The 72,089-nt window shown below is 38.0% G+C and overlaps 3 protein-coding genes and 1 long non-coding RNA gene across 4 annotated transcripts in view; 3 read left to right on the top strand and 1 right to left on the bottom strand.

The window, feature by feature from the left end:
• The window catches only part of fw (CUB and Sushi multiple domains furrowed), a 13,927-nt gene extending 10,236 nt beyond the window's left edge, over nucleotides 1-3,691 (top strand). Inside the window, exons 5-15 of the mRNA XM_017167562.2 lie at nucleotides 1-49; nucleotides 124-300; nucleotides 371-666; nucleotides 722-1,130; nucleotides 1,190-1,369; nucleotides 1,430-1,556; nucleotides 1,675-1,787; nucleotides 1,847-2,200; nucleotides 2,271-2,789; nucleotides 2,852-3,101; nucleotides 3,426-3,691. The exon at nucleotides 1-49 is cut by the window's left edge and continues 101 nt beyond it. Coding sequence (XP_017023051.1) covers nucleotides 1-49; nucleotides 124-300; nucleotides 371-666; nucleotides 722-1,130; nucleotides 1,190-1,369; nucleotides 1,430-1,556; nucleotides 1,675-1,787; nucleotides 1,847-2,200; nucleotides 2,271-2,789; nucleotides 2,852-2,985 — 2,358 coding nt within the window. The 3' untranslated portion in view covers nucleotides 2,986-3,101; nucleotides 3,426-3,691. The remainder of the gene's footprint in view (nucleotides 50-123; nucleotides 301-370; nucleotides 667-721; nucleotides 1,131-1,189; nucleotides 1,370-1,429; nucleotides 1,557-1,674; nucleotides 1,788-1,846; nucleotides 2,201-2,270; nucleotides 2,790-2,851; nucleotides 3,102-3,425) is intronic.
• A 124-nt stretch (nucleotides 3,692-3,815) lies between these two features.
• Nucleotides 3,816-7,178, top strand: LOC108075092 (thioredoxin domain-containing protein 3 homolog). Its single transcript, XM_017167374.2, has 5 exons — nucleotides 3,816-4,035; nucleotides 4,091-4,194; nucleotides 4,257-4,328; nucleotides 5,129-6,372; nucleotides 6,434-7,178. The coding sequence occupies exons 1-5, from the start codon at nucleotides 3,945-3,947 to the stop codon at nucleotides 7,086-7,088; spliced, it is 2,166 nt and encodes a 721-aa protein (XP_017022863.1). The 5' UTR covers nucleotides 3,816-3,944; the 3' UTR covers nucleotides 7,089-7,178.
• A 12,784-nt stretch (nucleotides 7,179-19,962) lies between these two features.
• On the bottom strand, nucleotides 19,963-71,732 carry cac (calcium voltage-gated channel subunit cacophony). The gene is made up of 34 exons (XM_070288039.1): nucleotides 71,678-71,732; nucleotides 68,280-68,768; nucleotides 65,574-65,892; nucleotides 65,359-65,498; nucleotides 63,151-63,251; nucleotides 62,635-62,790; nucleotides 62,333-62,553; nucleotides 62,072-62,175; nucleotides 60,203-60,318; nucleotides 59,520-59,579; nucleotides 59,344-59,448; nucleotides 57,668-57,865; nucleotides 57,083-57,596; nucleotides 55,440-55,775; nucleotides 53,761-54,324; nucleotides 50,111-50,254; nucleotides 49,646-49,847; nucleotides 47,905-48,069; nucleotides 47,678-47,788; nucleotides 47,359-47,442; nucleotides 45,371-45,376; nucleotides 38,706-38,888; nucleotides 36,934-37,028; nucleotides 35,001-35,282; nucleotides 34,287-34,489; nucleotides 33,860-34,068; nucleotides 28,510-28,730; nucleotides 27,397-27,406; nucleotides 24,335-24,456; nucleotides 23,626-23,789; nucleotides 22,851-23,051; nucleotides 20,682-20,833; nucleotides 20,359-20,609; nucleotides 19,963-20,296 (listed from the first exon to the last, which is right to left on the bottom strand). Exons 3-34 carry the CDS (start codon nucleotides 65,790-65,792, stop codon nucleotides 20,146-20,148), a joined length of 5,790 nt encoding a protein of 1,929 aa, XP_070144140.1. The 5' UTR covers nucleotides 65,793-65,892; nucleotides 68,280-68,768; nucleotides 71,678-71,732; the 3' UTR covers nucleotides 19,963-20,145.
• Nucleotides 28,940-34,693, top strand: LOC138929077 (uncharacterized). Its single transcript, XR_011445504.1, has 3 exons — nucleotides 28,940-29,101; nucleotides 34,326-34,471; nucleotides 34,535-34,693. It is a non-coding gene; the product is annotated as an uncharacterized lncRNA (long non-coding RNA).
• Nucleotides 71,733-72,089: the final 357 nt, after the last annotated feature.

Here is a 72,089-nt window from a genome sequence, read left to right as displayed (position 1 = left end):
AACGATGTGGGCTGCAACCTGGACTATCTGCATTTTATTTGCCAGCACTGTAAGGTGTCTCTTGGACAGAGTCATTGTCAGTTTATCACCTCTCTGCTCTCCTCCTTGCACTCTCCCATTCAGCTCCATTGTCTTGCGGCTCGCCGGATGCCCAGCAAAACACCACTGTCATGGGCAAGAAGTTCACTCTGGGGGAGAAGATTCAATACGATTGTCCCAAGGGCCATTCGCTGCTCGGTGAGGCGGAACGAGAGTGCAGGCCAGATGGCACCTGGAGCGGATCCTCACCCACCTGCAAATGTAAGCTATCCCAAAAAGAAGGGTAAGCTATCAAAGATCAGCTTGTTGAGGTTTTGGTTACTACTTGCAGATGTGGACTGCGGTGGCCTGCCAGAGCTCAAGTTTGGTTCCATCCATCTCTCGGAGAAGCGCACCAGTTTTGGGGTGGTGGCCACCTACAGCTGCCACGAGAACTACACGCTGATTGGCAATGAGAACCGCACCTGTGCCGTAGATGGCTGGAGTGGCAAGCAGCCCGAATGCCTGGTGGACTGGTGTCCAGATCCTCAAAGGATAACCGGTGGCAATGTGCGCTTCAGCGACAAGCGGGCAGGCTCCACGGCCACCTATGTGTGCGAGCCGGGCTATGTGCTAGTGGGCGAGGCGGTGAGTTGATTTTTAATTCCTCCAAAAAACGTTGCCTATCTCCTCTTTTCCCCAGGTCATCTCCTGCGGCCTGGGTGGCGAGTGGTCCAGCAAGACGCCCTCCTGCAGATTCGTTGATTGCGGGGCACCGGCGCGACCCGATCGTGGCATTTCCATCCTCCTCAATGGCACCACCACCGTTGATTCGGTGGTCAAGTACGAATGCGACGAGGACCACTGGCTGGATGGTCCCGCAGAGCTGTACTGCACCCGGGATGGCAAGTGGTCAGGCGAGGCACCGGTCTGTGAGCTGGTTACTTGCGAAACGCCACCAGTGCCCGCTGGTTCGTTTGTCATTGGCTATGACTACAATGTCCACTCGAAGATTCAGTATAACTGCGATCCGGGACACATAATGCATGGCACGCCGGTGCTGGAGTGCCTGGACAGCGGCGAGTGGAGCTCAGATGCGCCCTACTGTGAATGTGAGTTGAACTAAAACCAAAAGTCTCCTTGTAGACATTATTCTTCCCTTTTTTTTCAGACATTGACTGCGGCCAGATCCTGGCCATTCCCTATGGCAGCCACAAGTATTTGACCAACACCACCTATGTGGGCTCCGAGGTGGTCTTTACCTGCTCCCAGTCCCACAAGCTTAGCGGTGTGGTGAAGCGCCAGTGCCTGGAATCGGCTGTCTGGAGCGATGTCTCGCCCAAGTGTGAAGGTAAGAAAAGATTTATTTACGATTTTGTGGCATATCAAGATGCTCTTTCGTTGCCCGCAGAGATTCGCTGCCCGGAGCCAAAGCTGGCCGCCCACAGTCTGCTCTCCGTCACCGGCAATGATCGCATGTACGGACGCACCCTAATCCGCACCTCAGAGTCCACTCAAAACACTGCCCAGACCTACAAGTAAGTGACCAGAAATTGATGGTTTTAGATTAGGGGGGAATCCTTTTTGTAACCGTCTGCAAAGATTCTCCAAGATTGCTTGCCTATATGAACTATTCGCCCCCTAAATCCTTTCCAGAATTGGCGCCCTGGCCAAGTACCGCTGCGAACGTGGCTACAAGATGGTGGGCGAGGCTCTGGCCACCTGCATGGACAGTGGCCAGTGGAGCGGTGTGATTCCCGAGTGTGTTTGTAAGTTCAAGAAACCGTATACCTTTTCGCAAAGAAACTATATAGATTCCTTTGCCCAGATGTGGAGTGCGGTGCTCCGGAGAACATCACCAATGGCAAGGTGACTTTGGCCACCAATGTCACCTATTATGGAGCTGCTGTTCTCTACGAATGCAATGCCAACTTCAAGCTCAATGGAGTCTCGCGCCGCCTGTGCACGGAGCATGGCAACTGGAGCCACGAGACGCCGGAATGCGTGGAGGTGGTCTGCGACATGCCTAACATCAGTGACAATCTAATTGTGGAGGCTGGCAACCGGGCTGTGGGCTCAGTGGTCACCTTCAAGTGCGCCAAGGGCAGGATTATGATGGGCAACGATACGCGAGTTTGCCAGAAGAATGGCAAATGGGCGGGCAAGAGTCCCACATGCAGGCGTAAGTCACATTCTGGCCAAGATTTGGTCATGATTTTCTCTACTTTTCTTCTTTTTCTCTCTTTCCTTAGCTGTCGATTGCGGAAGACCTTTGGCCATTGACAATGGTCGCGTGATTGTTGTCAACGATTCCACGCTTTATGGCGGCTCCGCGGAGTATCATTGTATACCCAACTACAACCGGATTGGCCAGTACCTGCGCAAGTGCACCGAGGACGGAGCCTGGAGCGGCAAGCAGCCGCACTGCGAACTGGCCACGGTAGAGGGTCATGAGAGCTCTCGCCTGGGCACAGGCGTGGGCATTGGGGCCACCATTATAGTGGCCATGCTGGTCATCTTTGGCCTCATCTTTCTCTACCGCAACAAGGCGCGTCCCGTCAAGAATACGGAGAATGTGCAGGCGGCGGAGACCAAGGATGAACGCAATGCCGCTGTCATGTCGTACTCCACGCTGGAGGCAAACAATCGCATGCACATGATGGACAACAACAATCCCTCGGCCACGTTTAATACGTTTCAGGGAGGAGCAGGCCGCAACGGAGGAGGAGGAGGGGGAGGAGCAAGTGCAGGCGTGAACAACAATCGTTCGGGTAAGCGACCAAAAAGTTCTGTGATATTAAAACCCAAGCTTAACTCAATCTTATTCCCACAGAGAATATCTACGACCAGATACCGAACGAGCAGTTATACGATGCTCCCTACGAGATGCGGACAAACGACGAGGTATACGAGCCAGAGCCGGTGGCCAGCAATGTCATCACCATCAATGGGATATCCGTGAGATAGGCCTTGGATGTTGTTTACGTTTACGTTTACGTTAGTTTTTTTTTGTGTGTTAATAAAGCCTGTAAATAGTAATTGTTTAAGAAGGTGAAGATAAAGATGAAGATGATGATGTGTGATAGAGGTTTACGCCGATGGTTAAAGGCATCGGCGGCGGCGTAGAGGTCAAAATGACTCGGCGGCGGCGGCGTAGTATTCAGAAAGAACCGGCGGCGGCGGCGCGTCAAATAAGGCAAAAAGGCCATTTTAATGAGTTATTTATTTTTTTTTAAGTTTTATAAAGAACAATGACACTGAAGGCCGCGCTGAAGCTGCGCCGATGCCGCACCAGCGGCGCGCCGCGGCGCGCCGTTATTTTCATAATTTGGCGGCGGCGCGTCAAATAAGGCAAAAATCGGCGGCGGCGGCGGCGTGGCGCGGCGGCGTATATGTCTAATGTGTGAGGAGGAGAGAGAGTTACTTGTAGCTAAGCCTAGGGCCATCCATACCGCATTAACTGTAACCCTAAATATATATACACTTACCATTATCTACTACCTATGTATATCCGTGCGTACCTATATCCTATACGTACTCGTATTTTTTTTCCGTGTGTTGTTTTTAAATTATTTTATGTAGAATGTTAATCCAGAGTGTACAATGTTTGTTATGCAATGTGTAAGAGCTCGCCGAGTGTGTGTAAATTAAACGAAAAATGTGGTTAACTTAAGTGGAGTTGTGTTTTCTTCTTAAATTATTAGTTGAAAATGGAAAACCAGCAAGAATTAGGTGAGCCTGGCAAGTAGCAAGGGGGAGGAGCCCCCCACATGTATTGTTAAATCAATAGTTTCATGGAAACAAACTCACTTTCGCCCTGACACAGAGCCAGGCAAACATGTTAACAAAATTCGAAAGCAACTCGTAAATTCTAGTTTCTTTTCTTTTCGGGGAATCTGTTTATATATCTAAATTCGTAGGCAGGGATGGCCAAGAAGGGTGGAGCGCAACAGCTGCAGGCTGATCTGCAAACCGACGAGGATCTCGAGCGTTTTATCGAGCGTCCGGGATTGCTGGGTAAGTGCCGCCGCCTGAGCCAGCTTCCTTACCTTTCGTAACCCGTAATGTGCAGTGCTGGACATCTACTCGGATTGGTGCGGACCCTGCTTGGGGCTGGTCGGCTCCCTGCGTAAGATGAAGCTGGAGATGGGCGGCGACAACATGCAGCTGGCCATTGTGCGTGGGGATTGCGTAAGTTGAGCCTTGGCTACATCCTCACTAATCTGAGTATTGCTTAGTGCAAGTCGGACACCATCACGGCCCTGAAGCGGTTCAACAAAAAGAGTGAGCCCACCTGGCTGTTTGTGACCGTAAGTAGAATTTTTCAGCTGACTTTTACTTTTCAAAAAAATATTACAAATTATGTATAAATATTAAAATTAAATTTGGCATGCAGATTTATTAAGCGTAATATAACTAACACAACAGCGTTTTCCGAATTGAATTTACTGCATTTTTGAATTTTTTATGGATTTTTAAAAATTCGATTTTTTACAAAAAATAAAAATTCACCATTTTCTCAAAAAAATGTAAGGGGTTACATCATTAAAATTTGCAAATTTTGTAAAAAAATAAAATTTTAAATGTGGTATGCAGATTTGTTAACCTCGTTAAAACTAACATAACAACGTTTTCAGAATTGATTTTAGTTCATTTTTGGCTTGGTTATAGAATTTTTTAAGATATGGATTTTTGATATTTTGACTTTCATTTTTCAAAAAATTATTATTTAAAATTATGAATAAATATTAAAATTAAATTTGGTATGCAGATTTATTAAGCGTAAAATAACTAACACAACAGCGTTTTCCGAATTGAATTTACTGCATTTTTGGCTAAGTTATAGATTTTTAAAAATTCGATTTTTTACGAAAAATTAAAAAAAATCTTAAACAAATGAAACTTAAAATAAACATAAATTAAGTATGCAGATTTGTTAATCTTTTGAAATATAACACAACCACGCTTTCCGAATTGAATTTAACGCATTTTTGGCTAAGTTATAGATTTTTAAAAACTTGATATTTTCCCAAAATTATAAACAAAATTTTAAATGTTAAAATATTATCGATTGTTTATTATTTTATATTAAATTTTGTTACATTTGCAGGGAGGCAAAGCTGTCAACATCATGTTCGGCTCTGACGTGCCCAAGCTGGTCGCCATGGTAACCAAAGAGCTGGAGAAGTTGATCCAGAAGACACCGCGCACCTACTACAGGCTCGACGAGCTCCAGCCGATCGAGGTGGAGCAGCAGCGCCTCAAGAAGGAGGCCATCGAGCGGGCGGAGCGCGCAGAGTGGGAGATCAGGCACAAGAAGCAGGTGGACTACCTGACCGTGGTAACGGACTCCATCATGGAGAACATGCCGGACATCGGTGTGACGGTGTTCGGGCCGCAGGTCAATCGCGACATGTTCAAGAAGCTCACCGAGCCGGCCGAGGCGCTTAAGATGCAGTGCAAGGAGCGCAAGGTCGTCCAGGTGACCACCGATCAGTTCGAGGTGGTGAACTTCGCCTGCAAGAACCCCATGTCGCCGGACGTCATCGAACAGCTGGACCAGAAGGAGCTGCTCATCTGCTTCTGGAAGATCGACGAGAGCATTGGCACCGTGCCGAATGTCCTGATGACATATGCCCACGAGCTGACCCGAGAGCGGGAGGAGGAGGCTGACGATTTTCACGAGGAGCGCGTCCTGCCGCCCATCATTACCACCATGAAGATCAAGGTCGAGGTGGAGCTGAAGGAGGGCGAGGTGTGGGTCGAGGAGGTAAGCTCCGAGGAGGAACAAAAGGTGGCCAAGAGCAAGGCCAAGCCCAGGGGCAAATCGGTGATGCTGGAGGAGCTCCATGCCGAGGACGATGAAGCAATTGCCGCCGAGGAGGAGGAGGAAGCCAGCGAGGAGGAGGTGACCGAGCCGGGCGGCGATCCCATGGCTGGCTTTCCAAGTATGCCGGACTTTGACATGGATCTGGACGGTGCCGAGGAGGCCGTCGCTGAGGACGAGGAGAAGATGGCGGAGGCCAAGGAGGAGGAGGAAGCCAAGCCGCCCACGCGCATCAAGACGGTGAAGATGCCGCCAATCTGGGTGCCCAACAACCGTCGCACCCACGCCGCCCTTATCTACGTCTTCTTCCGCGGCCAAACAACTGGCTTCCTGCCACCGGATCCCAAGCCGGAGCAGCCGCACATCATCATGGCCTTCGATGCTTCCAAGCGCAAGGAGATTCTGAACGTGGTCGAGCGCCACAAGGACGAGGTGCCACTCTACGGCTACTTTTCCAGCGCGGATCCCGAGGATACGGAGCTGATAGCCAACTCCACAGAGAAATACGAGGCCGGACCGCACATGGAGTATGTATTTTCGGTGGGTTTATCCTCCGTCCATTACACCTTTCTTGCTCTTCCTTTCCAGCTCCGACAAGATCGTCCTGAAGGTCAACAAGGTGCAGTCTTACATGATGCTATCGCTGGTGTACTACGGCCCCAGTTACGTGAGTCCCAATGTCACCGTCGGCAAGGACGAGGCCCTCAAGTTCTTCCCCGAGGACTACAAGCCCCAGGAGGAGGAGGTCGTGGCCGAGCCGGAGAAGAAGAAGAAGAAGGGGAAGAAGGGCGACCAGCGCGATACATTGGATCCCGAGGCAGTCGCAGCGGCAGCATCAGCAGCGGCGGCTGCAGCAGAATCAACGGGCTCCGTCATGGAAGCGGCGGGCGGCGCACCGGAAGGTGGAGAAGCTGCGCCAGCCGAAGGAGAAGAAGGTGCTGCAGCTCCTGCGGCACCTATGGCCGAAGGAGAGGTACCACCAGCCGTGGAGGGAGAAGCACCGGAAGCAGCAGCTCCGCAAGCTGCCGGAGAGCCAGAAGTGGCGGCCGAAGCAGTTCCCCCAGAGGCAGCGTCAGAAGCGGCGCCACCAGCTCCTACGGAGGCGATACCGCCACCGCCAGAAGCCGAGGCCGAGGCCCCAGCACCAGCTCCAGCTCCAGCGCCAGCCGAAGCCCCAGCCGAAGCTCCCCCAGCGGAAGCACCCGCCGAAGCCCCAGCAGAAGCTGCGCCGGCAGCCGAATAGATTGTGCACAGCTGTCCTGCAGCATTATTAACAAGGTTTTTCTTCTTTTTTTTTTTGTAAAAAATTAAAAAAAAACATTCTTTTTGTCAATTTATGGTTGTTGTAAAGTTGGTTGTTGTTGTGGAACCGATTTCCGAAAAGGCATCTCAGAACAGCTTTCCGAATTTCCGAGTTATGAACCTGAAATTAGTTTTGTTTCCGAAAAATTATTAAAATAAATCGCACCTTTTTTTTATACCCTTGCAGGGTATTATAATTTCAGTCAGAAGTTTGCAACGCAGTGAAGGAGACCTTACCGACCCTATAAAGTATATATATTCTTGATCAGCATCAACAGGGGAATTTTTCTAGATATGCCAGGAAGAAATCGATTTTTTGGCCATTTTTGCAAAATTTTATAAGGGGTTACATCATTAAAATTTTTGATTTTGATAAAAAATTTAATTTTCAAAATTTTTAAATGAAGTATGCAGATTTATTAACTGTAGAAAATCTTGCACAGAACAGTTTTCCGATTTCAAATTAATGCTCTTTTGGCCGAGTTGTGATATTTTTAATTTAAACAAAAATCAAGAAGTTTTTTAATATAAAAAATCCGATTTTATAATACAAAATAATATTTTTCCAAGTCAAGGAATCATTTTCGACCCCATAAACCATATATATTCTTGATCAGCATCAACAGGGGAATCTTTCTAGACATGTCCGGAAGAAAACGATTTTTTTTGCCATTTTTGCGAAATTTGATAAGGGGTTACATCATTAAAATTAGCAAAAAATGGCCAAGAATTTTGATTTCTTAAAATTTTAAATTTGGTATGCAGTTTTTTTAAATTAATAAAAAACTAACACAAAACTGCTTTCCGAATCGAAATTAATGCATTTTTGGCTTAGTTATGATATATTTTAATTGTTACCTGCAAGGGTATACAAACTTTGGCTGGCCAAAGTTAGCTTTATTTCTTGTACTAAATTTAATTGCAGCAAGCTGCCAGGAACTGAAAGCGGGTGCCGAAGGCGAGACAGAGAGCATTGGCAAGGAGGATCAGGACGAGGAGGAGCAGAAGTGGACCAGGTGCTGGGGCAGCACGACGAGGGTGCCACCAAGACCGAGCTGAAACCACTGGGAACGACCTCCGACATTCCCACATGCCTCACCTTTTCTTCTTTTTTTTTTATTTAAAGCTGATATAAATAATAAACCTTAAAAAATGTGTTATTGTTAAGTTATGAGGACGATGCGATTTTTTTTGGGTGGGATAATTTAAACAGGCTCAATGAAAGAAACATCAATTATTGCAAAATAGCTAGATGAGCATCACTGGCAGTTAGTGAGATGCCATTTTGTCCCAATAATGCAAAATATCTAGTTGAGCATCACTGGCAGTTAGTGAGATGCCATTTTGTCCAAATAATGCAAAATAGCTAGATGCGCATCACTGGCAGTTAGTGAGATGCCAATTTGTCCCAATAATGCAAAATAGCTAGATGAGCACCACTGGCAGTTAGTGAGATGCCATTTTGTCCCAATAATGCAAAATAGCTAGATGAGCACCACTGGCAGTTAGTGAGATGCCATTTTGTCCCAATAATGCAAAATAGCTAGATGAGCACCACTGGCAGTTAGTGAGATGCCATTTTGTCCCAATAATGCAAAATAGCTAGATGAGCATCACTGGCAGTTAGTGAGATGCCATTTTGTCCCAATAATGCAAAATAGCTAGATGAGCATCACTGGCAGTTAGTGAGATGCCATTTTGTCCCAATAATGCAAAATAGCTAGATGAACATCACTGGCAGTTAGTGAGATGCCATTTTCACCAAATAATGCAAAATAGCTAGATGCGCATCACTGGCAGTTAGTGCGATGCCATTTTGTCCCAATAATGCAAAATAGCTAGATGAGCACCACTGGCAGTTAGTGAGATGCCATTTTGTCCCAATAATGCAAAATAGCTAGATGAGCATCACTGGCAGCTAGTAAGATGCCATTTTGTCCTAAAAATGCAAAATAGCTAGATGCGCATCACAGGCAGTTAGTGAGATGCCATTTTGTCCCAATAATGCAAAATAGCTAGATGCGCATCACTGGCAGTTAGTGAGATGCCATTTTGTCCCAATAATGCAAAATAGCTAGATGAGCATCACTGGCATTTAGTGAGATGCCATTTTGTCCCAATAATGCAAAATAGCTAGATGAGCATCACTGGCAGTTAGTGCGATGCCATTTTGTCCCAATAATGCAAAATAGCTAGATGCGCATCACTGGCAGTTAGTGCGATGCCATTTTGTCCCAATAATGCAAAATAGCTAGATGAGCATCACTGGCAGCTAGTAAGATGCCATTTTCTACCAATAATGCAAAAAAAATAGCTAGATGAGCATCACTGATGCACATGAGCATCACTGCCATTAAGCCCCCAATATTGAAATATAGCCAGATGAGCATCACTGATGCAGATGAGCATCACTGATGCAAGCAAGCAAAATTTTTCATTCAATTTGGCCGCTTCCCAAACTGGGGTAACAGGCGAACAGAAACCAGCAGCAAGCAACTGAAAACTGGTATAAACTGTTATAAAAACTTTTGGGCAAAAATAATAATTGGTATAAACTGTTATATTTCATTTTATGCATTTATACCTATTTGTTGCCGACAACAACAGCTTGACGGCAACAACAACCTTTTTACAACAACATCCCTACAGCAGCCCATCCAAATTTCCGAAAATTTCCATGCAAATTGCCCGTTTCCCAAATTGGGGTAACAGGCGAACAGAAATCAGCAGCAAGCAACTGAAAACTGGTATAAACTGTTATAAAAAGTCCAAGTTTCAAACCATTTCGGAGCCGGCGAAAGTTAGCGGAGACTCAAACCTTTTGAATCCAAATTTAGGTGTTATTTTACAAATGCACCTGGGCACACTGAAACTGATCGTCGTTAAATTCAAATTCAAATTTGGCAGTTAAATTCAAATTCAAATTTGGCAGTTAAAATATTTACAACAATTTGAAAAATTCTAAAATAATTATAAAAATTCAGAAAAAATTTTAAAAATTCAGAAAAATGTTAAAAAATAGAAGAAAAAAATGTAGATTTCGCTTTCAAAATAATTAGATTTTACCCCAAACGATCCCAAATAAATGCCGCCTTCACAAAAAAATTGCACATTGATTTTACTATCTTTTATTGATTCATATTTGTGTGTTCCTTCAATTACATTTACATATTTACATTTTATTTATAAATATTTTAATTATTTACGCCTACTGCAGGGTTTCATATAGCCCGAAGCCAAGATCCGATCACCGTCCTCTACTGCCATTCGGTTGAAGTCTGTCCTGCCAGCTGCTCGCTCCTCCAGCTTCACCTCTGGCGATCCTAAGATTATATAAATATAAATTATTATAAGTATGCAGTTTTGTTGAGCTAATAAAAACTAATTCAGAACAGATTTCCGAATCGAATTTCATGCTGAGTTATGAACCTTTGAAAATTAGTTTCACAGATCATCTAGCTTGTTGTTGTTAAATTGATATTGTTGTAAAAATATTGTTTTTATTGTTGTAGCAAAAACAATGCTGAAAATCTATACATTTTCAGTACAAATCCGTCAGTTCCTGGATTTCATGTACCAGGCGAACAGAATCAGCAGGAGGTGGATTTACTTTAATGCAAAAGAATTTTTCACTCAAATTACGATATTTCTCTGGGCTGCTCATCTCAGATACGGTCTTCGCTCTCCCGCTGTTTGCTCGCCAGGTACGGCCTTCGGGGATTAGGAGAGCGACAATGAGTGCAAGCCATTATTTTTACTCAAATTCAACATTTCTCACTCATTGAACAGATCAGCTCGTTGACTCTTTGAGAGCAACGATTAAAATAACTCAAAGAACTATTAGAAAAGAACAACTGTTGTTGTTGTTAAAGGCATTTATTGTAGGAGTATTGTTTGTATTGTTGTAGCAACAACAAGGCTTCAATTTGGACATTATCAATACAAATTCATACATTTCTGGGAGTGAAGTAACAGGCGAACAGAATCAGCAGAAGGTGGATTTTGTTTAGTGCAAAAGAAATTTTCACTCAATGACGACCAGTTTGAGTTGCTGGCTGGCTTGAGTCCATTGTCGTCATTGAGTGAAAATTCAGAACTTCAAAATGTTCCCAGTATAAACTCAGCACCACAAACTGTTCCCAGTATTAACGAAGCATCACAAACTGTTCCCAGTATTAGATCAGCATTGCAAACTGTTATCAATATAAACTCAGCGCAAAAGTATGCCATAAATTGGCACCTTCGTTTGTTGCAAATTTATTCAGCCCAAAAGATGCACCATAATTTGGCCTGGCAATTCGGCGACTCTTGCCTATGGTTTTTAACTGCATACTTATTTGGGCAGCACAACGATGCTAATTTGAGTGATGACGTAATTGCGAGAGCGATCGATGCTTGTTGTTGTTGTACAATTGTCGCTTTTATAGAGAGGCAGTGGTTGTTGTTGTTGTAAGCAAAACCAAGGCTTAAATCTAGATATTTTCAGTACAAATCCAGCAATTCCTGGATTTCATGTACCAGGCGAACAGAATCAGCAGGAGGAGTATTTGCGTTAGTGTAAAAGCATTTTTTTCACTCAATTCTAATACTTCCACTCATTGTTTTCACTCTTCGCCGCAGATCAGCTCATCTGAGCTTTCGCTCTTTGTGTTCGAAAGTTATTCGAAACGGAGAGACCATTTATGAGAGCAGCGGTTACCGTAGCTCTTTGACTCAATAAATTGAAAGAGCTGCACGTCAGCTACGGTCTCCGCTCTCCTGCTCTTTTCTCGCTAGTTACGGCCTTCGGGGATTTAGAGAGCCGACATGAGTGCACAGCATTGTTTTCACTCAAATTCAACATTTCTCACTCATTGCATAGAACAGGTTGCTGATTCTTTGAGAGCAACGAATAAAATAACTCAAAGACCCTATGAAAAAGAACAACTGCTGTTGTTGTTAAATGCATTTATTGTAAAAATATTGTTTTTATTGTTGTAGCAACAACAAGGTTCCAATTTGGACATTTTCAGTACAAATTCATACATTTCTGGGAGTCAAGTACCAGGCGAACAGAATCAGCAGGAGGTGGATTTAGATTGGTGCAAATCAATACTTTCACTCAATGTTAATACTTCCACTCGTTGTTTTCACTCTTCTCCACAGATCAGCTCATCTCAGCTCTACCGCTCTGTGTTCGAAAGTTGTTCGAAAGTTGTTCGAAACGGAGAGACGGACCACTTATGAGAGCGGGAGAGCAGCGGTTACTATAACTCTTTGACTCAATAGATTTTCAGAGCTGCAAGTCAGCTACGGTCTCCGCTCTCCTGCTCTTTGCTCGGCAGTTACGGCCTTCGGGGATTTAGAGAGCCGAAATGAGTGCACAGCATTGTTTTCACTCAAATTCAACATTTCTCACTCATTGCATAGAACAGGTTGCTGATTCTTTGAGAGCAACGAATAAAATAACTCAAAGACCCTATGAAAAAGAACAACTGCTGTTGTTGTTAAATGCATTTATTGTAAAAATATTGTTTTTATTGTTGTAGCAACAACAAGGTTCCAATTTGGACATTTTCAGTACAAATTCATACATTTCTGGGAGTCAAGTACCAGGCGAACAGAATCAGCAGGAGGTGGATTTAGATTGGTGCAAATCAATACTTTCACTCAATGTTAATACTTCCACTCGTTGTTTTCACTCTTCTCCACAGATCAGCTCATCTCAGCTCTACCGCTCTGTGTTCGAAAGTTGTTCGAAAGTTGTTCGAAACGGAGAGACGGACCACTTATGAGAGCGGGAGAGCAGCGGTTACTATAACTCTTTGACTCAATAGATTTTCAGAGCTGCAAGTCAGCTACGGTCTCCGCTCTCCTGCTCTTTGCTCGGCAGTTACGGCCTTCGGGGATTTAGAGAGCCGAAATGAGTGCACAGCATTGTTTTCACTCAAATTCAACATTTCTCACTCATTGCATAGAACAGGTTGCTGATTCTTTGAGAGCAACGAATAAAATAACTCAAAGACCCTATGAAAAAGAACAACTGCTGTTGTTGTTAAATGCATTTATTGTAAAAATATTGTTTTTATTGTTGTAGCAACAACAAGGTTCCAATTTGGACATTTTCAGTACAAATTCATACATTTCTGGGAGTCAAGTACCAGGCGAACAGAATCAGCAGGAGGTGGATTTAGATTGGTGCAAATCAATACTTTCACTCAATGTTAATACTTCCACTCGTTGTTTTCACTCTTCGCCACAGATCAGCTCATCTCAGCTCTACCGCTCTGTGTTCGAAAGTTGTTCGAAAGTTGTTCGAAACGGAGAGACGGACCACTTATGAGAGCGGGAGAGCAGCGGTTACTATAACTCTTTGACTCAATGGATTTTCAGAGCTGCACGTCAGCTACGGTCTCCGCCTCTCCTGCTCTTTTCTCGCTAGTTACGGCCTTCGGGGATTTAGAGAGCCGACATGAGTGCACAGCATTGTTTTCACTCAAATTCAACATTTCTCACTCATTGCATAGAACAGGTTGCTGATTCTTTGAGAGCAACGAATAAAATAACTCAAAGACCCTATGAAAAAGAACAACTGCTGTTGTTGTTAAATGCATTTATTGTAAAAATATTGTTTTTATTGTTGTAGCAACAACAAGGTTCCAATTTGGACATTTTCAGTACAAATTCATACATTTCTGGGAGTCAAGTAACAGGCGAACAGAATCAGCAGGAGGTGGATTTAGATTGGTGCAAATCAATACTTTCACTCAATGTTAATACTTCCACTCGTTGTTTTCACTCTTCGCCACAGATCAGCTCATCTCAGCTCTACCGCTCTGTGTTCGAAAGTTGTTCGAAAGTTGTTCGAAAGTTGTTCGAAAGTTGTTCGAAAGTTGTTCGAAACGGAGAGACGGACCACTTATGAGAGCGGGAGAGCAGCGGTTACTATAACTCTTTGACTCAATGGATTTTCAGAGCTGCACGTCAGCTACGGTCTCCGCCTCTCCTGCTCTTTTCTCGCTAGTTACGGCCTTCGGGGATTTAGAGAGCCGACATGAGTGCACAGCATTGTTTTCACTCAAATTCAACATTTCTCACTCATTGCATAGAACAGGTTGCTGATTCTTTGAGAGCAACGAATAAAATAACTCAAAGACCCTATGAAAAAGAACAACTGCTGTTGTTGTTAAATGCATTTATTGTAAAAATATTGTTTTTATTGTTGTAGCAACAACAAGGTTCCAATTTGGACATTTTCAGTACAAATTCATACATTTCTGGGAGTCAAGTAACAGGCGAACAGAATCAGCAGAGGGTGGATTTTGTTTAGTGCAAAAGAATTTTTCACTCAATGAGGACCAGTTTGAGTTGCTGGCTGGCTTGAGTCCATTGTGGTCATTGAGTGAAAATTCAGAATTATAAAATGTTCCCAGTATAAACTCAGCACCACAAACTGTTCCCAGTATTAACGAAGCATCACAAACTGTTCCCAGTATTAGATCAGCATTGCAAACTGTTATCAATATAAACTCAGCGCAAAAGTATGCCATAAATTGGCACCTTCGTTTGTTGCAAATTTATTCAGCCCAAAAGATGCACCATAATTTGGCCTGGCAATTCGGCGACTCTTGCCTATGGTTTTTAACTGCATACTTATTTGGGCAGCACAACGATGCTAATTTGAGTGATGACGTAATTGCGAGAGCGATCGATGCTTGTTGTTGTTGTACAATTGTCGCTTTTATAGAGAGGCAGTGGTTGTTGTTGTTGTAAGCAAAACCAAGGCTTAAATCTAGATATTTTCAGTACAAATCCAGCAATTCCTGGATTTCATGTACCAGGCGAACAGAATCAGCAGGAGGAGTATTTGCGTTAGTGTAAAAGCTTTTTTTTTTTTACTCAATTCTAATACTTCCACTCATTGTTTTCACTCTTCGCCGCAGATCAGCTCATCTGAGCTTTCGCTCTTTGTGTTCGAAAGTTATTCGAAACGGAGAGACCATTTATGAGAGCAGCGGTTACCGTAGCTCTTTGATTCAATAAATTTTAAGAGCTGCACGTCAGCTACGGTCTTCGCGCTTCTGCTCTTTGTTCGTCAGTTACGGTCTTCGGGAAAGTAGAGAGCTGAAATGAGTGCAAACCATTATTTTCAATGCAAGCGTTTTCACTCAACCCACAGATCATCTAGCTTGTTGTTGTTAAATTGATATTGTTGTAAAAATGTTGTTTTTATTGTTGTAACAAGAACAAGACTAAAATCTAGACATTTTCAGTACAAATCCAGCAATTCCTGGATTTCATGTACCAGGCGAACAGAATCAGCAGGAGGTGGATTTACTTTAATGCAAACGAATATTTTCACTCAAATTACGATATTACTTTTACTCAATTAACGATATCTCTCAGAGCTACGCATCAGCCCATCCTCGCTCTCCTTCTCTTTGTTCGTTAGTTACGATCTTCGGGGAATTAAGCAGAAAAGTTATGAGCACGTTATTTATTCTCTTAATTACTATTCTTCTCAGCGCTGCGAGTGCTGACCTTCGCTCTCCTGCTCTGTGTTCGCCAGTTACGGTCTTACGCAAATTAAAGAGTAAAGATGAGTGAAACCTTTACTTGCGAAGACCGTATCTGAGCTGTGCATCCCAGAGAAATATCGTAGTTTGAGTGAAAATTTCGTTTGCACAAGAGTAAATCCACCTTCTGCTGATTCTGTTCGCCTGATACATGAAATCCAGGAGTTGCTGGATTTGTACTGAAAATGCCTAGATTTCATTTAGCGTTGGCATTGCCTACAACAAATAAAACAACACTTTAAAAACAAGAACATTTTAACAAGAACAAAATGAGAGCTAAGTAAAGCTGATGCGCTGACCTCTGTGGCTTTAAATTGTTATTTTGTTTGAAATAAAATAAAAATAAAATTATATAAAACTAAAATGTTGTTGTTTATTCGTGGGACTTAATTAAAAAACACATACAAAATCCCAAAAAAGAGAGAGAAACACAGTTTGATGATTTTTGTTTGTAATTTTTCTGGAAATTGTTGTTCATTTTTTGTTATTTTCTTTATTATTATTATTATTATTATTATGTAATTCCTTTACTTTATATGTAAAATAAGAAAGTATTAATGGTTTTTATTAACAAATTTTGTTGAAGGCAGGTATTTATGTTATTATTATATGTTTATGTATGTATATGTCTTGTATATAAATTACAAGTCGTCTTTATAATTACATAATTAAATATTAAACGTAGTTCAATTACTCTAGCGTCTCTTAATCGTAATTATTTAAACTGCTTTATTACCTTAGTGTATATTCAGTTAAGATATATTTAGTGTAATCTGTTTCTGGTTTTTTCTGATATATGTATTTATGTATATGCATTATCATTACATCCCTTTAGCTTTACCAAATTTAAATTGTTCTAGTTTTATATATATATCCGCATATCGAATCGTAACCCTATGCTCCTATATCCCTATATATATATATGTATATGCCTATATCCGGTGTTGCTTATCCTTGTTGCCTTGCAAAGAATTCAGAGCTACTTGTAGGTATGTACTCCCCATGTGACCTTCTTCTTTTGTTTGTTTGTTTCAAAACCAGACAGTGTAAGCAGCTTAGTTAGGCTAACGAAATGCACAATCGAATCGTAAGGTTCAAGATTATTAGGTATATGTAGGTGTACATGGTTTTAGAAAGAGTAAGCCTCGACTCGGGACAAAATGAACACAGGATCTCATGGTCATCGATCTCGTCTCCACGCGGAATGTATGTTATCTATGTATGGCGGGATTATAGTTCAAAAATGGGTATCCAATCTGAGTATCTGATCTGAGTATTCGAATGAGAGGGGAAGCCTGGAAGAACAATCGATGCTTGTCCATCGATCTATATGCATTTATACAAAAGGATACTTCAGCTTTGGCATCATCTAGCTGGGGTAGATGGAGGGACTACTCTTCACCCGAAGTATCACCACGGATCGCGGTCAGATCGATCCCGATCCCGATCCCGATCCCGATCCCTGAGCTCGCAGTTGGACAGGCGTAAGGCAGAGTCGTAGAAGCAATGAGGGAGGAGGCTTTAGAAAAGCGAATTACATTAATTACATCCTAAATGGTCTCTCGAGAGTAATGCCAATGCAACTGAATAGAGGCAATATCAAAAAACGAGACTCTTAACTAATCATCTTCACATTTTGTACTCATTTCTCTTATTTTTTGTTTTTCTTTTAATTTTTATTTATTTACGTTCTTTTGTTTTGGCATTGAGGCAATGATCGGGTTGGTATTCTTGCAAATTGAATTAATTAGTGGCTGTGTGTGCTGTCCCGCTGCGAACTCTGATGTTTAAGCAAAAGCAACAAGCTAGGTGAACAAAACAATCTTACGTCTAAAACAGAGAGAAGAGGAGAGAAGTTTTGAGTGAGAATGAAAAGGATATGAAAACTATGGACAAATCTCATGTGGAAGCAGTCAAAAACGGTCAGCCAGTATGGATTTTCTATATGGATTTGACACACTATAGTTAGAGTTATGTAAACTATTGTTTATCTATGCATGATTAAGATTATATTACTCCGAAAATTATGCCACACTCCCATCCCATGTCTGTGTTTCTTGCTAGTATTGCTTAGTATTAATATTTCAAGTATCGTACAATAGCTGTGAAGTTGGTTTCGGTTTCGTATTCGGTTTCGTTTTTGTTTTCTAGTCGTAATTGGTAAGTTTATTTTGCGTGTAAATTCTCATACTTAAGTTTTATGGATTCTCATTTCGTTCATATTTAAATTACAATATTTGTGCGCTCTTCGATATCCATGCCGAATCGAACGATTCGTCGCCTATCTATTACACTAATTGGTTTGATTTTCATAGGATCCTACTAGTCGCCTGTGTGAGTGCTTACGAGAGTATTACGAGAACGAAACATACACAATCTCGACTGGCTGGACTGGACTGGAGGAGAATGTGTATGGTGTGTGTGGTGTGTCTTGACTGGACTGGATTTATCTACACAATGTCATCTTACAAAAAGCCTTTTCTACTCTAGCAACCGATGGGCACAAGTATTTTTTGGGAAAGCTAAAGCCAGGGAGTGAAAAATATAAATAGTTAATTTACAGGAAAATTTCATCTGTACAAATTATATTGCTACAGCAAAGACCTCATAATAAATAAGTAAGAAGCTTACTTCAAAAAAGTAAGAAACATTCAAGAACTTTAATTAATTTATAAAAATATAATTTTAATTTATATTTAATTTATTTATAGCAGAAAAAAAATCTTCAGTAATACCGATAGGCAAATCTAGAATAATAATATAATTTTAATTTAAATATATTAATTTATTTAAAGCTGAATAAAAATCTTTACCTACAGGCATATCTAGAATGCTCTCAGTTTAGCGCTTTTTTCCCTCTAAATTTTAAAGAAATCCTGAAGTGAAGCCGTTCCTCATCTTATTTATTATATGGTCTTTGCTTATAAAACTCTCCATCGAAATAAAAACAAATGCTCTTTCGAATATTATACAAGTATGGGGAATCCCTGCTCAATCTTCAAAGATAACAAGTAGGTAGGCTGTGTGGGGGCTCTGGCTTCGGTTGAAATATTTATATATATATATATATATATATGTATAATCGTAATTACATACAAAAATTTGTTATCTACATTAATTAATCTGTTATGTACATCGAATAAATACATATAATTTCGCATTTAAATTTACATAATTGAGTTGAGTAAACTTTAAATACAAACAAGACAAAAACGCTTGCAGATTACCACCGACTGACTCTTCCTCCTCCTCCTTCCCGTCTATGTTCTAGAGATAAACCTAAGATGTAGAGTGTAACTACCTAAATACTTACTTACAACACCTACTATGTTGTGTGTGTGTGTGTTTGTGAGTGGTGAAGAGTTCATCTATATTCATTTTGCTGGTGTGTCCTAGGCTTTGTTTGTCCCTAACATTATAGAAAAAAGTACAATTACAATACGCCTCCTCCTATCATATATCATATATCGACTGATGGATACCCTTAAGCCTACACATATATAGCATTTAGCCCTATATAGTCTGCGTTCTACTACTATTTCTTCCTCCTCCTCCTCCTTCATCTGCATATTTCTATGCCTTTACAGCTGGCTTTTAGATCTGCTCGTTACTCGTTACTCGTTACTCGTTACTCATTTCTGGTTCTCTGTTCTCTCGTCGTCTGTCATGTTTCCTCCCTCATAGCGTATGATACGAATACGGCGAGTGTTGGTGATGATGGAGCTGGAGCTCTGGCTGCTCCTCCTCTTCGGCTATCTCTATTTTAGCTTTCTCTATATCGGTATTGTTATAATTAATGTCATTATCTGAATATATCTTTTTAATAGCTAATGGGGACGTTGTTATTTTAATTGGTACGCTTAATATCATTGCTTCATTTTTGTTAGTTGTTGTTGTTGTTCTTACTGTTGCTGTTGCTGTTGCTGTCCTTGGTGTTGCTGTTGTTGTTCTAGTAGTTCTCGCAATGAACTCAATATCGGAGTGGGGCGAAGTGGCTCTGGTCTCGGGCAGCGAGTAGGCCATCGTTGAGGCAGCTGACTCGTATGGCCCCAGCCGGAGCCACTGATGATGATAATCATCTAGTGGTAGTGGTAGTTGCTGTTGTTGTTCTTGTAGTAGTTGTTGTTGCTGTAATTGTTGCGATTGCGATGGTCGATTCGGTACTGATTCCTGCTGTAAGCCGTCGTCGTCGTTTCTGGCCAATTTGATGTCAGATGGATGCTGCGGGGCATACCTTCTACGGTGCGGTAGGTACATCACATGATGATGATGTTGAAGATGGTGAGGATATAGATGGGGGTATGGGTGTGGTTGTGGCGGGTAGTGCTGTTGTATCGTATCAAAATTGTGATCCAAGTTCGGTGCTGACAGTGATGAGCATATGGCCGAATGCTATACCCAGATCTGATCCTTTCGATTACGCGATCGCAATCAAAGCCTTTGCTAGCACCAATCCTCCTCATCCGAATCGGAGTGTCGAGTATTCAGGCCGCTCTTTGGCTTGAAGCCATTCAGGACTGGTGATGGCAGTACACGACCTGTTCGGCCCATAGCCAGCGCTTGTTCGAACGACAGCGGTGCTATATATTCCAGTCTGTTAAGGGATAATCCCAAGGATAAAGATTCAAAGAATAGATGCTAGTTTTTGAGACTCACCTTTCTCTTTCGACCTCCCTTTCGCGATCCCGCTCGCGCTCGTACAGCTCCCGCTCACGATCCCGGTACTCGAATCGCAGGTCGTACTCGTGCAAGCGCTCTCGATCCCGATCCCGATCTCTGTCCCGGTCCCTAAGGCGCTCCCGATCCCGCTCGCGATCCCTGCTGCTGTAGTACATGTCCCTGGGATCACGCAGCAGGTCGCGGTGGTGTGGCAGCGAGTGAACACTGTGGGGCGTCGAGTGGTGTGTCTGGAAGGAGGAAGGAGAAGCAGGGTTATGGATGTATTACAAATTGGAAGCTCTTTTCCTTTTACTACTTACGTGGGTTGGACTCGCATTCAGCTTGGGAAAGTTGATGTTGGTCGGCTTCAGCTGCAGCGTCGACGGCTTGCTGGGAGTCGGCGGTAGACGGCGACCGATCCCGGCACGCCGGGATGCCAACGTTGGGTAGCTGTGCTGGACGTGCGCGCCACCTGGGGGAACGGTAACGGGAACACAGGACACTGGGTTACACTAGTCTCTCAAAACAGGTAATACTCTCTGTGTTTATATAATACATAATACATAATGATATGATACTGATACTGAGCGGAGAGTCGTGTGCCTGAGAGGTTGGTACTTAATTGACAATTAACAAGGACAAAGGAATACATGATAGTACTTGTAACGAATGGGAATGAGACATGTTGAGAATTTGGAGAGTATCCTTGCGTTTGGAGAGTTTTGGGAAGTGAATTATTACATTATTCACAATTTCCAAAGTAATAAAAGTTCATTCTACATTTAATTAGTTTTTAGCAGTTAAGAATATATGTTAAATTATGTTTAAAAGATTTTAAGGCTATCAGAGGCTTACTCTCCACAAAAATAATCTCCAAAAACCAACATACCCCAGTCATAACTTATTGTATGATTACTGATACTTGTATGATGTCTCCAAGAAATGCTCTCTCTTGGAATTAAAAGCATTCACTACAATCTATAATCAATACAAGCGAGTGCAATCGTACAGAAATACTTATAGTTACTATATTCAAACGGTAAGGAACGGTGCTAGATTAATGTATTCAGAATATTCATATTACAATGTAGTACACAAGAGTTGGATTGGATGATTTGTGGCAACATGCATGACTGTCCGATTCGATATATATATATATTTACATACTATATACGAGTATATAGTACTTATGCAGAGAGAGACAGACAGAGAGAGAGAGAGAGATAGAGACGAAACTGATGAAATAAGGATTCAACGTAATGGTGCAAACACGGCTAAATACGCACATTGACAGATAGGTAAGATAGATACTGAACCCAAAACTGCATCCCAAATTATGTTTCTAGTAATAGTATATATTATATATAGAGAGAGCTCAGTCGCCGAATTTTCACCGCCCCGAAATCGTATGTTTTTTATTGGGAAAAATCTGGAAACTTTACTGGTTGCTGGACTTACATACAAATATGTACGAGTATGTTAACGTAACGGGTGTGTGTAGAAGCAGGCTTTTTTTTTTGTTTTTTTTTTGTAATAGAGATTCTTGGTCAGTGATCAGAGGTCTGACAGAGGTCGTCGTTATTACAGAGCAAAATAAAAAAAAATATATAATACTACGCTATGGCTTTACGAACTTCACCTTCTTGGCTAGACAGACAAATGATGTTCACTTATCTCAGCTCCCCGTTATGCATCTTATATGTATGACCTTTGCCCCGCTACTAGACACGTGTAGATATAGGTGTACCTATGCAAGCAGTATCTCTCTCGCTAATATCACTTCGGGTCCGTTGAAACTATAAACCCCGACTATGACTTTCGACTTTGAGAAAATATTTTGCGTAAATTTGCGAAAATTGCGTAAATAAACCATTCATTATTGGCCAGAGAGAATCAGTGTGGTTTCGTTTTTAGTTGGGATGAATGAATGAATGTCTATATATATGTCTGTAGATGGCAGAACCATACATACATACGAGATGTGATTATAATATAGGTGGTGGGGTGTACGAGATGGCATCTAGAGAAATGAAAACATGAACGCTGCTAGTAACAAGAGTACGAGTACGAGTACGAATAGTGGAGTACGGATATTATGATGGAACCTCGTGTGGTATGCATTATGAGAGATAAACTTCAACTTAATTGAGGCTGATTGATTGATTGATTGACTGATTGATTGAACAATACATGTATGTACATGTTAAGCATGTTCGGCAAATATGCATGTACGAATACGAATAGTTAGTTACGAGTTACGAGTAAGTAAGCATGTCTGATCTGAGATGTTTGTTGTAAAAGTTGAGATGAAGTCGAGGAAATTGTGTAGAAGAAAATACTAGCATATTATAGAAAACAAGTTGAGTTGTTGAATTTGATTTAAGTTTAAGTTTTGAGTGGAGTTTGAGTTGAGTTTGAGTTTGAGTTTTTGATTTGATTCGATATCTTTTGTTTTGGACTTTAGTTAACAATGTGCTAAAGAGATGTACCCATATCAATCCCATAACCAAGTCTGTCTCGTTCACGCATCTCCTGAAGTCGAGCGGGACTCGGCGATCGTGACCTTTGACATAGACTGGTTGTCCCATATGTGGGATAAGGCAGTTGAGTGCGTTTACTGCGAGACAAATGACCACCATAACGAGAAGGCGAAGGCGAACGGGCCGGACTTGTCGATGCTGACCATGAACCTATATTGTACATATAACAACAATAATAAAGAAAACGTAATAATTAAGGATGTCGGGGCACAACAGATTACGTATTTGATTTTGGTATTTGTTTTTCGGTTATCAGTTGGCTTTCTTTTGTTTTTAAAATTCTTTAAAAAAAAAAACAAAAAAACAAAAAACACAAAAAGGAAGGCTTTACCAACTTAACCAGAAAACGAAAATCATATTTGTTGTATATAAATATTTTTTTTTTTTATTAAAAAATTTTGTTTTTTTTTTTTTTTTTTATATAGCTATGGAATTGTAGACATATATATATATATATCTGTATATATAACTAAGATACTACAAAATAGATAAGAAAATCCCCGGCTGGCCGAGTGAGTCCCCGGATATGGTGCGTCCATTGCTAGTTACTTGGAGTTACACGAGAGAAATTAAGGGAGTGGAGGATACAAACAGGACAAACAGGATTCATCACAAGTTTGGTTTCTCTTTCAGGAATTAGCAATAGAGGCACACAACCCAGGTAAAAGTAGAGTCACGTCTGTGTGGTGGCAAATCTCTCACTCGCTGAGCCAATAATAAATACCTCTTGGATACCGCGGATGACTGTTGCCATGCCTAGGATGACGCGTCTCCTTGACCATCTCTACAACATTAGATACGGTATCGGAGAACCCGATATCATGATGTATGTATTGATGGCCACGTCGTCGAGGACTGGGAGATCTGGCCAAGGGAGAGCCGTTGTGCCTGTGGAATAAATGAATAAATTAATTAATTAAATAAATCGATTCAATTGATTAAATAAATAAAATAATTAATAAAATAAATAAATTAATTAATTATTTAAATAAATAAAAGAATAAAATAAATAAATAAGAAAAATTAAATAAATTAAATGAATAAATTAAATCTATTAATTAAATTATTGAATAAATAAATTAAATAAATTAAATAAATAAATAATTTAAAAAAATAAATTAAATAATAAATAAATAAAATAAATAAATAAATAAATATATTAATAAAATAAATTAAATAATGAAATAAATAAAAAATTTAATTAATAAATAAAATAAATTAATTAATTATATAAATGAATTAATTCAATAAATAAATTAAACAATAAATTAATTAATTAAATAAATTAATTAATTAAATAAATTAATTAATTAAATTCATAAATAATTTACATTAATTAAATAAACAAATGAATTTAAAAAATTATTTAATTAAATAATTAATTAATTGTAATTAATTAAAGAAAATTTCTAGAATTTAGAGAACCTCCTTACCTCAGACTAGGCGATCGCCTGTGTCCATTCATGTACGAATGTCCAGGATGTAGATGGCCAGCATCGGCGCCGGTTAGCGATTCCTGGGAGGGATGCCTCGACGCATCCTGCAGCTCCAGCATCTAGTTGGAAAAGAGTTTAGCCACACACGAGCATTATTAAACAAAAACGATCTAACGAAGCAACATGAATGCCACCCACGCGAAATCAGTCTGAAAAGAGATCTGAAGAGCCGGACGCGGGGGGATGGACACAGGGAAGTTGGTTCTACTTTTTGGGGGGACGGAGACGGGGACCAATTGTTAAGATACTTTTAAAGGAATTTCGAATTTAGGACACATCGTTTTTAGCGATATTAATTAATTAAAATATATCTGTAATCATATTTTGTATCAATTCCCCAGGACCGATTTCTTGTGGATTCATTCATTGCTTTTAGGATATATTTAAATAACTTGGATACTTTTGGTTACAAGTGTATCTGCGTTGTGTTTACATTAAGAACTACGGATGTCCTATGCCACACATAAAGGAGCGAGGGCAATATATATATATATAATTATATATTGGTTAAATAACTGTTGTTGTTGTTGTTGTTGTTGTTGTTGTGTGTGGATAAGCCGCAGGGTAAATATATGTATGTAAATACGAGTATACATATGTTTACCTTGCATTACATATATGTATATAATATATAAGGGGTAGGGTATACTATATATATTGAACATAAATAAAAGCAATTAAGGTATTACTTCACTGCAACAAAATACGTACGTACATATTCAAATGCGGTTTCAATAGTACTATATATTGAAGTATATATATATATATATATTGAGAGAGGTTCTTGAATGCGGGGGGAATATGGTATTTGGATAGCCTAGAGTCTATAATAAGGGGCAAGTAAACATTTAAACAATTCCATACACTACTCGGGAGTATACACATACATATATACTTGAACACTTTCTCTTTTTTTTTTTTTGTTTTGTTTTTTTGCAGTGTTTTAGCTTTTTCATTATCGTATCTCTCGGTCTGCACACTAGTTGAGCTATATTTCGGATTCGTTTACTGGTTTTTACTGCCTCAATAATGCCAATTGTTTGATACCAAGTTGTAGCTACATACATATTTTTTTGTTGTTTTGTTTTCGATTATAGTCCTATATTTTTATTTGGTTTTTTTTTATCAACACAAAACTTGAAAATCAAAAATACATAGAAATAATAAATCGATCGTTGGTGTGTGTCTAGATCTAGGTGCTTCGCTAGGCGCTAGAGATATCTACACTATCTACACTAGGTAGTTGTCCAAGGATATTTACAAGTATGTACCGCACTGTATGGTTGTTAAGCAGTGCTACAGATCGGCGCAAGCAGTGTGAAGCGAGAGGCAAGGCGGAACAGAGAACAGAGAAAGCTTAAAAAGAGTAAAAGCTAACTACAGTGGGCATGCACTAGGCGAGGATTATCTGAATTTAAAAAAAATATATATGGTATAGTGTTATGGTAGGATCAGGGTGGAGTGAAGTGGAGTGGAGTGGAGGAGTGGTCGATCCCTTGTCGAGTGTCGAGCTTACTTACCACCTCGAACTCGTGGGGGATAAAAACTTAGGTAGATTTAAACAATTACTATGTACACATAAAGCCATCGCCGTCTATGTTTAAAGTGTAACTAGAGGGATATATTGCTATAGAAATCAATCAAGAAACAACCTCAATCGTTACAGTCTTCAGTTAGTCACTCGTTACAGTCACACGTTTGTTGCTGGGTCTTTGTATCTAGTCCTTTGGGTTAACTCTAATAAATCCGATCTCTAGATAAGCTAAAAAAACAATAGAATTCTAGGTAAACTATTAACATAAAATAAGAAACTGGTTTAAAAATGGAGTTCCCTTGGGCAGCCTATCTCCTGGCTTTATGTGTACGTAGGAAAGTCATTATTAAACATGGTAAACATGAATGTTTATGGCCAAAAGTTAGACTGCAAAAACAGAGTTAGAACCGCCAACTTTCTCGGATGTCGTTGACTCTCTCGTTCAGACGTGATCTATGTGTGTCGAGATGAAAGGTGTCTCGTTATCGGTATCGTTATCGTTATCGGTATCTGTATGGTATGTCTAGGTCGCAACTGTACTGGGATTGGCGTTTGTTAATCCTACATTGCATTGCTGGTGTTTAAAGAGTTTGTGTAAGTGTGAGTTATTTAATTACGTGAAACCAAAGGGATTTATTTAGCATTTGTGGCTAGTTTTTTAAACCTACTAGAGTCAACTAGAGACCCTAAAAATATCGAACTCTGGGCCTGGGCATCGTTCACTCAACTTAAGGGGACTGGTGGAGGGGGGGAGTAGTCTCTGAGTAGAGCGATGCCAGGGTGGGCCACTTTAACCCATTGCCACACTCTTAACACACTTTTGCCCAAGGAACGAACAAAGCCGAAGCCTACGTACATAGGAGTACATATTTAGTGGTTACAGAAACGATCAAATTACAACATTGAGTACGAGTACGAGTACGAGAACTAAGCCAAGATTTGCGTTTCTAAAATTGTTATTATTTTTTGTTTTTTGTTTTGTTTCAAAAAATTTCTATGCAACATTTATGTAGGTTTGAGTACGAGTACGAGTATTTAGTGTACTATTTTTGGTATTCAATAAACGCAAATTTTGTAGACTTTAGTATATATTTAACCGGTTGGTAATGCACCCACTGTACGTCTAGGTACACAGGTACACAGGTACATGGGTACAGAAGCCGTGCTATGGTTGCGTACCTGCCGGTACATATATACTTTTATATACTTATGAGTGAATAATATGTATTCAAAAGGTACTAGTGTTATTTTTTTTTTGTTTACTTCGACTTAATTTGGGTTTTGTGAACAACATTTATATCGGAAACGGAGAGAGAGTATGGACACAAAGAGTATTCACATATATATTTATATAATACACAATTATGTAGTTATTGTTTTGCTGTTGTTGTTGTTAGGTTTTAGTAGTAAAGTTCTTGATAATTTCATTTTGGTTTACCGCTTGGAGTTTATCAAACATATTCACCTTTTTGTTTCTGAAATATTTAAAAATTAGAAGAAAACAATTTACTTATGTCAATGTTGAAAATGTACAGAAAAGCACAAGAGTTACTTTGTTAGTTTGTTTGCTGTTTGTGTGTGTGTTAGTATTATATGTGCAATTAGTAGTTGTTAATATTGTTTAGTTTATATATTTCTGTATTCGAGTGTGTTGTGTTTTGTTGTGGAAACGAAAGTTGTTGAAAATCTTAAAAAAAAAAAAAATAGATATATACCGATATATACTATACATCATGTGTGTGTGTGTGTTTTGTGAATGAAAATGTCGTGGATCTGGAATGATCGAAAAGAAAAGTACCCAAGCTCCCATTATGGTACTCTTGGTAGTTGTTGAAAAAGGATCTGAATCTTGGGATTTGTAACCTTGAATGTACAAGGAAAGCTTTTGAATTGGGAAAGATAAGATAAAGAAAAATATGGTAATTCTATTGGAAATTCTTCTCTTTGGTTGGGAAGTATTTTTCTATATATTTATAATATATATATAGTTTATAGTAGATGGATTCTGATTCTTAGGATTTGTAGACTTGAAAGGATAGCTTTTGAATTGGGAAAAAGAGAGAGACCCATTATAATGGTAATTTTTTTAGGAATATTCTTGTGTGACAAGTGGTCTTAACAAAATTTGTCCTTTTTATATATAATATATATTCTGTAGAATTTAGTAATAAAATATAGTATATAGTAGATGGATCCCCACTTGGTTTATATATATTTTACTAACCAGGAAAGAGATTAAAGAGAATTAATATTATAATTAAGCTTGAGGAGGTTGTTAGCTGAGTTCACAATCAAAATAGAGCTTGTGGACTTTTAGATAGAAAACTTGGAGACTCAGACTGTCGAGCAGACATTACTTATAAATTGGGAGCATAGGGAAGCTACTTTAAAGGTTCCATAGCTTAGTTTTTGGAGAGCAAAAAGAGGTCCTTTCTTTATATAGATATATAGATACCTAAGGCTGGCGACCGTGATGAACATGAGAGATGATTGATTGGCAAATGGCTAATGGCTTATGGCTGATGAAGTACTTTGGCACTGTACGGATTATGATTAAGATTGAAGCTGTTCAAATTACCTAACTGATCGCTTTCTGATCGTACTCCGCCGTGCCAGTGTTGCCAAACTGTTGTTGTGTTCGGCATCACCGTTCGCATGGTGATGGTGCGTGCTGGCTAACAACAGTGTCTGTGAGTTGGCGGCTCCTTCCCCATTCGGCTCGAAACTTATGGAGCCCTGACGCGATCCTCCTTTGTCGAGGGCGGCCATGTCGAGCAGACAGTTAAAGAATGATTGTTTCTACAGATCGAATCGAATCGAATCGATTCGTTTGCCATGGCAATTGATATAGTTCGTGATTCGTGATTTGATATATTCGGTTGATAGTAGTAGTAGTAGTAGTAGTAGACAGGTGGTGGTGGTGGTAGTAGTAGACAGGACAGTGCAGTGGTTTTCGTTTTGATTTTGATATTGATTTTTTAGATTTTTTGATTTGCCATTCCGTTCCGTTTCAGTTTCGTTTAGTTTCGTTATGTTTTCGGTTTCGTTGTGTGTATTTTTTATATATTTTTTAATTGTTGTTTTTAGTTTGGTTTTAGTTGTAGAAACACAGATTTCAGATTTGTAAATTGTAGTTTGTTGTAGACACAGTTGTTAAAGTTGGGTGAGTGGTGAGTATATATTTGATGTGGTAACATTGCAACGCATTAGGATTTGGTTTTTTTGTTTTTTTTTTTTTGTATTTTGTAAAAGCATTGAAAATGGAATGTAAGAATTAATATAGTAGTAGTAATTAAAAAACGGTATGAGGAGAATGGAAATCATAATCGAAAGTATTGTTATATATGTATATATTTATGTATATACATATGTTATATTTTCGATAATGGGGCAAATATATGTATATATATCGCTTGCTTAGTCAATTCCTTTATATAATATATATAAGAGTATATAATATGGTATAGTATACATAGCATTTCAAGATGTATGTGTCAAGCTCTAGGCGGATCGTGTCGGTATTATGTTAGAGAGTAGAAAGAAGGTTATATATACTGGTATGTACTGGATGCTTTCGCACAGAATGTATATTATTTAAAGGTAGCTTAAAAAGAGAGTCTTGCTTTTGATACGGTCAAAACATGCGCAAACATTTTTACAACTCACTATAGTATGACTGGAAGAAAATCTAAGAAGTACCGCTATATGAGTTATTTATTACAATTGTTTTTGGTTTTTTTTGGTTTTATTATTTATAATTGATTTAATTGTATGTGTGCCAATTTATATATATATATAAAAATGCTGGACGAAACAAGTGATTTCGAATTTGAGAGTTTTACTAACTGAAAATGAAAACTATAGTGTGAAAAAATAAGAAAGAAATCAAAAAACTGGCATCTAATTATAAGAATTATGTTAATTTTTCAGCATTTAATGCCCACATGACATTTAAAAATTAATTTAAAATTAATAAATATCATATGGGCATTCATACATTATTGTTTCATTTCTCTGATTCATTTAGTTTTCAATTTTATATTTTACATGCTTTCGTTTCGGCTTGGTTTTGGGGTTTTAGTTGGTTTTATTAATTAGCATGATGCGTTTGCTTGCCTAGACTTAAGCTTTTGAGCACTAAAATATTTGCATAAAACTCAAAAGCAACTAAACACAAAACTAATATTAAATATAGGACATTGGCCTGATCTCACTCTGATCCTTTCTTGGTTTTTGTCATTTATAATTTATACAATTGTTTTTGCATTGTTTATACGGTCTACCACCTAGTGTCACTCGTCGTGTTCTAAAAGTTTAAGTATATACATATTGAACTCGAGACTATGGCATTGTCGCTTGTCGGTTTTTGGATCTATTGGAATATGCAGTGTCTGGTATTATGGTGCAAAATTCGATCCAAAAAACAGTGCTCTCTAATCAGACAAAACAAAATAAAAAATATATAAAAAGTAAACAAGATTTGTAATACAAAAAAAAAGAAAATTCATCGTTCAACAGGCGCAAATGCAGTATAACATACAAGTTTCCAAACGGTTTTTGTTGGAGATATTTTATAGTAATTCAGCTGAACTCTTGTTAAATTCTTTTATATAAGGAAACACTTGAAATATTGGCTGGGTTTTCGCAGAATATGATTTGGAAATGCTTACTGATTAAATACTATTTATCTCGGTTTTTTATATAAATTACACAACTGCTAGATAAGGCTTATAATTTTTTTCTATATTTAATTTCAAGTTATTTTTAATTTATATGATTTTCATAAATAAATAAATAAATTTGTGGTATTTTGTATATTTTTTTCTACTAGTCTTACTTCTTATTTTTCGTGAGTTTCCTGGGAGAACAGAGCTGCCCACAAAGAAAGGGTATTTATGTATATGCTCTATTGGCCAAGCTTTAAGCACTGTCCTTGCTCCTGGTTGCTCTGTGTGGACAGCTCTGCCTGGAAACTGTATTCCTGCTATTCCTTAACCCTCTTGAATTGTTGTATAATTTTTTTAACCTAGTATTACCCCTAAATTTCCCCTTGTGTAGAGCTTAAAACACAGATTGAATCTGCATTCTGTGCTCTCAGGTGCTTTGAATGGCCAACTCTGCTTGAAAACCATATAACTAATATTTCTTAAAGCTCTACTATTTGTTGTACTAATTTTTTCTGTTTCATCTACGCAAAAGCTCAGTCTCCGCTCTCCAATTGGAGAGGAGATAGGATCTAAGATAAGGCAACCTCTAAATCCGATTTAACCCTCAAACGTAGCATATTCAAGGTGTGTTTGTGGTTTTGGCTATCTAGTGAGTTTGGTGTTAAGCGAAACATGACCGTGGCATTGCAGTGGCTGTGTGTGTTCATCTACAGACGGATAAAAAGTAGGGTTTACTGGGGTTTAAATTCAATTTTGTTTTGCACTTTGTTTTTTTGTGTTTTTGGGTTTTTGGCGGGCTTATTATGCAGGCTTATGCTGGATCCTAGATATACATAGGCTCATTCCTAGGCGAGTATTATGTACACATGCCTCTAGCCAAGAGAGAGAGAGAGAGATAAGTGGTAGTAGTAGCAGACGGCAAAACGTGTGATAGAGATGAAGAGGAGCTTAAAAGGCGTAAAGCAAAATCAAGCGAAAGATAGTTAGGTATTAATATATGTAAGTATATTATATACCGGCTCCTCGACTGCCGTCGGGCTATATTTACGCTCATCATCGTCATCTGGCTTCTTCCGCTATCATTGCCCATTTCATTTATGTATTGTTTGTTACGGTACCACCAACCATATCATAATATTGAAACAATTTACAATTTCAACGATTCATGTTTCGGATTCAAAAATGGTCAAAACAGCCAATTGGATCGTTTGTGTGTGTGTGTTGTGCACAGAAACAGGATAACAGATAAAACAATTGATTATTAATTACTTGGGTGTACTTTGGTGTGTAGACTCCGATCGCTAGGTGTATTAGATGGAAAGATAATGGATGAGTAGTCCCTGACTTTGCCTCGTTTTTCATACTTTCTCTCAACCTTAACCTGTCTCATTCGATGACGTTGTGTTAAATCAAATTGCAAACCTCTATATATTTATATATATATATATATATGTATGTATATATGTCTAGGAATCAATACTTACAGAATATCAGAGTTTTTGAGAGTGTAAGAATCTCTGGTTTTTGGTCGAAACTACTAAGAATGCACATACGCAAACACTCGAGAAATAAAATACCAACTGGTTCAACTCTACCGATATAGTGTATATATAGGAGTATAGATAATACGTAGGTACTCGACTTCTACTGTCATTACTCTTTAGTAGTATTTTTGTAACTTTGTAGAACACTGAATTTCGAAAGCGAATGCGAGTCAGACTTTATCCCAATTGGGTTGCTTCCAATTATCGCCTCCAATTGGGAATGATTATCGAGAGAAAAAAATCCTATATGATATATTGACAAGAGTATCAAGCTCAATAATATGTTTAAAACATCGAAAAGTTTGATATATCGAAACTGGAATATCGAAAAATATCGATAATTTAAAAAAAATATATATATATTATATATAAAAATTTTAATCAATTAAATTATTATACTTTTTTTTTAATTATATTATTATTTTTATATTAATTTTTAAAATTGTAAACTTACAATGCCAATTTGTAATACAAAAAAATATCGATATTATTCAAAAATAATAAAAAGGAATTATTTTAATTGTTTTATTATTATTATTTTAATTTTTAAAATTTTAAACTTACTTTACCGATTTGTAAATTAAATTTTAAAAATATCAAATTTAAAGTTAGCTAATTTTTTGGTCTCAGTTATCGATCGCTTTAAAACGTAATCTTTTAATACAAATGCAAACTTTTGCTTTCCAAAATATACTTTTCTTTCTTGTTTTTTTTATTAAATGTTAATAGACGAAAATTGTTTCTAATATATCAAACAGAATACCGACTTATCGCACATATATTGCAAAGCTTATCGATATACATATAGGCTTTTGCTTCAAATATCGACATGATATTCGATATTCTTTGCCGTCCCTACTTCCAATCCATAAAATATTCAATGCGAGAAACTTGCGCATTCCCACAGAAATTTCGAATTTCGATTGATTCCGAGAAGAGCTTTCGCCAGGATCAGATCAGATCGGATCTCTGATTGAATTGTAAGTGTTTACTATGAGGTTATACTTGAGTATGCAAGGTGGGTGTGTGTTTCATTTTTTAGCTAATTCTGGTTACTTGTCTCACATACAAACGGGCATGTATGTGCTCAACATATATAAGGTATTATTAATTAGGTAATTAATTGGTATATACAAATGTGATAAACATGAGGTTGCATATAAAATTAATTATATACCTCCTTCCAGTTCTGCGCGGATATTTTGTTCGATTATTTTTAATAACAGTACAGATTTTTTGTTTGTTTGTTGTTATAAATATTTTTGTTTGTTGTGTTATTCAAATTCAATCGTATGAGAAGAGAAATCATAATATCACATATTTATTTCATGTCATATAAATGTTATTAGATTATTTTGTAGTAAAGAGTGTCTTTGGTTTTTGGCATTCTCTTAAATTGTGCTCTGAATCAGCTACTCAGATACCCTTCTCCCAGTTTGTTTATTAGTTTTTGCTTTGATTTTCCAATTGATTGTGGGACTTGATAGACTTAGGCTTAGTGCTAGGTAATAAATACACTGAATATGGAATCAAACGAAAGAAAAAGGATTGAAATCAAGGAAAACATAAGGTCTGCCTGCTTCTAAACACTGACTCCTGATTCCTTTGAGCTGAGCTCCTGCTTTGGGCTTTAACCCAGTCAGAGTTATAGTAGTTATATAGTAGGTACTGTGTTGGGGGGGGACAACTTAAAAATGATGTGCTTGGATTGGCTTACCGGCATGCCCGAGTCAATCTGGCCGAACCGCGTGCTCCGCCACGATTCCAGGATGAGGAAACCTGCATAGATTTTACCAACTGAGAGCTTGCCCTTGTTCAGCTGATCGCTGGGCGGCACCAGCAGGTTGAGCATCTTCTTGGCCTGCAAAGGCCAAATATTGGTGATCGTCTCCCGCAGTTCCATGTCCGCCTGGTCCATCTCCTCAGCTGTTTTACACAAGATATTATTAGGATTAAAAAAGGGGTATGATAAACATAAGATACCTAAACCATTTTCGATTGTAGAACCCTTTAAAGCCACTAATAATTGTTTATAATCATCTATTTTTAATCTATTCTTGTAAGTGCCTCAAGTCACTTTTGGGTCTTAGAGGTTTAAAATCGAAAATGGTATCAGAAATCATGATCATCTATGAAAAACGTACGCGCTCGCATTTTAATGCTCAGATTCTCCCGAATCAAAGCGAACAACGTTGTGGTAAACTGGACTCTCAGCTCGTCATCCAATGGCATATTCATGCGGATCAGCTTCTTGTAGGCCAGTCGGTTGGGACACTTGTTGCCGAATCCCAGCGGGGGATCCATATTCTTCAGCATGTCGTACATTTCGGTATAGTGTATCTTTCCACTGGTTTTTAATTTTAATTAATTTTTAATTTTCATTAATTAATAGGTGCTGCTTTTGGTGGTGCTCAGATGGATCAAATTAATCCAAGTTGACTTGAGTTAACTATGAGGCAGCACCCGGTAAACGGTTGCATTACCTTTTGCCGAGATGCTGCCCTTCGTGTACATCATCGGCCTAGCCGAGGACATGCAGGGGCTTTCAAATGAGTCGGACAAATCGGATAAATCTGGGGCAAGGCTGGTCTGCACTCCATGCATGGACAAATATATAGAAAATATATATATTATACAAATTAAGAAGATATATCATCCATCCAAGCTTCTTTTAAGGCTCAAGTATGAGTCAAATACGACCAAATAATAATCGTTTAATATAAGGACTTGCTCTGCTGGGCTTTCTTTGCTCGAATGGAAAATGAAATAAAATAGATATAGAAATCATAATCGAAACATAAACTTTGACTAATTGGTGTGTGTTCTGTGATTACAACATATATTAAACAGATAATTACGTCGCATTTGGATCATATTCCGCCCATATGCGCACAAACTCGTCCAAGTGATGGGCACCCAATATGCTGGAGTCCCTCGTTAGATAATCAAAGTTATCCATGATGACGGCCACGAACAGGTTGAGCATCAGGAAGGAGCAAAAGAATATAAACGATACGAAGTAGGCATAGGCCAGCGTTGATCCGCAGTATTCGCCGGGTGCCTTTTCGGCGTCCTCGTCACAGGCCTTGCCCTTGAGGCAGGCCAGCATGATGTTTGGCCAGGCCTCGCCTGTGGCACACCTGATGACGTTTGGGTGTGATAAACCATAGCGTTAATTAACTAATTATTGCTTGGATCCAGAGGATCAATTCTTCTACATTTAGCTTGTCTATAAAGTAAGGTTATATAGCTCTAACTCTAGACATGATGATGGTGGATGAGTGCACTTGATGAGCATGGAGTATGGAGGTGGGTTCTATAGAGGGTATTTACAGATCGTACAAATCGCACAAGTGTATATACATAACATATATATAGGGTTAAGAGAGAAGAGACTTTATGATATGATTTGATATGATATGAAATGATTCTTCTTTCTTTTTGTTTTCTATGACAAAACTACATATCTGTTTTTAGTTTTTAGAATATAAAATTATGAGTTAACCAATTCTAAATCAAGATATTATTTGGAATTATTATGTTTTCGATGGTGCAGCTTGATATTTTAGAAGAGTTTAACTGCTTAAGAAATACTCGTTACGCATCTTATTACTGTATATTCTATATAAAGTAGGTGCTGCTCCATCGAAATCATTTTTTTACTGTACTACTAACTCTATAAATATTTGTAGTTACGTTCGGTTAGCCCGGACAGATACCAAAATTTCTTTACATACTATAATCTATACCTAGAGTCATGTAGTAGCTAGTTGGATGAGGGGGGGTTATGCGATGAGGGGCGGCTGATTGAGACCACAGATTGAATTACATATACATACAGACATACATCAACCGGCAGTTCTATTAACTTAACTATCTGATAACTTGTATATATGGTAAGTATATAGAGATATATAGAGTATAGAGTATACATCGGTTCTAGATCTAGTCAGTAATACTGTATGGAACGGTTGAACACTTTCATTGAACACTTTCTCAACTGATTAACTGCATTAACGAAAAGTGCACAAGCTTCGCTCAAAGGTAAGTTTATAGATATATGTTGTTCTACAGGTTGGTAAATACATAGGTAATACATATTTTATACGTATGTATATGCCGGTTTTATAGCTATGTATATATATATGGTGTCCACACAACGCTAGAACTCAATCTACGCTTACACCAAAGGTACCAAAGGTAAATGTATGTAACTATTGTTTAAGCAAAACGAATAAATGTACGAGAACGAGAGAGTATGTATGCTTGAAGTCGATTCAGAGAGCTGATTGTTTAAAGTATCAAGTAGTCATGGATTTACCACATTATTAATATATATGGTATATATATTCCGATCAAGCCCGGTGATATCAGCTTGGCGGGACCTCGAAACAAAGTGCTATAGTATATCGAACTAGAAACCAATACAGATTTAACTGGGAATATATATAGGAGCTTAGGACTACTTATGTACTCTCTCTCTCTCTAAGATATGTCCGAGTATCCAGTTCTAGGTAACGCTAGGTGTTGTTTCTTTCCCTCCACAGGTGCTAGTCACCCCTCTAAAGAGACCCGGATCATCGCTAGGCTAGGCTATACATATATTATAAAGAGTTCTAGATCGCGGCGAGAGGAGCTATATGGATAGTGGTGGTATAAGTTAAATTATTCTAACTTGAATTATATTATTATGTAGTAGTAGTATAAACTATTAAACTTAATTACTGAGAGAGTCGAAACAATATAGGCATAAGGCTGTATGTAGATTTCTAGGTGGTGGGAGTTACGTACCTGAATAGCAACATGACGCCTTGAATAAATGATTGGAAGTTGTTGTGCCTAGTAATGGAATTTTCCACTGTACCTAGTTTGATATTCCCGAACACCTATGCACGGATTCAAATATATATTCGGGTGGGTAAAGAATGCATTTTGATTATTTGTTCATTTTTTTTTTCTTGAGTGAAATGTTTACACAATATATATTTCTTTTCGGTAATACACATTACACACATCCGCCTCTTCAACTGGTCATCCTTCGCCACAAAAAAAAAAAATAAATACTCGCCACCTGTTACCCCCAAGAAATCTTCCTGAAATTTACCCCTGACAGCACTGGATAATGATGTATACATGTTTTGTGGTTATTTGTTGTGGGGATTTTTGAAATGCTAAAACTCTATTGCAGGCCAAACACAAAAAACGCCTAAATTCTTTTCGTTTTAAAGTCAAAATTAGCTGGAAATTATAAGGAAAGCTTACGAAACTGGAGGTGTACCAATTAGGAGGAATTATTATATGGAAACTTTGCATTTTTATGTCGGTTACCATTGAAAATAATTTGTAGTAAGCTTGAAATATTTTATATAACTTATGCAACTGGCATTGAACAAACAAATAAAGGGTGAAACAATTAGTTTTTCTATCAAAGAAACTCTCAAAGTGCATTGAAACAGCAGAACATGGCTTGGGAATATTATTTAAAACAACATCTTTTAAGCAGAAATCAACTGAATGTCTCTTTGAAATAAGATTTAAGGTAAAGCCTGATCTATTTTTTATATAAATTTATAAATAAAAAAATAAATTTGTATTTAAAAGAATTTTTAGATCTTTTTCCTACCCTAACACGCAATTTTATTTTTGTTTTTGATAACCGACTGGAACACAAACATCCAAAGACAAAAAGTACTTGATAAGCTTATCTAAATACAACATTTAAAAAAGAATGGGCCAAGCTACGTTCATGATTCCAGCCAGAAAATGGATACCGAAACCAAATTATAAATATGACAAAAAAAAGTGGTACAAATTTCAAGTCACAACTGCAACGTCAAATAATACGTTTCAAAAATAATTATATATAACTTTAACTTTTGCTAACGCAATTACGGATTCCTGCACAATATTATTATAGATTTGCGACCATGGATTCTTGATGATTGAAATGCTTTTCAAGAGAGATATATAAATGGATTCCCTCGGGTGTAATTACGAGTTATGTTACAACAACTACACCTTAACCAGAGAGTGGACTAGCACGAGTTGGAAGTAAGAAACTTATAAGAACTTCCCCTCCAGGCCTCGTGTGAGCCCGCTCCCATTCAACTTTCAATATATAACTATAATATGTTATATAGTAAATATATATATATATATATATATTGATATGATGCATAGTATTAGAGATGACTGTAGGTTGTGCCAGCTGTTTGGAGTTACTATTTTATGGGCTAACTAGAGGTTACTTTTCACGTTTACCGAAAGAGCAGCATGATTCCACCGGAGAACGACTGGAAGTTATTGTGGCGGTTGAGTTGGGTGTCCGGATCATACTTTATGTTGCCGAAAACCTTAATGGTTTGATGTAAATTGAATTAAATTCCATTCAAGACCAGCAATAAACATGGAGTGTCCCGCCCAACTGCAATATTTACTGACCCAAAAAGCGAGCTGAGTACACCCTCTCGAGATTACATTTTCACATTTCCCCAACTCAAGTCTTTATTCTGTGGTGTATTGGTGTGTTTTTTTTTTTTTGTGTATTAACCGGGGGGACTTACCTGCATGCCAATAATGGCGTATATAAAAAATAGCATGGCTATAAGCAAACAGACATAGGGGAGTGCTTTGAATGATTGTACAAATGTCCACAGGAGGATGCGTATTGTGTAGCCTTGACGGAGTAATTTGATAAGACGCGCCGCACGAAACAGGCGCAGGAAGCCGACGTTGATTGAGTTCGACTGTAAAATATTATTGGCCAAAGTTGGTGTTGCGAGTCGAGAGAGTTCGAGTTGGAGTTAAAGTTGTTGGAGAGTTGTTGTTGTTGTTGTTGAGTTGTTGTTGAAGAAGAGTTTTTGGAGTCAAGTTCGTAGTCAAGTTTTGGAATAGAGTCAAAAGAAACAAAAAGAGAGAGAGAAAACAGAACAGATAAGGATACGGAATTAGAGTGATTTCATTGGTCCCCCGTCTTAAGATACGGGGTATCCGATGGAGCTCGGCTTCGGTTACGGCTTCGCCATCGATCTACGGATTCGATGCATTCCAATCTAAACTATCGGTTAGTATAGCACGTTCCGTTAGTACTTGGTTAGTAGTAAGTAGTTAGTGGTGCAGTAGTTAGGCACAGTTAGGTAAGTAGAAGTAGTAGTAGTAGTAGTAGTAAGTAGTAGGTAGTAAGTAGTACTAGTAAAAGTAGAGGAGGCACATACATACATTGTAATGACAGAGGTTCTGTTAGTTAGTTAATTGTATACATTTTATTTACCGATATACATAATGTATTTAACTGGCAAAAAACTATTTTTGCTCTATCAAAAAATAAAATATTAGATGGATGGCGATCCAAATGGAATTATACTCATTACTATACAGTTGCGAACGAAATGCTAAACAAAAACTTTTGTCAATTTTTTTTTTTTTTTTCAACCATTTGTACAATAAATGCAACAAATAATCCAGTTTTTTATGGTCAACAAAAATTTAGTCAAAAACTATTTTCAAGTATTTAATATTGTTAGTTTTGTTTGGTAATCTTTTCTGTGCGTAGCGTTCGTGTATGGGTATTCTTTTTCTTTTTTTTTTGTGTCTGTTTTTAGTGTTTTTTTGGTGGTGACTTCAACTATCGATATTATCACATCAAAAGATAATGATTTGTGCGTGTGACAAAAAATCTGCCAAAATACTAATTGATCAAAAAAGGTACACAATTTGAAAAATCGAATTTTTGTCCTCTAAGAAGGAAATTTCGAAAGCAATTTGGACGTGCGTAGATTTTGATTTTAACTAAACTAAACTTTTTTTTACAAGCGGAAGTTGCCAGGTTGCGTCGTGTTCTAGGTACACAATGTAATTCGTTTTATATGGCCTAGGTACACGGTTTTATGTGGGTACTTTTAGAATTTCGATTAATTTTAAAAATCAATCTCGACAATATTACTCAATCATTGTGCTTGGCGTGCCGTGATTTCTTTTTTTTAGCAGTCAGTGGTGCAGGTACAAGTACGGGTAGATAGGTACAGGTACAGTAACAGGTACACGGGTACACTTGGAGAGCAGTTCAGTTCGCCTTCACCGATCCGTCACCGCTTCGAAGACATTTGGTGGTCTTTGGCCAAAATATTTTACACATCAGCTGTTGTTGCATATACATTTTCTATACATTTTTTAGGCGCATGAACGGGTGCATTCCATGGGGGGTGATGTAAGTAAGTCACCCCCTGAGGCAAGCACCCGCACATCCGAGTGCAAACTTTGCTGACTTTTGGGACGCATACCGCCTCACCGTGGCCTCCGTTCGGTTTTCACACAGTGCAACACGTTCTTGGAATTACATACTATATTCACTATATATATATGGTATATATTGCATAGGTACAGTAATTAAATATGGATTTGCGTAGTATATAGATATATATACTTAAAGTTAGAGAGTGAGTGAGTGGAGGAGACGAGAGAGTATTTCACTACGTAGACTAGGGCGGATAATGGATATACATAGTTTGGATGTGGCTATGTGGGTTGAAGCAAGATTTCGAGAGGTGGCGGCACCTCTAGGTGACGTGGAACGTGGAACGTGGAACGTGTGTGTTAATGAAGGTTGAACAAACTCGCGTACACTGGCGTGGGCGTGAATTGGAAGTGGCTTCCGATTCTGTGGATTCTGCGATCGAGAGATATACATACATAGGGGATAGGTAAAAGATATATCTATCTGGGAGTCTGGGTTAGAGCTAAAGAGAGAGAGAAAGAGAAATAAGATGGTGGATAATGGGGCATGTTTCCACGCTCTTTTCGCTATCGAAGATGGGACGCACTTAAGGTGACTTGACTGCTCTATTCCAACCCCGCAAATCGACTATATAGTAAGGAGGATGTGGGAGAATATACACACACACACATTAATATAGTAGTAGTAGTAGTAAATATACAAGATCTGCATATATGGCTAGCTAGCTAGCTACGATTAAATTACGTAGAAAGTGGACGAGAACAAAGGAGAGCAATTTTCAATCTACAGATGAATTCGATTTTGTACACAAAATGAGATCAATTATCGACTTGATCCTGAGAATAAGAGCATATTAAGAATGGAAATTACAGTAGTTGGTATTAGAAAACATTCCGGAGAAATGGGATAAGCTAGATTTGTTTCTGTTTCTTTTTTTTTATAGTCCAAAAACACTTTGTAGATCGTCGGTGTTTGTTTTGTTTATGTAACTGTTGTTGTAATTGTAGCTGGAGTTGGAGTTGAAGTTGGAGTTGGAGTTGGAGTATCTGTAGCTGTTGTTGTTGTTTATTTTTTAGTAGGTTTGTTAGTTGAGAGAGTGTGGTGTAGAAGAAGAAAGCTTGTTAGCATAGATTTGTTTACTTACATCCTGTTAGATCAGAGAAACCATTTTCAAGGAATTTTTGGATTTGTTTTGAGACAAATCAATGTGCACATAACTCATATACCGCATTATTGATTCAATTCGATTCATTTTCGATTTTCGATATTCGATATTCGATTTTCGATTTCATTTCGTTTGACGTTTCAATCATTGTTGTAGTTGTTGTAGTAGTAGTAGTAGTAGGGTGGTTGGTGTTGTTGAATTTATCATTCAGCAGTTTTTTTTTTATCGATTGCAATCAGATATCGGATCGGATATAGGTTCGTCGTAATTTATAAGACGAATATAAAAACAAGGAAATGTTTATGATTTTTTTTATATAGTTTTGTTAGTTTTTTTTTTTTTTTTTTTTCATTTTGCAGATTTTATGTATGCGTATCATCACAGGTCGGTGTTATGGTCAAACGAAATTCGTTGGGCGGCATTCAAGAGATTTGTTGTTGATTTTGGTTTTAAATTTTTTGGTTTTTTTTTTTAGAAAAATAAAGAAATAAATAAAGTAGAGTTGAAAAATTAGTAGCACAAATTTGAGATAGCAGAGCTGCAGCTTCTAACAGGTATACAAAGATAGATCAAGATCAATATCAGTAAGTAGAGTTACATAGTTTTCTATGTTGTTGGTGTGTTGTATATATCTCGGAGAGTGTGTATTATAAGTGTATATATATATATGTCGTTGTTCTAGTTTCTGTTTTACTGTTAGCTAATTTAATTGGATTTTTTTTGAGGGATTTTAGCTGAGCAAGGTTCTAAGTATCTCGAGGCTTCTATTCGCGCAGATCGACTTGGCTAGACTGGGCACACGACAGGTGGAAAATGTATTTTACTGAACTGAAAGATATCGCCAACTGAAAATACATTGGGTTTACATAAGGAAATAAGGCGGTAGTAAGGCGTTGATTGACGAAATGAAATACGAAAACCGAGCGTTAACTCGCGCGCACGCACCTCTTGAACTGAGAGGCATCATCATCATCCTCTTACCTCGCTTACCCAGGACGCCTTTAGGGGGGGGCAGACCACTTTTGGGTTTATCTCTGACGTGGAAAACACAGCCAAGCCGGGCAAACGGCATCGAAACTCTCAAGCAGTTTAAAGAATTGGATATACTTATTATAGGCGTGATAAAAGCTGAAGCAAACTGAAGGGATCCAAAGGATCTCCGAGTGCATTCATTCAACGCACATATGTATGTCTGTGACTGAGTGTAAGCATGTGTGTGTAAATGTAAGAATGTGTGTGTGTGTGTGTGTGTGTCAGATGTGTGGCATGCAGCAGCTGAAACAAAAGCCAATCTCAAAAGCCCAACTCTTTGGCTGGGCCCAACTACGTGGTTGCAATCATGGTAGTGAAAGATGTGAGCATCGCAAAACTGACGGGTGTCGGTGAAAGGTGAGGGGATTTTTTAATTTATTATTAATTTTTTAAAATTTCTTGTTTATTTTTCTTGGGAAGTTGCGTGGTGGTGGGAGCAGGCCGAAGCAAAATTTAAAAAGTCATCCTAAGATAGAGAAACTACTGGCAGAACCTGCGATAACATTACCCAGAAGGAAACTAGCGGGAACAGGCGAAGAGAGCAGAGAGCGGAGACTGGAGGATGGAGCATGGAAAATGGAAAATGGAAAATGGAGCATGGAAAATGGACCATGGGTGGTGATGGGGGAGTCTCGAAAGAAAGACCACACAGTGTTGAAATCATGCTTTCGAAAATTCAACGTTACGAATTGGTTTTAAAAGCTCGAACAGAAATCGATAGGCGGTATATAGAGAAAGGTAATCCATTCGGAGCCATCATTAAGTACCTCGCTTGGTGATCGAATCTATATATAAATATTACGATCGCAGAGCTCGCTGGCGACGACTACTTACAGTTACCGATAGAAGATAGCTCACACAAAGGACCTCAGCGGATGGGCAAAACGATGACAATGATGCTGCCTTTGATCTTGACTCCGGTTTATCGACTTTTTTATATATATATATATCGCATATTTATCGAAGCATTATACCCATCTCAAGTAATCGAGAGACGGGTCTCTTTCTTAAATTGCGCTAGTGTGGTCTTAGCTGTGTGTCTCCAGGCTTCGTAAAATTATTTAAAAAAAACATATTTCATGGGGAAACTGAATGCCGAAAGAGGAGGAAGCTGTTTACTTTTGATTTTGGAGATTTTACGAAGCCTGCCTGGTGTTTAATGTTTGCAGTCTGCAGAGATGGGCTTGTGCATGCCAGTGAGTGAGTGTGTTGTTTAGGATTATGAACCTTGACGAGTCTTGTATGTAAGTTTTATTACTTTTTTTTTTTGTGAAAGTGAAAGGCATTTATGGTTGTGTTCAACTGTCAAATTGCGAGACCGTTAGAACCGGAAGCAATCCATGCGTAACGTAAATCAAAGGGAAACAGGTGGAAATTCAAAACCGAAGAGAAGTTGCATGACTTTGAGTGCACCCAAAGCCACTCTTAGTTGGGGGAATACCATGGGTTTCTTGGTAATTGGATCTTCTCCTGGTTGAGGCAAGGGGCAGTGGTTTTCACCTTTATACTCTCTTTTTTAACTATTTTTCTTAAACATATAAGCTCTACCGCTTTCTTCGAAACTTTACCAAAAGACTTAATATTCTTTGGAAAAATGCTCAGAATTGTAGATAACTGATTAATCTTAAAATCTTAAAGATACGTCATTTACAACACAAGACTCATAGCAATTCTAATTTAAATATTACAAATAATTACTTAAGGCTTTAAATATTTGTATGATTTTGATCATAGGATCAGTTAAGCCTAGTGGCTACGCATATAAAGATTCCTAAACATTTAAAGACACTAAAGTATTTAAGTTTGAAGACATTCATGTTTACACTTTACGAGACTGTTCACAGGAAGGACTCTTTTTGTTAACTTGGGCTTCTACTCTCTCCTAGGAAATATATACCCACAAAGGATCCATTGGTAAAATAAAATTTACCCGCATACAGTAAAGTTACAGTAGAAATAGTTAGATTTACTAGGCTTTCATAGTAAGAACCTAGTGAAATTTGTTTAAAAACTTAAGGAGTGGGTTAATATGTCACCAATTTGATGATCAAAGCCAGTTTACTGACCCTCTTAAAAAACTTTAAATATATACAATTAAATATTTAGGTTTCTTAATTTAATAAATCCATTTCACCAATGGATCACCGGTTGCATATGGTAACCTATCGGACCACCCTTGCTCTACTTCCCACCTCAAAGTCTTCAGATTTATACAGGTCTATATATGCACGCAACTTTTTTTACAAGAGACTGAGACAGACAGGTGTAAACAAGTAAATAGTGACCATAGATACAGATACATTTACAGATACAGAGATAGATAGGTAGAAAGAGAAAGAGAGATAGACACGGTAGCAAGTACAAATCGCAATGTTGTGTGCTATGCAACGGAAAAATATACAAATATTAAAATTATTCTTTCAAGTATATCTCAAAATATATACGTAAATGTGAAAATCAGAAGCCAATATCGAAAAACTAAGCAAGTACGGTGAGAACAGAACAACAACTAATCAAAGGTGAATCAAGTTATATATCATATAGTATTTGCTTTCAACTGGTAAATCAAAACTAGAGCTCGAAATCATAACAGAGAGAGAGAGAGATGGGTGGGTGGGGAATAAGAAGGCTCGAATTTAAGAATAATAATAATAAGCTTGTTTAGTGGAAGGCAATTACTTAGCGGCTTAAGCTGGAGAGATAGAGATCTAAGTTCTTTGATCGTTTACACATCGAAAATTGTTGTATTTTATTTTGGATAAATGCAAAATCGGTGTAGGATTGTGTTTCGTACTTACATCGTGCTGCTGGTTGTGTCGGTTGTTGGTTGTTGTACATGTTGTTGTTGTTGTTGTAATTGTTGTTGTTATCGATGGAATTGTTGTTGATGATGAGAGAGGAGAGGGCGTCCACCCACACGCACCACATACGAGTGGTTGTGTGTGTGTGTGTGTGCACGCAAAATGGACGCATGTGTATGTATACGTGGTGTGTGTGTGTGTGCACAGGTGTCGAACATACACATACACATGCAGAGAGGAATTGATTGATTTATTGATTGATTGTTGTTGTAATGATGAACAGATTCGATTCAATGATGTAAAATTTCATCAAAATTTTGATTGATTTCGATTTCGATTTGGTTTTTTTTCGTTTTTTCGTTTTTTCGTTTTATGTTTTTTCGTTTTTGGTTTCATGATTGATTGGTTGATTGGTGATTGCGATTCCATTTTTCGATTGATTTCGATTGATTCGTTTCGATTCGATTTGATTCGGTTCGGTTTTGGTGGTGATATATTCGATAAATAGGTTTGATTCAAGTTAACATTTTGCATATAATCGTTTGAGTTTCGAGTTTTGGGTTATATATAGTTATATGTCGTATACAAATTCGGTGATGATTTTGGTGGCAGTGGTGGTTGTGGTTGGTGGTTGTGGCAGTGATGGATCGGTTGTGGTGGTGGAGGTGAGCAAGAGAGACATATATATATTTATATATTATATAGAGTTTTGTTGCACATTCATTGCATTTTGTATTTTGTATTACACAGATGTTGTGATTGTATTATTGTTTGTGTTGATATGTTATCGTTGTTGGGATATTGTTCGAATTCGAATTGGAGTTCGATTTCGATTCGAATTCCGATGTGGCCAATTGCAAGAGATATACAGATATGTATAGACGATATATCGTGTGTGAGGTGTGTGTGTGTTATATAAAGTTACACAATTGTTCAGATGTGTGCGTGGGTTTTATCGGTTTGTTTGTATATATATATATATCATATATTGCGTGAGTGATTATTAGATATTTTATATGTAATTTATTTGTTGTTTTTTTTTTTTTTTTGCATTCATCGAAATATATATTTGATTTGGATTGATTCGGATTGGGTTTTCCCGATTTTTGCAAACCACATATGGTTTTTGGTTTTCGTACATAAATAAATATGGAAAAGGAATTTAAAAAAAGAAATATGATTATTAATTTCTGGATTTCGTGATGTTTGTATGTTCTTTTTTTTCTGTGTGTTTGTGTGTCTTTGCGATATTAAGAAAACAAGGTAAATTTAGGTAACAACGTTTTTTTTTTGTATGTAAAACGATAACGATAAATAACTGTAAAAACATTTGGGTGTAACTGTACTTTTTTTGCGATCTGTGCATAGTGCCTAACCCCGCGACTCTTGTGTTCTTGCCAAAAAAAAAAGAATAACATTGTTTATATATATTTGTATATATACCTTAACCCTAAATGGTTGAACCCCCGGAACTATACAATCTTACGGAATTTCCAGCATACCGTGTGTAGTGGAAACCCTTTAACTAGTTTACTTTATCAAAAGTTTGTGATTATTTAGCAAGACACAAAAAACCCTTTACTTTATCTCAATATTTATGTGGATTCCTGGAAAATATGTATCTCATCAGCTGAAAAAGATACGTGTTTATGTACCTAATAATTATATAGACATAAAAATACAAATGAGATACATTTATAGACATACGCATCGGGATATTTAACACGTAAATATCACTTCTTCCTGCACTTTTTCGATTCTTTTTCTTTGCAGTGTGTTTCTGTAAACGTGTTCGGGGTGTTAAAGTTACAGTGTATGTATTCATATCTGGGCAAAACAAGGAGCTAGAGATACGTGTGTCTGTAGTATTCAGTTATCAATTACATTATAGTTTTGTCTTGCATAAAACGGCCTACAGAAATCGAACACAACAATAACATGTAGGTTTGCTCTGAGTCGTGTATTGGCAAGCAACTGATAATTACCCCAAATTCCATCCACAGTGCATCCACAATGCTGCCCAGAACGGTGATCAGATCGAATATGTTCCATGGGTCCTTGAAGAAGTTCTAAAATGGGGATTCAAAAAAAATATTAATAGTTATTAATACAATATATAAAATATAATTAAAATATAAGAAAAATATAAATATTATTGTTAAATATATAATACAAAAATATTACAAAATTAGAAAATGTATATTAATTAAATCTTAAAGGGAAATTACTTTGAAAACAACGTTTTTCATAATTATTATTATAAATATTATTATTACAAATATTAAACTCTTTGTAAAAACTTACCTTAACACCGAATCCAATGATTTTCAGCACAGTTTCCACACTGAACATTCCAGTGAATCCCATATTGATGTACTTCAGCGACTTTTCATACATGTCTCCTTGATTATGATACTGTTAAAAGGCATAATATTATAATAGGGATTTAATGGCAGTCTTATATATTATTATTATTATCTCCTCCTTACCCATGTTTTCTTTTTAAAACTAAAATAAATCACACAACTTACCTTCATCATCAACAAGAGCGTATTGAATACGATCAGCATCATAATGAAGTACTCAAAAGGCGTTGAAACAACAATTCGCCAAACTTTATACTTGAAGGTGTTCCGATTTTTGGGCATATAACGCTCAAGAGGTCGTGCGCCGATTGTAAAATCGATACAGGATTTCTATGGGGGAAAGAAAAAAGGCAAATAACGTAGAAGAATTTGGATGCGTAAGACATCATAACCAGAGGCCAATGTTTGCAAATAAATTTTTTAAAATAATTTTTGAAGAGATTTGCTAATGGGTTTTACATCAATTCTAAACAGCATTAGAGTTAACCAAGAGCGCATAGGAAAATATATATATTTTTACTTGGAAAACTAAAAATCTTTTAATATTATTATTAATTTTCATATGCGCCCTTGGCAAAGTTTGGCCTTGTAAACACACACATCAACATCAATTATCAACATCGAACTGAACTACTTTGGTGTTAGTCTGTCTCTTACACTTAAGAAAATATATCCCAATTTTGGATGAAGCAAAAACACAAAAGGTTTGGGTTATATGTACATGGTGTTAAAGCAAAATAATTATAATTTCTACCCCCTTAATTAACGACAAATACATTCATTCAACACATGCCCCCCTCTTTTAGTCTAGGGATATTGTCTGTATGGGGTTTCCCTCTAGCTCTAGTTCCGACCTAAGCCCCAGGATATCTCTAGGTTCGAGCTACAAAATAATAAATATGAACACTTCTTACAACTGCTGGGCCGATGGATGTCTCTCCTTGGAGTATGCTTATACTTACAATCGTCGCGGATGGGGTCGTTCGATCAACTTTTGGCAACTGACTGGACGACGATACTGATCGTTAAATATTCCCAATCGGAATGGGGGTATGGGAATATTTAAGGACTATCGTTTTTTGAATTGAATATCTCTACTTTCCGGTAAATGTTCACTATTTATATCAACAACAAAAAAAAAACAAGTAATTACAACAGAGGCTCTACTACCAACACACAAGAGAGCTCAAGCCATTACACAAATGACCCTTGACCCTCGAGTGGCCAGCTCTGCTCTAAGGGGGGGGGTTGCTGAGCAACTAGTGGGGGGGGGAGGGTTACGAATTGGATGGGGTTTCCCGGGGGGAGGCCCTCTCCAAGTACAGTCTAATCTCTGGCTGGACAGTGTTTATATGTGGGGGGGGGGGTAAGTGGAGCGCAGTGGTGGCTTCCACTGGAACGAAAGGCGGCAAGGCAAGGCAAACGTTCGCACATAACGGTACACATACTGAGTAGCTACTGTAGGCTAAGGGTTAAGCTTAAGGAGACACACAATCTAGGTACGAGTATTGTACTAGGTGTACAGTTGTGTTTTGGTACATGTCTGGGCGGCATGTTCTTGGAACGTGTTCATGTTGGTTACGAGTTTTGTAATGTTAGTAGCAAAGAGTATTTACGAGTTAGTGATATGTACGTGCAGATTAATCAATTTCTTAATTACATAAATTAGTTTTTTTGTTAAATTTAAATTTGGTTTTTTGTTATATTTAGTTTTCTGAGGGGTTTTTACAAATACAATTAGCGGTACATTACACGAAACACACATATACATATAATATATGGTATATATATAGAGTTATATATAAGCAGAGACAGAGAGATAGAGACAGAGAGATAGGATGTGAGATCGGTACGACTCTCGCATAGATTAAACAACAACGATTGGATTGGTTTGGGTCTGGCTCACCTGGTTCTTGTCAATTTCACCATCTTGTAACTCAGCTTCGCCTTGCTCTTGAAACGTAATAATAATCAAGGCCACGAATATGTTGACGAAGAAGAATGGAAATACAATAAAATACACAATATAAAATATGGACATTTCGATCCGGAAATTTTGGATTGGACCCCTATCTTCATAAGTGGCAGCCATTGAGTGTTGCAAGACTCTATTTATCGTTATCGTGGACGAACGTGTTCGGTTGGTTGATTGGTTGATTGGTTGAATTTTTGCGGAAAAGAGTAGGAGGCAAAAAATATTGGTTAGTTAAAATCTTCGATTCAATAGCTTCCTTCAGAGCGATCACAGATTATAGATCAGATCAGTTGAGAGATTTGAATAGAGGACTATATATAGCTCTATATAGACAACAGTTAAGAGAGAGCGGAAATATACATAGTATTCTTGGTTACAACAACTAAGTGGGCTTACTGTGGCCATCCCTCGCCGGTCTGGACGGCGAAGAGAGTCAGCATCGCGGCGGCAACGTTGTCGTAGTGAAAGGCACGCGGCTTCCACACCCTCAGCTCCTGTTTGGGCAGCAGCTCATCCTCCTCGTACTTGAAGTACGATCCCCTTTTTTTCGGATTTATTTTTTGTATATATTTTTTTATGGTGTTTATGGTGTTTATGGTGTTTGGTGTGGTTTAGTTATTTGTGGATTAATTAGTAATTTATTTCGAGACTCAGTTGAGAAATTGACATAAACGAAAAGGTACACACAAACCACTAAGAACGGAAGAGGCAACGGCAACGGAAACGGAAACGAAAAACGGAAACTAAGGCTCGGGACAAGCATCTAAAACGGAAATCAAATCGGGGATCAATCGGGTTCGTTTTACGTTCTCATCAAAATTTCGTATTTAAAAATTTCTTTCTGTTTTTTTTTTTTTGTTAAGCTTTTAGTTGATTCAATGATTTAATGAGATTTTGTGAGGCGGTGAGTTCATTTTTTTTGTATTTTCTTTTGGCATGAGGTAAAGTCGAAAACTAATGGTTACAATTTACAGTCAGACCTCGCTATAGGAACACATAGGGATGATGTTGCGACAATAAGATTAAAGCATTTCGTTGCGCTCGGTGTGCCGTGTGCGTGCTGCGTGTCTTTAGATGAATCAACATGAATCAAGATGATATAAGGTGGATATGTTATAACGATCAATGACAATAATGAGAAGCAACTGCTGGTCCCTGACATTATCCTCGTACGGAGTGGGACACACTTGACTTTGAATTGGATTCCTGCGGCGGCCGAGTTCAAATCGACACTCGGTACGGTCGGAATTTCAAGGCGTACACAAATAAAGATGTTCGAAAATCTCACCGAAAATGAAGAAAATCTAAGAAAAATGTTTAATATTACCCTAAAACGCGCGACTAGTGCTGAAGTAGTGCTGGAGGAGCGTTGGAAAGCTGGTGCTTTTTTTTCTGTTTTTGGATGAATGGCGAAGACTGTGGTTCACTTTCACGAGCGGGTCCCGTTGTGTGGTTCGGCCCGTTGTCGGTTCGGTGATGTGAACAAAAAGCAGCTGCGCTCAAAAGGGAGTGCAATTTTTTACTCGGTGGTATGTTAAGCAAGCAGTGATGGGTGGGAAAAATTACTTAAAAATCAAGTATATCATTTTTAAAAAACGTTTAACATTGAGTAAGAACTCTCCTTGACATGGAAAACAATTTGAATACTTTCAAAGCTTTAAAAACTGATTTTTTAAATTAAAAACTCGTTACTCGTTACGCATCTTCCCATCACTGGCGCATTTTTAGATGAGCAGGCATGAATGCATGAGAGAGAAAGATAGGAATGCAGGTGGACATTTGGACGTTGGATGTACGTGTACATATGTAACTGGATTTTTGAGTAAATTTGATTTGGATTCGATTTTGCTTTTGTTTTTGTCAATTAGGCTGGGCGGCAGGCGGGCCACACAAACACAGTTATTGCATACGAAGGCCAAACAGCTAAAACAAGCCGATACTCAGTGGTTAATTCATTGGACTCTGCGTTGCAAGTATCGGCCATTGTTTTTCACTTCTCTTTTGATTTGCGGCAAGTGTAAGGTGCGTTACACTCGACGCACGGCTCGCGAGTGCGACGGCGAGTGGCGAGTGGACCAGTGGCGAGTGGCCATGGCTCGCTGAATCAATTTTGGAGTTAATAAATACAATACATAATGAAACTCTAATGTACACACACACACATAATAACTTGGGAAAGAGCGCTCGTCATCTAGTTGGATATAGTCTACTACAAGATGTTACGATTACCTAAATAAATAGCATTATTACTCGTTATCGATCGGGGCTATTATTGAATAACAATAACACAAACCTACAAAAATACGTATTAGCTTCTGCTTGGACGCGAAGGTCTTGGATATATGTTTTTGGGGATGAATTGGATCTGGGGACAGATGGGAAGGTAGAGATGCATCTTATTATCGGGGGATTCTAGCTATTTTGTTTTGGAAAATAATTTCGAGGAATGCAAGGATCTGAAGCTCGTACTCGTTGATTCTGACCTGATAGACGGACCGTGGCTTTGCTCCTATTTAAAGAATTCTGAACTGAACTGAATCTTAAGACTGAACCTGTATCTGAATCTGACATTCCTGCTCTAAAGACGGTCCGCTTCGTGCTATGCGCGTGCTTATTAAGAAATCTTCTGGTAGTAATATGGACTCTTTGGTATTTGGAGAATACCCAATTTTCAAATACATCAAAATGGAACATTTACATAGGCTAAACGCGGATAGTCTTATTGTTTTCCGATCTTATTTGTTTGGTTGGTGGAGGCAACAAATACAAACACACACTGATACGGCTTAACGGATTAACTATATATATAGATATATATATATATATGTAACATATCATAATCATAGAAAATGAAACTTAACTAGAAAGGGTTGGTTCAGGTGGTAACTAGACACTGTAGTTTCGCATTTCTATATCACAGATGTTGGAATCGAACGCATTTTCTTTCTCATTTTTTATTTGCTTTTTTTTTTTAAGTCACTATTTGATTCGGTTAGATTTTCAATATTTGTTTATGGTTTAGTTTTCTTTTTCTTTTTAATATTTTTTGTTAGGTTTTTGTTTTTGGCCCGTTTAATCGCGTGACTGTTGATAAGACAAGTCAGGCAAGAAAAACAAGGCGAGAAACTATAAAATGCTACTCTTACATTCTGTTAAATCAGTGCACCTTTCTTGTTTTCTTCAGAAACAAAGATGATAATAAGTATAAAGAACAGAACGAACAATAATGGTTATAATGGCATAACGGAAACGATCATACAAACAACACACAGATACAAAACAGATATATTTGGGGACTGGTGGAAACTTATGTCCTACATTGCTCTCCATAAGGGAATACGAAAAGATCACATACATATATGCTATGTACAACTAGGGAGGCCTATCTTGGGCCTAACTGGAAACCAGCAACGAACTGGCCACACTCTCTCGGTTATAATTTTATATATATTTTTGATGCAGAAATCGCGTATCATGAAATCGTTACAGCTAGACATCGATGTATGGGGAGTATATTGGTTGGGATTCTATATATTTGTACATGTACATGGAAGATCTTCCTCGCCGCCGGTGAGTACAAGATGAGTGGGTTTCGCTAGCTCTATAAGCTACGCAAAGTTTCACACACATGTTTCTAGGATTATGTTTCTGGGTTTATCTATTACGTTTTGTTTTCGAGCTTAGACAGAGAAACATTTAGAGATACAGACAGAGATAGAGATAAAGAGAGACAGCGAGAGAGAGAGCGTGTTTGAAAGACAGATGGAAAGAAAATGGGAGAGCTAGAACGCTAAAGATTAGGAGGGAAGTCACAAACCTAAAAGAGATCACTACGTGGGGACAAGTGTATGACATTTATGGAATTTGGGGTAAGGGTTCAGGGTTCAGGATCGGGATCGCAAAAAACCTCACTCACGGTTACAAAACATATAAAAATCAATAAAACATAAGATCAAGTATAAGAAATACGGGGGGTATATCAACTTAAAAAGAGAATAACAATAATAAATTCTCGACAAAAATTGAATAATAAAACTTTTACTTACTGGCACTCTGCGGAAGTATGTTTACTTTCGTCCGTACAATAAAAAAATTTTCCATTGAACAATTGTACTCCAATAACAGAAAATATAAATTGAAACAATATGTACACGATTAGAATGTTAACAACATTTTTCAATGAGTTCACGACGCAGTCGAAGACGGCTTTCAATTTTGGTACACGCTTAATGGTCTTCAATGGACGTAGGACACGCAATACGCGTAGCGATTTAATAGTCGATAAATTTTGTCCAGCGCTGCTACCGCTCATATCGAAACCGAAACTAACAGCAGCGCATATAACGACCACAGCATCCATAATATTCCAGAATTCTCTTAAATAGCTGCCAGGGTGCAGTATCACACCCAAGTCTACAATTTTCAGCAACATTTCTATCGTGAATACGCCGGTAAATGCATAATCAAAATAATTCAATATCTTGTTTCGCCTCGAGTTCTCTCGAACGGGATCTTCGGCTGCTAATGCTATTGATGACATTGATATGACAACCATAATGAAGAAATCAAAATATGGTAAATTAACAACCCAATGGGCGCCGCGTCGTATGCTGTTTTTAATATTTTTGTAATTTGTTCAAGTAATAGTCGTAGTAGTAGTTGGTCGTTCATCGAATATCGTATGGCGAATATCGTATAATTCGTAATTGAGTGGTTTTCGATTATTTCGATTATTATATTGTTTTTGATTTCATTCGGCATCAAATTCGGTGGTTCACGATGTATTTTTTATATAATTTTTGTTTGGTTTTCGAATCAATTTTAGGAGAGAGAGAGGTTTTATTGTTGGGGTTCAGGTTTTTGTTTTAGGATTCCGATAACGATTTTTTGGTCACCCGTTCGATTTGTTGTTTCGATTTTTTTATTAATTTGTTGACGGATTTAATTTTTGACATTGTTCCAAATGTTTTTTGTTAATTTTTTTTCGATTTTAATTTAGTTTTTTGTTTATTATTATTTGAATTTGGACATGAGTTTTTGTTGTTGGTGTTCGTTGGTGAATTGTTGTTGTTGTTTTTGTAGTTTTTTTTTTGTTGATGTCGTTAAAGGTGGTGTTTGAATGATGGCCATTTTCATTATCATTGATTTGTAATGTCGGTGATATTATGATAATGGTTGATGATCATAATTATATACACATATATATATTTACAAGCACATTGTTGTTGATTCGTTTATCGATCAATTGGTTGATTAATTTGTTTGGTTTTTGGTTGTGTGTTTGTGTGTGCAAACCGAAAATTGGTAACGAATCCAAAAAACAGGAAAAACAGTAAACAGGAAAAAAATGTAAAAAAAGAAAGAAGTACTGTAATTAGTTATCAATTTTGGTTATACTACAATTAATGTAGTTCATCGGATATTAGAGAATATATGTATGTCATTGGCTATCATGGATGATTCAGAGAGATAGATAGAGAGAGAGTTAAGCACCTGATCCTGTCCTGAAATTTACCATTTACTCTTTACCATTTACCCTTCTGGGAACAGCTTGGGCTCTGCGCTGGAAGAGACTCGGTTATCTTACGTCTAGCATGAAGCCTGGCTCTGAACGGGTGATGAGAGAGTTTTGACTGAATGACCTACTACATGGTATGACTACGGGAATCGGTGGAGGTGTAGGTGGTGGTGGAGGGGGATAATCGAGAGGTATGTATATATTTACGGATTTGTCGGTGACAGTATAAACATTGATGAATATGGCAGCATTGGCTTGGGGCCCTCGGTAACTTCCTCCTCCTCCTTCTTCTCCTCCTCCTTCTTTTTACTCTTGGCCTTGCTGGTGGCAACCGTGCCATCGCCATTCTCCACATGAACGCCATCGGCCTGAAGGGCCTCCATCTCCTTCTCCAGCTCCTGCAGTTGTTTCTCTTTATCCTCTTCGACTTGTTCCTCTTCGGCTGCTGTTAGTTCTTGGGCATTCGCCAAATTATCAACGGCGATAGCCAAGAACACATTCAATAGCGTGTAATTTCCGAAGAGTACCAAAACGATAAAGTATCTGTCGGAAGAGACCATCGAGAGAATACCAAAAAAGGTCAAACGGATATTTTTGGAAAGAGGTGATCTCGAACGCGAGAGCAAGTATATACACTTTGGAGAGTGTGTGTGTGTGTGTGTGACTAGAGACTGGAATTATAGAGAGAGAGAGTTGTAATGGGCTAAATATCGATCGGGGGAACTACGGTACGGTGCTACATGACTGCGACAGACACGTGTGTGTGGTGTTGCCAAGCCTCGGTTTTTTTTTTCTTTTTTTTTTTGGGGGGGGAGATTGCCTGCCTACAAGTCGCTGCAAAGAAAGATGACAAAATGGAGAAGAGAGACAGCGGTGAAAGATTAAAACTCAATATACAGATCAATGCACTCATAAAAATATTTCTCAAGATTTAAGAAAAATCGCCCTAAAATTAAGAACATTTTTTTAGAATTAAGAAAAAGGTTCCATGGATTTAAGTCAAGGCACTATAAAGTCAAGGGTTAATTTAATTTATTTCCCTAAGATTTAGGGGTTTTTTTTATAATTCCCAACTGGTTCTAACATCTCTAGTCAGCCATTTTCAAATACAAAAAAAATATATTGTTTTTTTATTATTGTTAAATATATATTTAAAAAATAATAATAAAATTTGTAAGAATTTGAATTTGTTAACCTCAATTAACGAAAAATATAAAATTAAATGTAAGAAACAATTTTAATTTTAATTTTAGAACGTTTTCTTCAAAACAAGAAATTATCTTTACACTCAAGAAAAAATTTTCCTTGATTTGAAAAAGTTTCTTTCCAGATTTCTAAATGTACGCACGAAAATCCGTTTTTTTTTTTAGGGCGATTTTAGGTAAACATTTTTATGAGTGTGGGCAAAAGGTTCAAAATAGTCTACACTTACGGTGGCTTTACTGGTGGGTCTTATGCTCAATTAATGACTCTGGCGGTGGCTTTCCGGCTTTTCGGATTTAACACTTTCTTTTTGGGACTCTTGGGCTTGCAGAATTTCAATCAGAGCGAATTGAATTCTTCAAGCTCCCAAGTCCGAAACGCGGTAGATTGCACACATTAATGGTTCGACGTTCAATGAATTGGGAGGAGCCTTTGGAGGATATTGTTTAATTCAGGAGGAAGGGGGTTCTTTTTTTGCTAGCATTACAAGCCAGGAATTAGAGGATTTACGATTCTCCAAAAAACAGGGGACTAGCTGTGCGTACTAACAATAGGTGGCCAAGCCTACACTTGATGGTACGAATACGGATACGGATACGGATACGGATACGGATACGAAATAAAATCAAACAGAAAACAAAACTTACATAGAGTAAATCATTCCTTTCTGGGCACCACCCTGGGATATGATGCCCTGGTACATGACCTCGTTCCAATCTTCGCCGGTCAGGATTTGGAATACGGTCAACAGTGCTATCGGGAATGTATTGAAATTGGTCTCGGGCGTCCCTCCGGGCAGATTAAACTGGCCGCCAAATAGCTGCATACCGAGCAGGGCGAATATGAGTATGAACAGGAAGAGCAGGAACAACAACGAGATAATCGATCTCATTGAGTTCAGCAGGGAGATGACCAGATTTCGCAGCGATGACCAATATTTGGTGACCTTGAAGATGCGCAGCAGACGCAATGCACGCAGCACCGATAGGCCAAAGGAGCCGCCCTTCACCTCGGACCAGATCACCTCGAATATCGAACCACTAATGACAACGCAATCAAAACGATTGAACGATGACTCAAAGTAGATCCTGGGCCCCAGCGCGTACATCTTGATGAACATCTCGGACATGAACAGGCCAAGGAAGATGAATTCCGCATAGTCTGTTTGGAAAATGGTGGCATTTATACATACATTTAGAGGTCTCTATCTCTATCCTCCTCCTGATACTTACACAGAAACTCCGTGAGGAACGAGGGCTGGCCGTAATGCTCGACGGCCACGCAGACTGTGTTCAGAAAGACGAGGACTATCACGAACCAGTAGAACCACTGCGTCTTCACCGTGTGCCGTATCCAGAAACGGAATCTCTTCTCCGCCCGCCAGAATCCGGTGCAACTGCCTTGGGGTTTCGACCGGGTTTTCAGATATCCTATAAAAAGCAGACAATCCCCTTGGGTTAGTCTCGATTCTCGATTCTCTTTAATGGTTAGTCTCTGGCCAACTCTCCACCTAAAGCACAACCAGGCAATTGTTGCTGCATACTCTGCTCAAATACGGGTACAGTGCATGTTTTCTATATAACAACAGGTAGGTAGGTAGGTCGAGTGCCTCGAATATGATATTTCACGGTCTAGGGATGTTTATCGAGGGGAAGAGAGTACGACTTTTGATCGATATATCTATATTTTCCACCCTCCCAATGCAGTCTTCTAGGTGTTGATTTGGGGAATAGAGGAGTTCCCCTGGTTATACACACAATATATATATGTATAATATAGATCATTATATATTTATATATGTATATATTGTATAATTTAATTAATCAAATTAGGTTCAGTTTGTAGCCTCTTCTAATAAAATCAGGATGGGAAGTCCTCAAATAAATACTAATAGTAGTTAATTCTATTAATATCGAAATGAAATAACGAAAAAAAATATATATAAATATAAAAACATACTGAAAGGTACCCAAATTTGTTTAAGGTACCCTCATTTGTTGCATTTTTAGGATGGAAAACTATAGGAAAATTATATATTCCATTTCTTTGTTCTACTATTTTTTTTCAAATTTTATTGGCCTCCGTGAGAGTTACGATCTTTTTTATGGACGATAACGACGTGTTACGACGTGTTGAATAAAGTGAATAATTCGCTTTTTCCTTAACCTTAATTTAATTAAAAAAACTAACTCTAAATATAACAAGATCTATCTAACATGTATATTTTATAAGAATATCTTTAAGTTCTGAAATAGAGAGTATCTAAGGGTATCAAAGAGTGAACCCTAAAATTCCCAAGTACGAATTCGGTGACAAGCCTGCTGGGCTTATCTTGAAAAAAAATCTACAATTTCTCAAGCTTCGATTTATGTGTATTACTAACTTATATTTCAAAGACTGTAAGGAACGATTATCCTTTTACCAACTACTTGTGTACTTTCTTATAGAACACACAGGTGAGAGAGAGAGAGCTTTACATAGACTTGTAAAGAGTAGATGCTAGATATGATGGGTAACATTTATGACGAGAGTTGTTCTATTTTTATTCATTATAATTCGAGCCACAAAAACTAAATGGATTTATTACTATATGACACTGGTGCAGATTGGTCACTTGGTGAACAAATAAAATCATAATTTACTTACACATTTTTCAACATTTTCAACATTTTATTGAATGTAAGATTTAGAAATTCGTTTGTTCGAATGAAAAAATAAAATCTTGAGTTAATTTCATATAGTTTGATGTTTCAAATTAAAGTTAGAAGGGCAATTTAAAGTTCGTATACCGCTTAGTTAATAGAAAATTGAAACAATTCATCTTGCTCTCCTGCTTGCTTACTTTTGCTGCTTTGTTCAATCCCACAGGAAAGTAAATATATAAATATAAATAAACTAAATTTCTTACCATCATCGCCATAGTCTTCCTCGGCCTCCTCCTCTTCGGTATCTGTTGACTTGGATTTGCCCAAGCTTTTCAGCTTTTTTCGCTTGGCCGCGTTTCTTCTTCGGGCTAAAAAAGGGGAAATAAAGACAGAAATTAAATGAAATTAATTTGATTTTTTAAATTCTTAGTGAAATTACCCTCCATTATGTGCATTTTCTCCTCTTCCGTTGTCCGCTCCTCAGCGAGTATTACCTCCTCTGGAATAACATTAGCAGAATCCCACGATTGGTAGTCGGTCAAGGCCAAGCGGATCGATTTGATCAACACATTAGCATAAAGAATATATAGTATATGGATGTACTTGAGTGTGTGGAGGGATTTGTGTGATTCGTTTAGCTCGAAGAATGTCCAGGAGAAGTTTACTTTAATTCGGAAATGTACAGGCTTTAAAGCTTTCAATGGGTTGGGGTTCTCTATGAGGAAGGGGAAACGCTAAGAGTGTGCCAAAAGGTGCTGGCTATCGAAATTGTAATTTTCGAAATACAACTGTATTTATATAGTTTTAATTTTTATTATATGTATAGAATATATATATGTTAATGGTTGGTAAATGGGTGTATCTTGGGGAGATGATACTGAAGTAGAAGTGATATACTTTTTGAGGAAGTTCTTCATCTGCTGATTCTCTGAGAGCGGCGCTCTCTTGAAGATGTGTTTCTCTTTACGAGCTCTGTTTTTTTTTTTTTTAATATTTTAGAGCATATCTTTGGGTCTTTGTGTACAAGTATATGGTTTATAGGATGATTTATATGTGTAATATATGTGTGTGTAGTGTGTTTATTATAGATTTACAAACAAGAAATAGGGGTAAATACTATACCAGCTTTACAAATCCATTCAACATAGCCGTTTAACTCTCTTTCTAGTTGCTGCTGCCTTCTAAGTTTAAGAAACTCTTGTCTATTTTCTACTTTTTCTCGTTCTTTTGCGAATTCACTACAAAAAATAATTAAATATAGACCGTGATAAACCAAAAAACTGAATTGATTGTTTGCTAAAACGAACAAGTAGTATATGCTTTCAGTCTTAGCAAAAGCAATGTTCACATTGTTTTGTTTCGTTTTTTTATATTTTTTAGATATTTTGTACGAGTGTAATGTAAAACAGAGCAAAACCAAATGTTAAAACCAATAAACAAAGATCAAAAGATCAAAGATTATAAATCATATGAGTGTTTTCTCAGCACAAATAATAATTATAATAATAACATTAATACATTTCGATATATTCACTGGCATCGGGCATTGGCATTATGCCATGGAATCAGGTCAGAAGTCGGGGCAATATATATTATTATATAGTTGATATACGAAGGGAGATGTTATTTTTTGTAATGGCCAAAAGTCGGGCTAGCTATATGGCTCGCTAGGCCTAGGGACTGGGGACAGAACATTGGTGGGTGTGGAGGGTGCACACTGCAACCAGTGGGTGTGTGTTGGTGTATTGGTGTATTGTGGTACTTGTGTGTGTCCTGCACTAGCCAACAATTAAGCATTTAAGTCTAAGAAAACTGAAACAACATCATGTCAGGGTCTCAGGGCTGAGGTAGACAAGCACTCGTGATAACTCCGCCGGCGGGGAACGTTTTGGTTATTAGTTAGAAGTAAAGTTGACTCTAGTTGGTTGGTAGTTTTAGTATTTGGTTTAGCTGGGGGAGTTCAACAACTTGTTCGCTAGGTCGGGGGGTGTGTGGCACAATGCAGAGAGTATACGAGGATACGAGTATAATGCACAGCAATATGCGCTGCAGAATATATATGGATTGGATTCTGAATAATAGTGAGAGGTGAACGGCATTTCCCAGTACTTTGTATTTGTATTTGTATTTGTATTTAACTTGAATTTGTTTCGTTTTGGAAGTTTTGAATAAGTTAATGCAAGTTGAGTAGGTTTTTCGGGGAACCATAACTGTTGGTCTTTTGTGGCCGGGGGGATTTGCTTGCGATCTATTTAAGAGAATACATATATATAACTAGCAGAAAACCAAACAAGTTCTTTATATATTTGATATTTTGTATTAGATGGGGACGGTTTAAAGTTCAATGAACCCGTGTGGGATTTGTATATATTTGTACCGATGTTTTTTTTTTTTTTTTTGTAATATTTTTTGCTATGGCGTTCGGGTTGATTATGGTCAGAGTTTACTTAGATTTGCACTTAGACTCTAGATCTAGTTTGTATAAACCTGCTTGTGTGATCCAGTCAAGGTACGAGACCATTGCGGTCTGAAACATGGCCCGAAAGCGGCATTTCTGAAACTCCATGCGACGCTCGACACGGTTTCGTTCGTTCGAAAACTCTCTGAATTCGATAAATGCGAATAGTTAAAAGGAAGTTTAAACAATATATGTATATAAAATTAAAATGAAAAACATAATTTTCAATACATACATACATATGTATATAGCTTGGCAATTTGGAATACTTTACATTCGATTGGTTTTTATTTTCTTTCTTTGTTTTTGCACTCTGCAATCGCATGCCCAGAGCCCAAACACTTATATATGTACATATATGCATATGTCCTCCACATATATATATATATAACATATATGTATGCAGTATTATTTTCAAATCAGAATCAAAATCATAAGCAAGTAGAAGGTAGAAAGTAGAAATCATAAGGCGAACTGGTGTAGAAACCTGGCTCCGTTACACAGAAATAATTGAATTATAGTTCGAAACTTACCCACTTAAGACACCAAGAACTAAGTTGAGCATAAAAAATGAGCCTATAACTATTAGAGGCACAAAATATATCCAATTATATGCTGAACCTAATGCGTCGTTGGTCTGTTGATAGGAAGAGAATGAATACAAGTTTAAATCTGATTAAATCACTTTCGAATGTTATAAGATGCGTAACGAGCAACAACTTTTGAGAGCTCTCTCGCTCTTGTAAGCCTCTCAACCTTCTTCATTTTGCAATCTTATGTTATGATATATTTACCCAATACAGTATTGACGTCCAGCCCTCCATTGTGATACATTGGAATACGGTCAACATGGCAAAGCCAATGTTATCGAAACTGGTGATGCCCGAGTTTGGTCCGTCCCACTTCTCCAGGCACATGCTCGTGCTGTTGTTGCACACAAAGGAGCCGGTCGTCTTCTCCGTGATGTTGTCCGTGTTGCAAGGCGTCTCTGATTCGCCCTCCTTCACTAATTTGTCTATGGAAACAATACAATTTGAAATCATTAATTTCTGAAACACAAAGAACCCTCGAGGGACTCTGTTGTGGTTGAGCATACTTGGATCTTCTAAGCTATAACAAGTCTTATGCAGTGCGCCCGAATAAAACTCGAGTCCAATGATTGCAAATATTACGATTGCAAACAACACCAAGAGACCGATTTGCAGTAAAGGTGCCATCGCCTTGATTATAGATTTTAAAACTACTTGTAAACCTATAGGAGATGTCCATCCGAGGCAGGCGCAGATCCAGAAGTTGGCAGATTGTTGGATTAGTTTGAAGAGATTGGACGTTGGATTAGAAAGATGCTAATGCAATGGACATGGCTGTCATAGCTACTACGATCTACAACAACCATGTACCCGTCACAGCCAATGATTACACAAGTATACACACATATATATATTAAATATTTAAAATTAAAATTAAAACTAAGATTCTAGAGATTCACATTTAAAGAAAACATAAAATTTACATCAATTTCTAATATTTAGAAATCAAAATGTCAAGACAACAATTAAAGAAGACGACGAGAAGCTGATGAAATATATCAAAAACAAGAGGAACTACTCACTAGGAATTCCAGACACTAATTTTAAGGGCCGTAGCACACGAATGGCTCTAAGTGTTCTTAGGTCTACCTCGGGCCCTATTTGTGGGTACTGTGTCATGAATCTGTTTGCAGGCGTTAATCGATCGAAATTCAAATATATATATATTTTGATTAGCGATACTCTGGGAATACCATTTGAAATAATCATCAATAATTCGGAAACAATACGAGATATTTTCAAGTACAACCAAAGAGTTTAAATGTGCAGCTTAACAGAGAATGATGATGGGTGATTAAAAACAGAAGAAGACTGTGGAGAAAGTATAACATATAAGGATTACTATCCAAGTAATGTTTAACGCGCTTTAATTCATATATTTCGCACACACAATGGGTCGCCCAAGGGAAAACGTTCCATAGTTTGGATCTGCTCTCGTCTTTCCCAGCGTTTGCCTTGAGCAAATCGAGCAAAGGATTAAATCTGATGGAGAGCAAATCCGAACTAACTGTTTTTGGACTAGGATAATTCGGTATTGGTTACAAATCAAGCATGGGCACTCTTCCTATATTGAGCCTTTTCAGGGTTAACACAGAAATCTTTTAAAACTAAATATTTAAATTATATATTTGGCTTATTTTTAAACATATTTTCAACACCGATTTCTGTGATATCCCCTAATTAAACATGTTTTTATATGTATACAAATATTATTTTTAATAATAATTATAAACCGTCTAAGCCGGTTATATTTTGGTACTATAATCTAGTAAATACTTATAACTAAAACTACTGAGACAACACTTGACCGGCCACATAGCGTCTATTGCAGATGACCTGGCTTACACAAACGGATATGTCCTGGCAATGCTAATAAAATAAGGAATCATTAAATTTATAAAGTCACAGATTATTTCCAAGAAATTGCCAGGGAATATATATATTTTGTTATGATTTTTCTAGCACTTCTATTAAGTTAATACCACCTAGAAATGAGTAAAGTTGCTTATATTTATCTATATATATTTTAAATTATAAATGGCGCCCTACAAGGACCCAGAGAGTATCTACCTTCAGAACTGTTGTAAATTATAAATAAAAAAACAAATAAACAAGGAAATAATGTTAAAAAGAACAAATTTCTATTCTTTCTATTAGTAATTAAATATTTAAGTGGGCCTGCACACACGGCGTATTAGCAATATTTATAAATACTATATTATGTTTAGTTGGCGCTGTAACAGAAATAATTATGTATATATGTGGAGTCTAAGACTCTTTTTATTCCTAAAACTAAAGGAAACTGGTGTGTCAAAGAGAAGTGTATTTATCTAATATTTATGACACTAGCATTAAGATTTTATCCCAATATTAAAGATGTTTATAAGTTTTAGCATTATTAGCTTGAGTAAATATATTAAATATATTAAATACCTATTAATTAGCATCCTACTGATGCAATCTATATACAGTGCTGGCCACGAATTTATATTCAAATAAGTAGTAAAAGAGAATTCGTGACCACCACTGTAAATTTAAGTGAATAAATTGTAGTTTATATAGGCAGTTGTGCCCTAAATCGAACATAGAGCCAATAAATCACTATAAGTATTTATTTATTTATTAGTAAGACCAAGAAGGACCTCTGAATTGATATAAATTCTACTTAAACACACACTAAACACATTTAGCATTGGTCTAAGACAAGTTAAGCCTCTGAAATGGAGACTCCTAATGTCTAGGTTTATCTGTGCTTCTCTCGCTATATATATGTATATATTTTAATGACGTTTACTGAAGAGAATGTTATATTATCTGGCCTAAAGTAGAAACTGGACAATCGCCGGCGGATGTCTTACTTGGAATTCGGGATACGAGCTTCAGTGGGCGTAAGACACGAAATGATCGCAACATACGCAGGTCAACGTCTATATTGGCCTCAGCAAATATCGTCATGGCTCTGTTAGTCGTATTTATACGGAAAAAGTTTGTTATTACAAAAGCTTAAATGGTTTAACTTAACAAGGATCGAAACCATATATCCTGATACGTATGCTTAATGAATACTTAATAATAGAATACTTTTCCAAGTCATTCGAAAGTTGACTCGTATTATTATTATCTATTTCGAGAGAGTTTAAATAATAATAAATCAAGTGCTATTTTTTGTACAATTATTAAAATAAAAAGGTGCTTTGAAAGAAAATGATATAGTGTGGATTATTATTTACCCCGTAACTACAACGAAAAAATCCATGATGTTCCAAATATTCCTGAGATAGGAGTGTTTATGCAGAACAAGCCCTAAGGCGAGGATCTTGAGCGATGCTTCTACACAGAAAATGCATAAAAAATAGGCCTCCGTTTTTTCCTAGTTTTGTGATAGATTCAATTAGCACCAAATAGTATTATTTGGGATTTAAGATTTGAGTCGTCGGGATCTTACCAATTTTTGAGCCAATACTGTCTTGTCGCCCCCTGGCAAGTGCTCCTCTAGTGCCAACACAACACAGTTGGCTATGATTGTCAATAACACAGCGTATTCAAAGGGCGGCCATTCTATGATGAATCGTGTGTACTTCCTAATTGGGTTATCCTCGGTAAGGATAAACAATGACGTCGGACCACCACCTGGCGGGTTTTCCTCTTTTTTCGGGCCACCCATTCTATCAGCTAAGCGATGGGCTCCCTTTCGACCCAAGTGCCCCCCGCCTAAGAAGTCCTGTTGATGCTCTGCTAGCACTACTTCCTGAGCCGCTTCCAACCTGGATAGGGAGGGAGGGGAGGGGGGATCCATAAGATTGGCATTTATAATATTAAATAGTATTTACAAGATTAATTTGTATCATTCGGTTTACGCACAGCCACTGACTAATAAATATTACCTTATGCTTAAGCTTAGCTGATCTGCCAGGCTAAAAGAATTATAAACTATATTTAGTTGGGATGATAATAAACAATATAAGCCTTCAACAAGTCAAGAAACATATTTTTAGATAAATTGTTAGAATCAATATAATTATATACAGGATTTATATTCTTCTTAGGTAATTTCTCTTTTTATTTTCTTTATAGAACCAAGGCTATTGTTTGAAAAGGCTTTACTTTTATTTGATTAAAACTTTATTTATGCTTGTGGCTCCTTCTATATAATATTGTATAATATTTTAATATATTGTAGCATCTTAACCTGTTAATCGTATTCTTGGATTAATAAGTAGCTCTGAAAGACCTTTAATTGGTTGCAAATTTGAAGAAAATGGAAACACTTTGGTATATAAAATAGTACTTAATATTTTGTTTTTAACGCTAAATTCTATTCTTGAAAAAAAAATATGTAAATAATATTATATTTCACTTCATATCTACGATAATTCGGGTAACAAAAAAACGTGTTATTTTTATATTATTCAAATGATCTTAAGTGATTTGATAAATGTAATGTCTATTGTACAATTAAAGTTAGTTTTTGGAAGATTTCTGTATTTATCATTCAAATTTGGAAGAGAATTAAACTTTTTTATAGAATTATAATATCTCTTATTGCTCCAATATGAACCACCTGCCTGAATTCATAAAATATACAATATTCCGTCCAAAGTCAAGTTAGCCAGCTGTCACACATATTTTCTATATGTGGCTTCCATCATTGGGTTTTAATATATTAATATGTATACTTTTATCCCAGAGGTATTGTTTAGTTCCCAAGAGCCTATCTTTCTTGTTTAAATGTTAGACTAGTCCACAAATAATTACTTTTGTTACTATACTTGTGCTATGAATTTCATGACTAGTGAAATTTGTGACAGTAGCAAACGTTGCAGACATGTATAATTAGGACACACTATTTATAGTTAAACATCTTGCTATAAATAGTTTGAGGACTTACTATAAATAGTGTGACCTCAATTTTAATAACTATTAACCCGCTTATTTTTTATTTATTTATTTATTTACATTCTGTTTGCTTAAAGTTATAAACTAAAGCAACAGATGGGGGGCAGCCATAGCTACTTAGGCTTTAGGCTGACTGGATTTAGGGATTTCATTCAAAGTTTTCTCTTAAAATCTATGAGGTTTGATTCTTATTATTCTATTTTAACAAATATTATAATTCAAAGTTTTTCTCTTAACGTATAAGTTTTGATTTTTGGTTAAATTTATGTTATCTTAAGTATTGATTTTATTTTATAAGAGGTGTAGGAGGTTTGTTTTTTTAAGAAAATTGTGAAGTTTGAGGAGGTTGCTCGTTGTAGGATTGGAGAGAAGCAGGGTAAGGTTTGAATTAGGAATAGAGGTTCTGTGATTTTGAAATGCTGTACATTCATTTAAAATATGTTCTATTGACTTTGTGTTGTTGCCGCAGAATTGGCAGGTATTGGTTATGGCCTGCAATAGTCTGTAGTTGTGTGTAAGCCGAGTGTGTCCGAGGCGTAATCGAATAATTTTGGTTTGAATTTTTCTGGGGAGTTTGATAATGTCTGGTTTTTTTGAATAATCGTTAATACTGTAGTTGTTTTTGTTTATGGTTTGGTACCAACTAGAAGAGTACTGTAGGAGATTGAGATGGCTGTTAGAGAAGATTGATTTTATGTATCTGTTGATATCTGAGCGGTTGATGTTAGGAGATGTGATCAAAGGTGAGATTGTTCCATTTTTTGCGATGTCATCAGCGAACTCATTGCCCTTGATTCCGACGTGGCTCGGAACCCACAAGATTTTTATTTTTGGATACAAGTCATTTAATAGTCCTCTGATTTTCGAGGGGAGGTACGATGGATTGTCAATGTTTCGAATGGAGTCAATTGCTGATAAGGAGTCGGAGCAGATGCACGTTCTTCCTTTTATTTTCCGTCCAATCTCAATGGCGTCCAATATAGCAACAATTTCTGCTGTAACCCGCTTATTTAAATTTATATTACCAGATAATCGGAATGAAAACATTAAATATTAATTTAAATATCCATATTTCCATAGGGAAGATATTAAGTTTAGTAAAGGATAATTGTTTATTGCGAAAACATATGATTGTGGCATATTTTAAGCCTGCTTTTTTAATACATTTACCCACTTTGATAGATATGTTTAGTAGTAATTGAGGTTGGCTGTTGTATAAACCGAAGGAAGAGAGATCATTTGGGGGCACACATACCGTCACTATATCCAATTTCTGATACTTTTGTAACGACCGCTCGGCCATAATTATATTACACAAGGTGAACCACAATACGCATTTGTCGGGAGTGACACGCCGTCCGCATGGCACGATAGCGGCAACTGGACATTTAGCTCGAGAGACCGATGGCTTGGCTACTGGTTTGTATGTGGAATCTCGAGGATTCCGGGCCCGGATGCGACGACTTCAGTTATCGCCCTTCTCCTCTGCTTAACTTTCTCCTGCTCTGATCAGATCCTTTTTGTATTTCTAGTTGGTTTTTTGTTTATGTTGATTTGTTGTTTATTTTTGGTTTTCTTTTATTTTTGTTGGTTAAATGTTGCTGCGTTGCGTAGAGTAAAGATGCTGCTGATGAGTCTATTATGGGTTGATTGTGGTGATGGTGATGGTGGAACCGCTTTCGCTTTTGGTCTTTTATTATCCTTCAGTTAGCGGGCATTGCCGTGTTGTTATTGCACACAAGAACTGCTTTTTTTTAATGGAAACGAATTCGATTAGACACGGCACTTGAAATTTAAATCGCAGTTAGAGGTAATTTCTTTATTCCCCGACACCAGAGTCGCACTTTGATTGGTTGGTTTGCTTGTCCCCCGTCACTTTCTTGTAATTGCTCATGATTTATGCACGGCGAGTGTGTGTATGTATATAAAGGACATACACACACATATGTGTGTGTGTGTGGATTGGCCGGATTCCGTAATCCTTAAGCCGTTATCTGGAGTCCTGTAGTCCGTGGTGCTAATCGCGGAGCAGCTTTTGTTTTGACAGTCAATAATTATGATGCTCTCGGGTCAATGCAGTTCATGACCTATTGAAAACATGCCTGCACACTTGTGTCCTCTACATATACACACGCAAAGCCCAAAGCATACACACACACACACACACACACACACTGGGGGTGCATTCAAAATGCATGAGTGTTGTTTTTATTTTTGTGGCCCATAGAAGTGGGCTACATGTACTTGGCCAGGGCTGGAGATGGACGGCTGAGCTGGATGGATGTTGTTTCGGTTATTGGTATAACATTCCATTACTGGAACACGCCATGAATGAAAAAGCTAGGGGATGAAACCGAAAACCAAAAACCGAGACAGGTCTCAAGCCGAGAGAACCAGAGAGAGAGAGAGAGAGAGAGAGAGAGTGACACACATAGAGGCCACCGAAAAAGCTCAATACACACGCACGCACACAGGGACAACGACCGTGGTGAGTTGTGGAACGGTGGAATTACCAATTTCGACATCACTGGAAGTGAACGGAAAGCGACACAGCCAGCAGCAATTTTCATTTTTACATTTCCAAAACATGTTTACCTTTTCTAATAAAAAAACAAAAATCACAGATGGAAGGGGAGATTATAGCACACTTTTGGGTGTTGATGCATATGTTTACATATCGGCGCTGATTACTTAATTAGCCCGTGTTCTGATAACAGAAACTTGCCATTTGCCAATTTCCCACCATCCTTCCCTCTCTCTCTTTCGCACTCGTTCACCGTCACACTGCACACACACACGCGCAAGTATGAACCGGCTGTAACCCGCTCACTAATTTCGGAAACCGTATCGATAACGACATCACGCGAATCACGACGAAATCCGGGCCTAGGTCTTAATATCTGTTTACATTTGGCAGTTGCTCGTCTATTAATTGCCATAAAACCACATGGCATATTTACACACACACTCACAAACGCACAAACGGGGGCCGCATTCCGTTATTCATGCTCCTGGGGTATAACTTTATTCTAGTGACGTCACCAGGCAGGCTCTGTTGTTCCGACTTTTAGTAGTTTGTTGTTTTTCTTGTTGTTCCCGATGTCTCTGGAACTTGGAATTTATGGAAGCACACACATGCATGTGTATTGTATGTTTGTTGGCACAATAGGGCGACATTAGGACCAACGAACTTGTAATTGCCAAAAATAGCTGAGCTATCGTCCTTAAAAGAGAGTAGTTCTTGCGATGACACCTCCTTGCATACTGGCAGCATTGCTAGACGCAGAAACGGGATTGTTACATATAAACAGTTGCCTACTTTCTGGGGCCAGTTGCAAGCTAAGCTGTAGGTTTCTACGCGAAAATTCTTTAATTTCAGCTCAACTAATGAGATATAAAAGACTGCAATGAACAGGCTGAAACCGAAATAATAGCTGGTGGTACCAAGGGTTAATGTGCCTTTAGTGGCGGCTGAGCAGGCTCCCAAATGCTTGTTGTACAGTGATGTACATTGTACATTGTACATTTGTACATTGCGTGCGTTCGGGGGAAAAGTCAGAAACACAATTTTCACTTCCGTGGGGCACTTGGAGAAGGGCATATGATTGGAATTCGTATCCGATTCGTTTCCGAGTGTCCGCGCGCGCGTATATGTGTGTGTGTGTTGTGGGGAAAACACGACTAGTAAATATTTGTGGGCCTAGGAAAATGATTTACGGCACATGTGTACATATTTCAATATTTTTCAATTACACGCCACAGTGCCGCGAGTGTGTATTGGTGAGCTGCTGCTGCTGCTGCGTCGCCACAATTCATTCACCTTCCTACGCGTGTACACGTCACAAAACACACGATACACCGATAGGCCGCCGCCGCTTGCATGCAACCCAAAACCAAAATCCTCTGGCGCTCCGCAGCTCCTTCTCCATCTCCACACGGCCACACTGCCACTTCCATATCCACTTCCCACTTCCAACGCAACGTTCCGCCCGTTGTGCTAGCGACCCGCTGACCCAATCCCAATCCCCACGCACGCACGCACACACAGGCGAGTAGCTTTCGCCGAGGGCGTGCGTCAGTGTGTGTGTGTGTGTGTTAACTTTAGAACGGGACTCTGGGCTTAGTTTTGGAATTCGAAATTCGAATTGAAATCGGAATTTGGGCTTCTGTTTTTTCGGCCTATTGACCGAGACCAGGAATCGCCGTCGCCTTCTGCAGTATTTTGGCCGTCACTTGGCTTTTGTCGCCAATACAGTGGCCATTGCCATTAACGTCGCGTCTTATTGACGTTTTTGCCATTTAGTTTTCTTCGCCGTTTTGCCGTTTTCCCCGTTTTGTTCTCAGCTTATTCCCTTATTCTCTGCGGTTTGGATGTTTGTAGTTTTATTTTCACCACTCGACACGGATTCGGATGCCAGCGCACACACATCATAACTTTCGAAATGTCGAATTCGGTTTTTTTTCTCCTTTCTTTCTTTCTTCCTTTTTTTCACATAGAGCACCACCGAGAATCCACAGAATCGGGGATTTAACGCCAGCTTAGGGCTTCGATTTTTCTGCTACTCTTCTTCACATTGCAGAAATGGGCTAATAATAGCGCAGCGAAAAAAAATAAAAAACAAAAGCGCCGCTTGTGCGGGAGCTGCCACCGACTTTGTCTCACCAGTTGGACGAAATACTCAACAAACGCGAGACTCTAAACTCGGCGACTTTGTATCACATACTACCACTACAGGCGCGCGCTAACGGCCACGGACATGGAACACGGATTCGAGAGGCACCCACACCGACGTAGCCAGGCGGCTGAGACGGCGCAGCCCTGCGCTCTGCGCTCCAGCCGAAAGCTCCGGCCCAAGCTTCGACCAAATGACCCACAAGCTCAACTTTCGGCGAAAGAGCGAGTAGGTCATAGGGCACAACATCGCAGTGCAAAGCGCTGAGCAGTGAGTGCAAGTAAGATGACTGGAACAGCAAGTGTCCTGTTCCCGTTACCGCTGCCAATGGACTATAAAGTGGAGCTTTGAAGCTTTGCCACCTCGATTTTGGCGCAGAATAAATTAAAAAT

Source organism: Drosophila kikkawai, chromosome X (genome assembly GCF_030179895.1).
Source record: "Drosophila kikkawai strain 14028-0561.14 chromosome X, DkikHiC1v2, whole genome shotgun sequence".
In the NCBI taxonomy this organism is placed as follows: domain Eukaryota; kingdom Metazoa; phylum Arthropoda; class Insecta; order Diptera; family Drosophilidae; genus Drosophila; species Drosophila kikkawai.
This window is presented reverse-complemented; position numbering and strand designations above follow the sequence as displayed.

Bases quoted from the DNA above. Each gene is read 5' to 3' on its own strand.
- LOC108075092 (XM_017167374.2), top strand. From the start codon at position 3,945: ATGGCCAAGAAGGGTGGAGCGCAACAGCTGCAGGCTGATCTGCAAACC. The intron at 4,036-4,090 runs GTAAGTGCCGCC...CGTAATGTGCAG, and splicing joins CGAGCGTCCGGGATTGCTGG to TGCTGGACATCTACTCGGAT. The intron at 4,195-4,256 runs GTGCGTGGGGAT...AGTATTGCTTAG, and splicing joins ACAACATGCAGCTGGCCATT to TGCAAGTCGGACACCATCAC.
- cac (XM_070288039.1), bottom strand. From the start codon at position 65,792: ATGGGTGGCCCGAAAAAAGAGGAAAACCCGCCAGGTGGTGGTCCGACG. The intron at 59,449-59,519 runs GTAATTTCACTA...CCCCTTTTTTAG, and splicing joins GAAAATGCACATAATGGAGG to CCCGAAGAAGAAACGCGGCC. The intron at 54,325-55,439 runs GTAAATATATAC...TATTAAAAACAG, and splicing joins ATACTGTCACCGACAAATCC to CATACGACGCGGCGCCCATT.